The sequence below is a fragment of the Chiroxiphia lanceolata genome, chromosome 8 (assembly GCF_009829145.1).
Source record: "Chiroxiphia lanceolata isolate bChiLan1 chromosome 8, bChiLan1.pri, whole genome shotgun sequence".
Classification (NCBI taxonomy): Eukaryota; Metazoa; Chordata; class Aves; order Passeriformes; family Pipridae; genus Chiroxiphia; species Chiroxiphia lanceolata.
This window is the reverse complement of record NC_045644.1, coordinates 37550407-37619322: the sequence shown is the minus strand read 5'-3', so window position 1 is coordinate 37619322 and position 68916 is coordinate 37550407. Positions and strand designations below refer to the sequence as shown.

Sequence of the window (68916 nt, the reverse complement as noted above, 5' to 3'; positions counted from 1 at the left end):
ACGCCCCCAGCTGCCCCGGTCCATAAACCCAGCGGCCAAGGCGCTCTCCCCTCCGCAGCCCGGGCAGCAGCGGAGCCGCCCCCGCAGCCCTCACACACAACCGCCCGCACCTGCCCCGCCGGCCCTTCTATAGCGCGGGCCGGCAGCGCTGCCCAATCAGCACTCGAGCGCCTCCGCCCAATCGCAGCCCGCCTGGCCCTGCGGCCCCGCCCCGCCCGCTCAGCCCGGCCCCGCCCCTCGGCGCGGCCCCGCCCCCCGTTCCCTCAGCGCGGCTCCCGCCGCCGCCGCCGCAGCCCCGGCAGCGCTGCTGGGGCCGGGGAAGGGCGGGTGGGAGCTCCGCGGGCACGGCCCGGCCGGGAGCTCTCCCGGGACAAGGGGAGCGGGGCCTACGGGGACAGCGGCGTTCTCGGGGGCGGGGCGGGCGGGCCGGGGGACGGGACCGGCGCGAGCCGGAGGGCGGGACCGGGCGGGTCGAGGGGCGGGCCTGGGCGGGTCGAGGGGCGGGGCCGGGGCGATCCCGCGGCGCTTCGCTCTGGGCTCTGGGGCTGTTTCGGGCCGGTTTTGGGTGCGGGTGTTGGGGCCCTGCGCACACCCTGCCCTGGTCACAGCCCCGCCCCAGCTCCCTGCGCTCCCCGCACCCCTCGCTCAGCTCCGCGGGGATTTGTGCCTCCTCTGAAGGTGGCGAATGTCTGCAAAGCCAGTCGGGAAGCCAGAGAGCTGCAGCCCCCGGGCCCCGCCGCGGCTTCCCCGCCGTCACCCGGCACCTCCCGCCCGTCCCGCCCCGCAGCGCCGCTCCCGCTGCCGCCCTCGAACACAAGGAACGAACCCCCGTGCCCCGAGCACAGGCCGGTCCCTCCTCGGCAGCGCCGGGAGCGGCCGCAGCCCCCGACGACGGGCGGGGCGCGCCGGGAGGGGCCGCGCGGGGCGGGGGCGGGTCCCGCGGCTGCGACCCCGCCGGGAAGGGACCACTGGGCCGGCCCCGTCCGGCACCGCCGCTGGCCCTGCTCGGCCGCTGGCCCTCGCCCACAGTTTTAACATTGGAGAGCCAAGATTTAACCCAGAGCGCCGCAAGCTCCCAAGTGCAGGACATTTCCATAGACTTGTTATTTTTCTCTTTTTAATGACCGCGTTGCCAAAGTGGGGGAAACACAATCAGCATTCCCTAAACACCATCACAGCATCTCCGGGGCACGGCGGGACCCAGCCGAGCGGGGCGGGCGGGCGGGCGGGCGGCGCTCCGGGCCCCGCTGTGTCTGCCTGGGGTCCTCGCGCCTCCGCCGCGCGCCGCGGCGCCGAGAGGGGGCTGCCACCGCCCACGAACCTGCCGCCCGCGCCCGGCACCGCCCAGCGCCACGCCACGTCCCCACAGCGGGAAGCGGTGCGGCGAGACAGCGCTGCGGGCGCGGGGCGGGCGTCCGTATCGGGGCGGAGGTCAGGCAACAGGATAGACGCCTCTCTGAGGCAAGGGGGGATGGGGGGGGGGGGGGGGGGGGGGGGGAGGGGGGCCCCCCCCCCCCCCCCCCCCTCTCGCCGCCATCTTTGGTGTGGTCTCGGCTAAATTTTGGTCCTGGCGGCGCCATCTGTACTGTGGGCTTGCGAACTTCTGGGCCGGGGCCGCAACTTTTTGAACGGCCTTAGAGGACTTCCGGTCCGGGCGCCGCCATCTTGCTTTTTGGGCGGCCTTGCACGACTTCCGGTCCGGGAGGGCGCCATCTTTGGTGGTGCGCCGCCGAAAACAGTCCGGTTTCCTCTCACTTCCGGTGCCCGAGTTCACCCGGAGAACGTCCTTCGCTAATTTCTCCGCTTTCACCTCAAAAATCTTCACGTTATTCCCCCCGCGCACACCCCAGGAGAGAAGGGAGACCATAGCTCCCGCCGTGCCGCCGGAACCGGCCCTTAAGTTAAGCAGGGAGCGCTGCAGCGGCACAAGAGCCACTGCGCATGCGTCACCGGTCCCTCTACTGGCCGCCTTTACCACGTGATCGCCGGCGTCTCGCTTACGACTGCGCAGGCGCCGGCGCCACCACCCCGTCACCGCCCCACCGCCCGCCTTCGCTCTCTCACTGCGCGCGCCTCCCCCGCTTTGCCGGGGCTCCTCCCTCACATTTCGCGGTTCCTCCCCCCCCCCCCTTTTGGGGTCCCCTTCTCACATGTTAGGTGTGACCCCCAAGTTAGGGGTCGGAGGGCCGGGCGGAGAGTAAACCCTGGGGTGCCCAAGAAGGGGGAGTTTTTTTCCCTCTTTCATTTCACTTTTCATTTTATTATTGCTTTTTTAGTTTGCTCGCTTTTATTTTTTTTCTTTAATGTTCTTTTGTGTTTTATATTTCCTTCTTTATTTCGTTTATTTTTTATTCTCTTTATTATTTTTAGTTTTCTTTCTCGTTTGGTTTTTATTTTTTTAGTTCTTAGTCCTCCAGAGAGGAAGAACACTGCAGCTCCTCTGGGCCAGAGAAAGGCTCCCCTGCTCTTCCCTTCAACACAACGCCTGCAATGAGGGCCCTGGGAGCCCGCTCTGCTCCTGCCAGGCACGGGGGCTCACCCACAGGGGGCCTCTGCCAGCACCCAGTGGAAACTGAAATTACAGCCTGGGCAGGAAATTAAAATTACAGGCCGGCAGGACCGCTCCTGGCCAAGGCCCCTGGTCCGTGCAAGTCAGACCACTGACCACCCGGGGCGGGGGGGGGGATTTTCAGGGGCACGCTTCCAGCTTTTATTCTCCAGAAACTCCAGTCCTTCCTGGCACCCCTTGCTTCAGTCTTCCCCTGTCGGAAGAGGTCACTTTAGTCTTTCGAGGGCCCAGATTGCCAAAGCCCGGCCAGTCCACTCCCTCCACACCCCCTGGCGCTCAGGGGCCGAGGGGCAGCCCTGCCCCGCTCAGGCCCCAGGGCTCGCCTTCGGGCCGTCTGTCCCGAGGCCGGAGCGATCCTGCCATCAGCCCGTGGCCACGAGGGGCTCAGGAAGCCCAGGGCCAACAGCAACTCCAGGCAGCTGTAGGCAGATGTTATCCCTTCCCAGCTCTTTGGCAGCGGGGGGAAGGTGCCTTTCCCCGTCCGGCAGCGGCATCATCCCCGCCGCAGAGCCCGCCCCGGTCCCGGGCCGCCTTGGAGACAATTCCCCTGTCACAGCCCACCTCGTGCAGAAAACTGTTCGGGTTGAATGCGTTCTTTGTTGTCTTTTTAAATTCTTATTTTATCCTTAAATTTCGTTATTATTCTCTTGAAAGCCCGTGGAAGGCGGCTGCCGCCCCCCCCCGAGGGCCGGGCCCTGCCTCGCAGTCGCCGCCTGGCGGACACGGCCGGGAGCGGCACTGCAGCCGCGCCCCCCCCGCCGCTCACCCCCAAGGGCCTCAAGGACTCCCGGAGCGCGGATCGGCAAAAATAAACGTCCTGCAAGACCGACGTCGCCTTTCGGAAGTATTTCCTTCATTTTTAAGGACAATAAAGGGCCAAATCAACAATAAACGTTATTTCATCCCTTTGCCAATAATACCCCTGCAGCCTGCCTTCCTTTCTGGGCTGACAGCAGACAGCTTGGATGCCCTGAGGTAAACATTAGACAGCTCTCTCCAACGTTTCTTAAAACCACCTTCATCTTTGCCGTGGTAAAACCCACCCTTTTCATTGCATGGAGAAAAACCAAGCCAAACCAAACCCCACCAGCTGACACGGGTCACAAGTTATGAAAGAGACACCAAGCCACGGGAGGAAAGCTAACAAACAGGTGAAGTTTCAAGGAAACCCCACATCTTCCAACATCCTGCCCGTGTTGCCTACGCTGCCCCCTGCATATGACCCACTCCCAGGCATCTGCCCAGCAGCAGACACCACCGCTGCCCTCTCCAACAGCAGCACTTCAGCCACGAGCCACCACTGTTCCAAGAACTGCAGAGCTGTAGATTGCCGTGCCCATCAATGGCAGACGTGGCAACTAAGCCCTGTCCACTGTCTGCTACCTGTCACACAGGACCCTCTTCTATAAAAACAGCGGCTCAGCAGGCAGCACTGCCATTTGCCAGACACATCCTTACTCCCAGCAGTCAGGTCACACTTCAATACTTCACCAAGTCTGCGGGAGGACTTGCACGGCCTGAAGCTCACGCTAGGGTGTGGCACTCACTTGGTGTCTGTGGAAACCATTCCGCTACTACGGAATGTTTTCTCCTGGGAAACACACCCATTACACAAATTACACATTTGACCAAAAGGCAGCACGTGGCCTCCAATCCCCCCAATCATCTTGCTGTCACCACATCCTTAGCATTAGAAGGCAGGGGGAAGTCTACACCTGTTGGAGCAGTTCCTGGGAACGCCATAAAACACCCTTCCTTTGGACCGCCCAAGGGCAGGTGCTGAGGGCACCACACAGCTCCTGCCCAAACATCCCGTCCCGTCCCCATCCATGCCAGGAGCCCGCAGCCTTGGAAAACACGCGTGCCGGGCTGCAGCTCCCAAGGGAGGACGCAGCTATTCAAGCGCACGCCCGCGGGCAGGGGAGCACTTACCTGGGGGGCCGCCGGCCCCTCCAACTCCCCCCCCGCGGCAGCGCGGCCCCTGAGCCGCGGATGCCCCGCTCCCCCCGGCCCCTGACCGCGGATGCCCCGCTCCCCCCGCTCCCCCCGCTGCCGCCCCGCCACAAGGAACGGACGGGCAGGACCGGGCAGTGCCGGGACACCGGGCACGAGCCCCCGGGCACCGGCAGCAGCGGGTGCCGGTTCTCCCCGGCAGGCCGCGGGCAGGGGGGGGAAGGGATTCCCTCCGCCTGGCGCAGCCAAGAAATCCGCCCGGATTGCGGAATGGGGGAAATCCTGGCCGGAGTACGGAATGGGGGAAAACCCGGACTGGATTTCGGCCGGAGTAGGGACTAGGGAAAAACCCGGACTGGATTTCGGCCAGAGTAGGGACTAGGGAAAAACCCGGACTGGATTTTAGCCAGAGTACGGAATGGGGGAAAACCCAGACTGGATTTTGTCCCAGGTACAGAATGGGGAAAAACCCGGACTGGATTTTTCCAGAGGACAGAACGGGGGAACACGGACTAGATTTCAACAAAAAAAAATTAAAAAAAAAAAAATGAAGGGTTGGACTTGATGATTTAAGAGATCCTTTCCAACCCAGTCAATTCTATGATTTTCTCTGTGAGGAATCTTTGTCCGTGTTCAGTTTTGGGAGTCAGACTGGAAATTTCAGTGCAGGACTCCTGCAAACAAATGACAGCCCTTTCCACCAGGAAAGAAAGTGGCTACACTCTGGGTCTCCGGTGAAGGTGGTGAGCCAGCCTGGGCAAGCCACAGGCAGCAAGAGCTTTCTGTCCTGGCACCTTCTGTCTGGGAGGAATCTTTTCTCCTATTCAATTACGGCAGCCGGACTGGCACTTCTAGCACAAGGTTCCTGCTAGAAAACGATGGCCCTTTACCCCAGGAAAGAAAGCATGTCAAACTTTTGGTTTCAGGTGCAGATGGTGGGCCAGCCAGGGCACTCCATGGGCAGCAAGAGCTCTCTGTCCTGGCCCCTTCTGTCTGGGAGGAATCTTCATCCGTATGGAATTTTGGGAGTCAGACTGCCAATTCCAGCGCACTGCTCCTGCCAGCGAACGACTGCGTTTCCACCCAGGAAAGAAAGCCCTTACCCTCATCTCTCATGTGCAGTGTGTGGGCCACTCTTGGCCCTCCATGGACAGGTGTCTGTGACCACAGAGGCAACCCCAGCACACTGTGCCATCAGCCAGACCTCTAAATTACGTACCATTAATGAAGAGTCTTCATAGCCCACATCCCATGCACGTGCAGCCCCACTTCCATCCAGAGCTGTAATGAAAGGGGCAATCACAGGCATCAGCTTTTGGTAAATTTTCCTTGTCTCCTTTACTGGAGGTGTCATGGATGAGCCTTAACTATGAACACGATTACGATTTATACTTCAAAATGGAAACTAGTCTCACTTCCCCTGCAGGAATCCATCTGAAATGGATTCCCTCTTTCTTTGCTTGTTTTAAGTTTGAACCAAATGTCTCGAAGAAGGCATAAGACTTGCCAAATAAAGAGCTCAGTTATCTCAGGGTTGTGAAGCAAACAACAAATCTAGGCAGGAACCAGTCTTCCTGTGAACAGCAGATGTCCCTGAATTCATCTCCCCTCCAGCTTGGTATCATCTGCAAATTTGGTAATGGCGGACTCAATCCTCTCATCTAAATCATCAGTAAAGATATTAAACAGAACTGGGCCCAACACTGATCCCTGGGGGACACCACTGGTGACTGGATCCCAGCTGGATGCAGCTCCATCCCCACCACTCTCTGGGCCCGGCCCTCCAGCCAGCTCCTGACCCAGCACAGAGTGCTCCTGTCCAAGCCATGGGCTGCAGCTTTTCCAGGGGTGTGCTGTGGGACACGGTGTCCAAGGCTTTGCTGAAGTCCAGCCTGGCCTTCAACACTCCCAGGGATGGGACAACCTGGGGGCAACCTGTGCTAGTGTCTCATCACTCTCACGGTCACGAACTTCTAAACCTTATCGCTTTAAAACCATTATTAAACATACATATACATTATTACATATATATAAGATATATTTCATAGTTACTACATAACACTTCTCCCAGCATTTGCAGAAAGGCACCCACAGAGCAGAGGAGCTCCCAGCAGATCCCACTTGAGCAATCTGCTCCCCTGACATCAATCAGAGTAAGAAGTGACCATCCCCTCCCAGAGCTGGAAAGGTGCACAACGTTCTAAAGATTTTCTAAAACATATAACCTTGTCATCAAAAAACCCCCAATTTTTCACAGGCAGAACGAGGCTTTTGAGTTTCTGCAAGCTTGATCACTTCAAGGGACGTCAGTTCAGAAAACCATCTGATGACAACCAAGTATAAAGTACATTAGTTATGAAAACCAGCCACAAAAATTGAATGGAGAATATATATGTATATATATGTAATTCAAGTGCCTTAATTTCACTTTAAAAGTCAAAACTGCTTTTAAAGAAACTTAGTTTAATAAACTACGTTTAAAAAACAACTACTGGGCAACACTCTTTCCCTCCCTTAAATGTCATTCTTTGACCCTTGGAGAATGGCTTTAAAGCAGTAAAGAGCCTGTTAAGCAGCAACTTAATCAAGAATTCAAATCAATAACGTAGACAGAGACTGATTTCAAAAACTATTTTAAAACTAACTTAAAAAGCAGTTGCATTGCCAATTGACAAGTTTAGAAAGGTTTCCTTAGCAATTGTTGAGATTACAAAGTAATGAGCTGTGGAGAGAGCAGACAGAGCACGGGGGGGAAACCTGTGTGAATTTGCCCTTGAAATTTGTTGGTTTTTAACAAATAGGGTCGCATCTCAAGGACCTGCAGAAGCCTTAAAAAAGGAAAAGCTTCCTGGGTATTTTTCATTACAGCAAGTGCCTAAGGAAGCCCTCAGCAGGGCCAGAGTCCAAAACAACGGCAGCAGAGGGAGATTAAAAGAACTGCGGGGATGGTTTCTTGAGCACAGGATGGGCTCCCCAAAGCCAGACCTTCATCCACAGCACTCAGAAGGTAGAAAAACAAGAATGTGACAAGGCCTTAACTGGGGAACTGGTTACCAAGGGTTTATAGGGAAAGAACAGGGTCTGGAAAACAGGACCTGGAAGGTGAGAGAAGGAAATAGAGCGGCAGCTGAGCCACCTTGAAATTCCTCTCGTGAAGAAACAGCTTTCCATGTCAGCTGGGGGGAGATTTAGAAGTAATGAGGGGAAATTGCAGCAAGAGGAGACTTCTTTACAGCATTAAAGTGCTGGGACAAATTCACTACAGAAACTGAGAAATCTCTATCAGCAGCTCCTTGCAAAGAGGTCGGACATCCACCCATCACAGCAAAGCCAGCCCCAGGGAACTGGGCCAGGCAACTTCTCCAAGTCGGTCCCAGCCGTATTTTCCAACACTTGCACAAAATGTCACTGTGCATTGACACAGCACAGGCTTTCCCCCAGCTTATCAGGCCTTGAGACACCTTAGACTGAGCTGTAAACCCAGCCTGCAGCACTTTGCTGTGCTCAGACTCCCCCCAACACTGACACGTAGCTATGGTGAGCAACCAACAACTTGTCCGAGCCATGGGGTTATTTCACAGCCTGTTTCAAGCAGCAGGAAGGAGAAAAAAAAGGAAGACAAAAAGGAGGCTGGCTCTGCTGCTGCCCTGGAAAATGCAGCCTGGCAACCTCCACGCAAAAAAACACAAAGGGCACAGACAGGGTCTTGCAAATGGGGCTCATGAGCCTCTCAGAAGGGCTGGTGGGGAGTAGCTCTTTTTACACATCTCATCCCTGGTGTGCACTGTTTTCCTCCACACAGATAGTGCAATCTCTGTGTTTTCATAGCAAATTCCTAAGAAATTGCCTAAAAAACAGGCTGGGAAGAGAGCATTTCTGGCTGTCAAACTCAGCTTAGGTGAGCTATCTTTAAAAGGGCTGGTCCAAGACCAGACCTGTGTATAAAAAAATAAGACTCACAAATAAAATAGCTTCAAACCTTTCAAAGCCCAATATTCACTAAGCATATTCAACCTTTTTCTTAATATTGTTTGTTTTTTAAACAGGTAACATCAGCACCATATACTTCCCTGGTGATAGGCTGCTTTGCAGGAATATGTGTCATCTCCTAAAATGTTTGCTTTACAGAAAAAAAAAAAAAAGAATATTTGCACAGTATTACACCTGTTATCTCATGACATTTATGTGATGAGCTCCAGGGGCAGAGTCAATGGTCAGGTGCTCAAGATACCTCCCCAACAAAAACTATTGCACAGCAAAGTATCACAGAATACATCCCACCTACCTCAGAGACACGTGCCACAGGGAAGCAGGGGGAAGAGGCAGACGTTTTGGGAATGATAAGAGCTCCTGGGATGATCCATGGTCCCACACAGTGCAGGGGGACGAGTCAGTGAGCCAGTACAGGCAGTGCCCTCACCACCATGGTCTCTCCAGAAGCACTTGAGGCTGGGTCCCCACTCCATCAGCACCTTCCAGCTCAGCAGTGGCACAAAGGAGCTTCGGGTGCATCCAGGAACAGCAGCTATGGAGCAAACAGAGGAGACACAAAGGCTACAGCACAGGCTGAAAAACCCATCTGGTCTGGAAGCCGAGCTTAAATGTGCTCCTGAGCCCAGGGCTGTGGCTGGAGACAGCAACTGAGGCTCCTTAGGGCCCTTAAAGCCCATTAGGGCCCTCAGGTCACACCTGGGTCCTCTTGACCAGGATGTCCCATACAACCCCAGGGCACCCAGACCACACTGTTCCTACCCATCTAACAGGGACTGGAGGGAAGGCTCCCCCTGCACAAAAGCATGGATCTTAGCAGAAAGAGAGCCTGCACACGTTTGAAAGCACACAAATTAGAACAGCACTGAGGAAGGACCCATCAGGCACACCTGAACAAAGAAAAAAGACTCTTGCGTGGTTGTATTCACCTCTAATTGCTCTAATAAAGCTTGAAATAAAATTTGGAGGACAGCAAAGGCAGAAGGTTGAAAAATTAGGTGGAATCTCTCCATTCAGGGATTTTAGAGAGTTTTAAGTGCCACCAGTACAATTATGTGGGAACTGCTCACATCCCTTCAGTTTTTCTCTTGGAGGGAAGGATTGATGCAGCTTGTTGGCAGGGTCAATGCTTTCCCTACCACTGTAGTGGCAAAAAGGGAGGTAGTAAAGATGCTGGGGGGGGCATAATAGGCAGGCTTTGCAGCTGAAGGTCACTTAGAGGGGAAGAAAGTAATAGAGGAGAAAAAAAGTTAATTAAATGAAGTCAGCGGAGGCATCCCTTTATCATGTACAGACTCGTACGCTCCGGAGCCTGCAAACCCCTTCCCTGTGGCCCTGGAAACCTGCCTTCACCACTCAAAGCCAAGCCCTCCAGCAGCAAAAACCAAGAACTGGTTTGACGCAGCCGTTTCCCCCTTCTCGGATCACAAGCCCAGTCCTGCCTCAGCACACAGCTGAGCTGACACGGTCCTGACTCCGACACCCCGCACACCGGACCGGGATCCCTCAGGGGCTGCAGATGAAGAGCAAAGAGGACCATGGGAGAAAACCACAGAGGATCACAAGGCACGGGAAAGCTGATACGGGGCAGGAATTATGAGACTTGAGGAGAAGCTGGAAGGAGAGACGTCTGAAAATGAGGAGCAAAGCATGGCACAACACTCAGCAGAGAACAAGCCATCCTCCCCTTCCAGCACCAAGAGCTCATGGTGAGGAAAAGAAATTGGAATGAGTGGAAAAGAGCTGGAGCTGAGGTGGCTGTGACAGATAGACAGACAGACCTGCTTTCACGAGCTTCTGGTTCATGGTAGAAAAGATGGGTGGCACTGAACATATAAAGCCACTATAGGTTATTATAACACATCATCTGCTGTGTTGAGCAGAGCTGAAGAATTTCGACTGCTTGTTTTGTGTTGTTGAATGTCTTCCAGCAAAGCCATCCTCCTGGCTTAGAGGGTAGCGAGGGATGGAGCATCCCCTGATTCCCCTGGCAGTTTGCTCCGTGGTGAATCATCCTCCCTGCTAAGAGGACCTGCTGCCAATTGTCCTGTTAGCAATGTCCTTTGGGAAAATGACTCTTTCCTTTCTTTTCTTTGCTACTTTGCCTTTGCTCTTTTTCACTGAGTAACCCCATAAAGATTTACCCCCATGGGCCTGCTCTGTACTCAGTTATCTCCTGCTTCCCCCTCTGGCTGCATATTTAATCAGTGAGGGGTTTTTTTCTACTTGCTTCCAGGTCTTTCCTAAAAATTCCTGAATAATAAAAGGCTGGAGTGGGTGTCTTAACTAAAGACTACCCACAAAAAAAAAAGAGAAAGTAACAGAACCCTTAGGGAGCCTTTCCTTCCCATCTGCCCCAAGGTGATCAGATACTCGAAACAGAGCTGGAAATTCCTCAGCTAGTCAAGAGCAACCCTGAGATGGTACAACACCTTAGAGACTGGCCACTGGTACTGGTATTCCCCTGTCTAAGGAGTGTTTGAGTCTCATTATTTCCACTAGACATTTTTGATTACAATCTGGACATGAAAATGCCCTGAAAACAACCACAGCTTGAGGTTTGCAGGCTTTGATGCAACAGCCCCTGTTTCCTCCATCCTGCTTCCACCTGGGTTCAGCTGGGGGCACGTTGACCACCCTTTGCCAAAGTCCACCCTGACATCACACCTCGGTGGCAAAGTCCCCATGTGCCTCCCTGGCCCGGGCACGGTGACCTGGTTACACTGACTACCCTGCTCTGCCCGTGGATTCTGGAGCTGCCACATCAGATCCTGCAGCCAGAGACCCCCATGGCAATCCAGCAGCTACCAGTGGGACAAGGACCACCTGGAGCATAAGAGTGGGGGGGGCTCAGCACCCCAATTCTGTCTGTAAACCCTCCCACCAAGTCATTTTCAAGGGAATTAGCAGCGTCCAAATAAGGAAGTGATGATCTTTGACCATATTACATTGATTTAATTTATGAGAAGAGGATTTGCACTGGCAGGTTGTGCCTGGGTAGAAATGGGAGATCACATGTCCCTTGGGTGATACCCAAGGGGCTGGAGGAGCACCCAAGATTCCAGGAGCATTGATTCTAGGACCATGCATCTGTCCATAGGTTTTCAAAGTTCCATAAGGCATCTTTCCAAGAGCATGACAGATGGGTTTGGGAAGAATGCTTCACAAAGTTTTATAACTCCCTCTGATTTATTCTGCTTTACTCTTTCACAGATTTTCCCAGACAAAAGCAAGAACCAGGTTTGGTGGAAGAGAAAGCAGATGAAAACAGGCACTGAAGCTCCTTGTGCCTCCTAGTCTCCCCTCCAGCTCTAACAAACCCACAGGAGTTTTCTCTCAGAGCAGAGAAAACAGCACAGTTGACTGAGAAAGCTGCACATCAGGATTCATTTCAAAGTGACACATCAAAGTCTGAGTTAGGTATTAAATTTCCAACATAACTGATGGAGTGAAATAAATACCATCAGAGGGAGATTAGTGGCACAGTAAGGCAGTGCCCAAGCTTGGGGCACGTGGCATCCTCCATAGACACCTCTCCCTTTCTGCTACCTTTAGAAGGATCTGAGATGGTTGGTTTAGCCTAGAGCCCTGATGTGGGAACCTAGAGATAAATTCCATCCCAGGTGACTTTCCCTGCCCTTTGCTATCCTGTCATGAGGATAAGATTATAACAGAGATCATGCAGTGACAGCAAGACACCCCCACACGCAGATTTCCCCTGTGGGAGCTGCAGAGCTCATCCCCGGTAGCTCAGGCAGTGGATAAACTCTCTTTCTTGGGACCACTGGGAAAACTCTTCTAAGTGACCATTCCGTGGCTTCACCTCTCAAACTTCCCAATGGGTAGCAATCAGCAGTCCAGAGATGCCAGTGGGAAAGTGGGTTGCAACTTGCCACCTTCCCACACCCCAGTCCTGGAAGGACTCAGCAGCCAAGCCTAAACAAGGAACCTGCCACAGTTCAGTTCCAGCTGGAGACCTCCTTAACAGCAGGGGTTTGGTTTTTTCCACAGGCTATTTCTGTTTGCCTTTCCTCTCCAGGCAGTGTGTTTAGCACACCCAGCACAGCACCCATCTCCTAACCCCTTTCCCATCTTCTTTTGGGGGGTAACGATGCTCATGGTACAGCCCATCCCAGGCTCTCCCCATTCCCTCCAGCCTGGCCCTTTAAGTAACTTGACCCTCCGGGCTGCAAATCTCACTCTCGAACTAAAAGGATGGAAAAGCATTTCCCCCCTTCCCCCTGGGTCTTTTTTGCTTTTGAAAGCAACTGTCTCTTCCCCTTTCTCTGTTGGTGGGAAGACATGGATCACCAAGGGACAGAGCAGCTTTCTGAGCATTCCCCTCCCATATCAAGGCAAACTGGCGATTTCCCCACCCCCCACTGCTTCTGGCAGCTCTTTTTTCCAGCTTTCCTCCCCTCCCGCCGGTCTTTGGCAAAGCTCAGATGATTTCCAAACCCTCCGTGGCTGCTGGGGGTTGGTACAAAGGTTTAATTATTTGCTTTTCCTTGGGTGTGTAAGGCGGGGATTGGGAGGAGGTTGGGCCCCATGGCCTGACACTGCTAATCTTGCCCACTTTTGTTGTATAGTCCCTCTCTCGCCCCCCTTCCTTCCCTGTCTCCCGCCCGGCTCCCAGAGCCCGCCATGAGTCCGCAGGCACTTTTGGAATGCTTTTGCCTGCTTTGCTTTTCCTTCCTGAGAACAGCAAAAGGTAAGAGACTTTGGGCTGATTTGGGTCCAGGGGCAGGATGGGGTTTGGATGCCCAGAGAGATGAGATGCTCATCCCAGGGCACGAAGAGCCTCCCTGGCTCCACATAATCCAATATGTCCCCAGACTCCAGCTGGGTAGGCAGGAGTGATTGCCAAACTGCACACGGCCTGAGCATCTCCTGAGGCGGGGATATTTTGGGGATCCTGGAAGTCCTCCCTGGGGATGAGGAAAACCAGAGAGCTGGAACTGCTTAAACTGCACACAGTGCAGAACTATAAAAACTTTTCAGTCTGTCTCACTGAGGAAAGCCCCGGGGAATGAGCTGGATTTCCATTGATTCCTGTCTTTTGTTGTTATAACAAAAGCAAACATTTCAGAAACCCAGCAAGTGCATCAGATTTGCAGGAGAATTTCAAGCCACTTCAGAAAATAGGTTTGACTGGCTTTGTCATGGCAAAGGCAACACCCCACCTCGCACGCGCTACAGCCATATTTGTATATGAACAAGAGAAGGGACTCCAAATAATTCTAGATAAATAAGTTTAAAGCAGGGAGTTTGGATCTAAAGCTGCCCCATCAACTTCATTTTGCCTTATCATAAAGTCAGTGATTTAATTAAGTTCTCATGGATAACACATAATATGAAGAATATGACCTCTCTTCTCCCCTACAAATGTTTTTTGTGCCCCAGTTAACGTTGAACAGGCACTGTGAGATATCCCTCTTGTCTGTGGGCATGCTCAGAAAACTTACTTCAGCATTAAAGTGTGTTTCTCTGGCACTCCCTGAAAGTCCTGAAGTGCCCAAGCAGAGCTCCCACTCTGGCCATCACTTCTAAGGCAGAACTGGAAGCCTAAGGTGACACCCCAAGAACACCCAAATATCCAAAAGCAGGCACAGATAATTTCCCATGGAAACCTTTCCATGGGCTATACTTCCACATCAGCACAGAAGTGACCCTTCTGGAGGCAGAGTGGTGCAGGTCTCAAGCATCCCTACAGGTCTGGGGCCCCTCTAGGATGGAAGTTGCTGGGTGCAGCAAGGGGAGGGATTGAGTTTCGTGCTGGCTTCCCTTCAACATCCTTCCCTTGCATCTTTCCACAGGGGATTTGCAGCCACTTTCTTTCCAGCCCAGGACACTGTATCAGTACCACTACACCCTGGATGTCCAGCTGGACCATGTGGCCCCACCATCCCCTGGGGGAGTCTGGCTGCGGGCTCAGGCGTCGGTCCATGTGCGCCGGCTCTGGAGGGACCAAAGCGGGGATGAGCTGCTCCAGGTGCAGGTGTGCAGGGTGGGAAAACCACCACAGCTGGAATACTCCTCCTGGGAGCAACCCAGGAGGTGTAGCCCTCTTCCCTTTCTAGCCCAAGTCATCTGGAAAACATCCTCTCTGACAAAATCCATCGCCTGCAGGTAAAACACACACCAGCCTTAGTGTGACACGCTCGGTCACTGCTCTCTGCCATCTTCTGCTGTCATAGATCCGTGACCTGGAAGCCCAACACAAGCCAGATGAGGAGAGGAGCCAGGATGGCCCTGGAGGTCCCCCTGCAGAGATTGAACTGAGTCAGGAGGCAAAGGCAGAGCTCCAGAAGCCGGTGTTCATCTCCTGGAACAGTGGGAAGGTTAGCTGGACACCTCCTGGGCTTGTCCGTGCCCTCTGCAAAGCACTCCTGTGCACATCCCAAATTTTCCCAGCTATGAAGCCCATAGGATCTGTTACTCCACCTCTGATTTCATATCAGAGCAGAAGAAACTGGACAGAGTGCCCAGTGTAGGACTATCTGGTCTCCCATATGATCCTAGATGGAGCCCCATCCTCCAAAGGGGCTGCAGCATCCCATGTTAAAAGCTCTTCAGTCCTAACCATGGGATACAAGCTCCTTTCTGACCTTCTCCTCTCTAAGGCTTTGGAAAACCGGGATGGGGAGGAAAGGGAAGTTTTGTGAACATGCATCCACAAAGCTCTTGCTATTGAGGGATACAATCCTCCATGAGAAAACTCTTCAGGTGTTTACAGAGTGTTGCTCAGGTTGCAGGGCAGAGGCCTTTTGGCAGCAGAGAGCCTGCAGGGACCCCAGAGATGTCCCCTCAGCCAGGCACCACCTCTTGCCCCCCAGGTCAAAGCTTTCTACGGGAATGAAGCAGAAAGCATCCTGATCTCCAACTTGAAGCGAGGCATCATCAGTCTGCTCCAGCTGCAGCCCCACGCCGGCACCACGGTGGAGGTACGTGCAGAGCTGGGGCCAGATCCTGCCCAAAAGCCAGGGACCATGATGGAGCAGGAGAGCTGGCCCTGGAGCACAGCCAGTCCAGGTGCTTCAGCAGAGGAGGCAAAATTCAGGATAAACAGCACAGGCTTTGCTGTTCCAACCGGGCACTGAGCAAGGATGACTGCTGGAAAGGCAGACGACTTCAAATAATCTCTAGACGATTTTCAGGAATGGGCACACTTACAAAATAGTAGTTTTTCCCTGGACAGTAGGAATAGTGGAGAAAAAACTCTGCAAGCATTCCTGCCAAGCAGGACTTGCTTTGCCAGCAGCCAGCAAACAGCTAAGAAATCCCTCCCTCCAGAGCTCAGGGAGGCTGGAGTGACCTGTGAACAACGTGGAGTAATCTCAGAACCCAAAATGCAGGCACAAAGATGCTGCTGCTGGTGTCAGCCTGAAATGCAAAGATGACCAGATGGACATGGAACTATCCAACACCCCCCCAAATTTGGCCCACTTTTCCAGCTTTTTGGTGATTTTTCTATTTATTGGGTTGTCCTTTGTGTCTGTCCTCTACACAGGTTGTTTTATTGAGGATGATCAAAGCTGGTCACCCTTACCCACCCTGGTCACTCACATTTGTGTTTCAGGAGGATGCCTCTGGGAGCTGCCAAGTCACCTATGCCGTGTCCAACCACTCCGTCACCAAGACCAAAGATCTCCTCAGCTGCACAAAACCAAACTCTGGATTCACCTCTGTAAACAAAGCAAGTTCATTACTCTCTCTGTGGTGGGCTCAGATCATGTCAAGTACATCAGGGCCATCCCCCAGTTGATGTTTTCTACTCCTCAGACTCATTGGATTGGGAATTAGGTTGACAGGACCAAAGGCCTCTGTTTGTTTTGTTTAAAGCAGTAGCCCACGTTCAGCCCTGACATAAATAGATTAAATCCTGTGGATCTTCATGCAGTTATAGCTGCCATGATCAAAACTGAAGGGTTTTTTAAAATATATAAACTCTGCTGAATTCAATATAAAAACAGACATCACCACAGAGAGCCCAGGGGCCCTGGCAGGGATCTCAACACTGGACAGTCACAGGGTGATACCATCACTAATGCCATTTGCTGCCTAAAACCACCACTTGCACCTGGTCCAGCTCTTCCCCTTCCCCAAGCCCTGCCACGTGTGGGCCCAGCCGCTCCCATAACATCTCCTGGTGCTCCCGAGGCAGAGGTGAAGTCCAGCAAGTGCATCATTCCTTTCAGAGGAGGAAATCCAGAGAGCTTCCCCAAGGTCACCACGCAGCACGGCGAGAAGTTGAGCTTTTTTTGGCATTGGCTTGGTGGAAATTGCTGTTGCTTTCCCTTTTGCCTGGGGAGTGTCCTCGCTGATGCTCCCCAGGAATGGGCATTGAGGGCCATTCCTCTTCCCATGCCGTGCAGCTGTGTTGGAGCTGACACTGTTGAATGGGCTTGGAGGAAGAGCAATGCTTTAGGAGGCATTTATTCCCGGTCTGCAGTCTCCAGGAACCACCCACACCAGGCAGGAGCATCCCCTGTTCCCTCTGCTGTGGCTGAGCCCAGGTGACACCACTCTGTAATGGAAGTCCATGTGGTGTCACCAGTCTTCCCACATCAGCCACAGGCAAGAGCATCCCTTTGCCGTGGTCCTCTCCTGGTGCTGCCTTCTCCCACATCTGGGAAGAAGCTGGGCTCTTCTAGATTTCCCTTTCCTACATTTTGCAAGCAAAGCAGGTGACTCTGTGGGCCGAAAAGTTCTTTTTCTGCTGATAGAGAGGAGAGAAATCTCCTGAGGAGAGGGCAAGAGAGAAAAGATTGCATTTTTTCCTCCTTGCTTTTCCTTTTTCAAGGTTTTTGGAGTTGAGTGGCAGCCCAGCAGCAGAAGCCAGTATGTGGTGAAAGACAACCTCCTCCAGTCGGCCCTGGCAGAGGAAAGCCATGTGCTGGCTCCAGCCCTGAGGTCCAGCTCCAGCATCAAGATCAGTTCGAGGTGAGTGATGACTCCAGCCGGGAGCCACAGAGGGTGTAAATCACAAAGCGCTTCCCAATGGCTTCTTCTCCCTCCACAGGCAGCAGCTCCAGCTACTGTCTCCTCCAATGCCTGGTCCAGCAGAGGTGTCTGGACAAAGCCTTGAGGATGTGCTGGCTGGCACAGAGGGACGGCACCAGCCTCTGGGCATGGCCAGCCTGCCCTTCAGGAGGGTCTGCACCAGCTGCCCGTCGGTCAGTGATGCTACTGACCCCCAAAACTCACCACATGCTCTCCCCCCAACCTGGGCACTTGTAGGATTCAGGGTTAAAACACAGTGGTACTTTTGGAGGGGCAGGATGCGGCCCCAGGAGCACACAGAGCTGGGTTAAACTCATCACAGCTCTGAGGGCAGGAAATATTCCCACTGCAGGTTGGGCTGGAGAGGATAAACAAGGGATTATTTCTGCCTCCCCAAATCCTCCAGGCTTTTCGCTTAGGAAATCTGGAATTGCAACAACACGACGCTTACAGTTTCTCCTGCTCTTTTCCTGGAACTCACCACAAATTGGGGTGTGTGGGCTTCAGCACAAGCCCTCAGCAGTGGGGGAGTGAGGCTGCAGTCGATGCCTGCAAGCAGTTGCATGACCCCCATAGGCACCTTCCCACTCCTACATATTTCCCAAGTATAAACATTATCCCATGATAACAGGGGAAAAGAGGCTAAACCCCACCTAACAAGCCTCACCTTTGCAGCTGAGAGCCCACCTGAAGGCTTTTGACAGATGGGGAGTCAAAACAGACCCCTCGAAGGTGGCGACTGCCTGGCAGTTCCAGAGGTTCATCCAGATGCTGCGCAGCGCCAAGAAGAGAGATGTTCTGGAGCTGCTGAGGAGAGCTCCTGAGGAGACACGGTGAGACTGCCAGGAGCTTTCTTGCCAAAATTCTCTGCGTGTAGAACCCTGGCATGAAGAGTCATTCCTGGCTGAGACAGCTGGGGTCATTTGGTGCTGCTCCATACCCCATCCCTGCTCCAGGCAGCCGTAGTGCCAAGGTACTCTGCTTTTCCTTAATGCCCTGCATGGTTTTTGAGGGTCATGCCACTGATGACCTCCCTTTTCTCGCTCCAGCCCCTTCGTCGTGGAGGCAGCAGTGGCTGCACAGTCAACGGCTTCCTTGGCAGCTCTCTCAGAATTCCTGGATTTCAGCAAGGAGGAGCCCAAGTCCCTCCTGGAGAAGTTTCTCTATCCAGCAGCTTTCTCTCCCCGGCCTTCGGGAGAGCTTCTCCACCTGGTCTTAGTAAGTATGAACATCTCCTTTCCTCCCTGAGGGTCCTGCATCTGGGTTGGATCCACGCCCCGTTTCATGCAGGAGGGAACAGCAAGCATGTTTTCCTGAAAAAGGAAAATATGTTTCTGTAGAAATAAATATTCCTGCTCATGGGGTTATTTTATGTATGTTTAATGGGACACTGGTGATGGGAGCTGATGGTCCTCAGAGGAAAAACTTTCAGCAGAGAATGCCTCATGTCAGTACATTACACATAACAAAAGCTTAATTAAAACCACTGTGAAAAATCAGTGGTTTATCCAATTAAACCGTACATGGCCTCCTTCAAGGCAGGTAAGAGCAAGTTTTTCCTCACTTTTGTGATGAATGCTCTGAGATAAGAGGTAAAACATACTCCTCCTCTCTATCTTCCCCCATTTTTTTCCCTGCATAATAATACCCCTTTCCTGATGCCCAGGACAAGCTGGATGGGAAGCAACTGGCCCCTGAGATCTGGGAGACAGGGATAGTTGCCGTGGGCTCTCTGGTGGGCAAGCTGTGCCAGCAGAAGCTGTGTGGGCTGCAGGTGGGTCCTCTGCAAACCCTCATGCTTGGCTTTTTCAGACATCCCCCAGCTCCAGGCATGCCCAGAATGTCTCCTTCCCCTCACCTGACTCTCCTCCTCTTCTGCCCTCCTGCAAACCCCGAGCAGGAGGTGGAGCGTGGGCTGGAAACCATCCTCAGGGGGCTGAGAAGTGCCGAGGAGGACCCTGAGGTGGTCATTTACCTGCTGGCCCTGGGGAATGCGATGCTCCCTGGAACCATCCCCACCCTCCTGGAGCACGCTGAGGAGGGTCCTGCTGCTGTCACCACCACGGCCATCTCTGCCCTGCGGCGATTCCCCGCTCAGAACATCTCCAGCAAGGTAGGAAGCAAAGCTGCCAAGGCTTGGTGTCTTCTTCCCACCCAAAACCAAGCTCTTGGGGTGCTTTTGCACATCACAGCACCGTTTTCATTTCCCTCCTGCATCAGGTGAAACGAGCAATGAGGAGGATCTTCCACGAGAAGAGGAAGAGCTACGAAAAAACCTGTCGCCTGGCTGCTGCAGAAATACTCCTGGATAACCACCCCTCACCCATGGATGTCATCAACATCCTGCTGGCCACCCAGGAGATGGAGACAGAGATGGCAAAATTGCTGCTGCTGAAGGTCCAGAACAGCCTGCATGCCCACCACCACCCAGCAAGGTGGGCCTGGAAGGGAAGGTTGTGTTTTCTCCCCCTGCTCTACATCACTGTTTTCCTCCATCTGTAGTTTTTGACCAGAATGCCTTTAATATGTGCCACCACCCCTGCCTGAGGCTGGCATGGGAGCTGCCTGGAAATTCCTGGAGGAAGAAAAGTGATGCAGATGCCACCCAGCCAGCCAGAACCCAGCATCCTTCCTCATCCTGCCCTGTGACAGTGGGACCCAGGCTCACGTTTTCAGCAGAGTCCTTGGAGGCCAAGGCAGTTCTGGCTGCCAGGGCAGTGCACAATTTGTATCTTGGTGTATCAGGGTGCTCTGCATTAATCTTCCTATCTGCACAAAATCAACCAAGCACTCGCATTTTTCAGGGCTAAACAAAAGCTGCACCATAATGTCTGACTGGTTTATCCTAATAAACCAGGGGAGAGGAGAATTCCAGGATAGCCCATGTCTGCTCATTTCAGTTTTTTGCTCTGGGCAGTCAGCAGCCAAGAGAAATACCTTGGAAATTTATATTTCCTCCTTTGCACAGCCTTGTGTAACGACCACTGACATTTTCTCTTCCTTCCCTCCCAGTGCTGACATACCCTTTCCCTTTTGCTTCCAGGAAGATAAGGAAAGACATCATGGGAGTCCCGCAGATAAATAACTACCACTTCTTCTCAAAAGTTGGCACCTCCTCTTCTTTCTCAGGACCTCTGACAGGTGACAGCACAGAGGACATTGATCCCATGGTCCCCTCAGAGGGCTAAAAGAGGGTCTAGCAGGGAAAGGCAGCTCCCAGGAAAGGCTTAAACTCTATAGAATGCCCCAAAATCTCTGTGTGAGGTTTCTGAGCATGTCCCCCAACACCAGCTGGTTGCCATCACCTGAGATACAAACATACCCTTCTCTAACACCCCTACAGCAGGAGGGCTAGGCTGTGCCACATACTTTTCCCAAATCCTGCTAATTTGAAAGAGGAGCTTCAGCTGGACCTGAAACCAATGGTAAATAATAGGTGGGAGTTTCTGTGCTTTTCCTAAGTCAAGATATTTCACTCCATTCCTCAGTTCCTTTGGTATTTTTAATAAGCTCTTCAAAAAGGAGAATCCTTATACTGAGATTAAGAAACAAAAGAAAACAACAAAAAAAAAATCAAACTTCAGAGAGACTGCAACAAGCAACAATTGTTAAATAACTGCTTAATTCTTCATCCCTCAGCTCTCATTTCTGTCCCTCTTCAAATTATCTCAGTCTAGCTTTGTGGGGGTTAGTGAGGGTGGAATAGCCAACACCTGGGAAATAAAAAACAACCTTGCAATGCTGAATCCTTCAAATATTGCAGGAATGGGAGGAGAAGGTGCAGAGTTTTCCCCTCTGGATCATGTAGTTTTATCAGATACAGAATGGCCAACATAGGAGATCCATCCCTACAGTACCAGCCATACCCTCCATTGAGGAGGCTTACAAATTACCAAGGAGCCACCAGCATCCTGCTTTTAGTGACCTCCCAATTCCTGGAGGAGCTTTTCCAAGAAACCACCCTGTCCTGCTGAGCACTGATGTGGTGACACCGAGTGCAGGGGGTGCACTCACCAGGATCCCAGCTTTGCACCATCCCATCCCCAGCCTCTGTATTTCCACGTCAGCCTTCAGCCCTGCTGCTGCTCTCAGAGCATTTGGGGTTCACCACCATTCAGTGACTCATGTACAAAGAGAGATCATAGAATCGTGGAATGGTTTGGGTTAGAAGAGACCTTAAAGCTCATCTAGTCCCAACCCCTCTGTCGTGGGCGGGGACACTTTCCACCAGACCAGGTGTGCCAGGTGCTGTCCAGGGATCCTTATGGGCATCTCTCTGCCTTTCAGTCACCCAGGACCTGCTTTCCACCTTCGGGCTGGACCTGCTGTTTTTGGAGGGAGGATTCCTGAGGAAGAGCATCTCTGAGTTCTCGCTGCTCAGCCGCGGCCGGCGGCTCCGCGCAGCTCAGGTGCACTGCTGGGAGAGGGGTGGGGGTGACAGCACCAATCCCGTGGTGCCACTGCCCTGTCTGTGTCCCCTCCTAACCTTCTTAGGGTGCCTGACCTCACCTCTGCACTCAGTGTGCAGAGACCCCCAGAAATAGTAAATTCATACCCAGATCACCAAAGTGAAGCCGGACACACCTGCTCTGGAAAAAGGAGCCCCCTGCTCCCCCGAAAAACAGAGGATTTGACACTGATACCTCATGGTGCTCAGGTTGGATGCCTCATTCAACCCACTCCAGGCTGATCTCCCAATCCAAAGGGTGCCTACCCAAGGGTTGGACAAGCATAGCAACTCAAATAGTGCTGTGGGACACAAAGCACTCTCTAGCTTTGCTCTGTGCCGCTCACACATGTCCCACCTCCGTGTTCTAGGTCACCATTGAAGCACAAGGGATGGAGTCGATGATGGGAGAGAACATCTCGGGCGGGGAAGAGGAGCCGGAGCTCATGGCCGGGATGTCTGTCACCTTCTTCGATGTTCAGCTGCGGCCGATCGTCTTCTTCCAGGGATACACAGACCTAATGGCCAAGGTCCTCTTGAGCAGTGGAGAGCCCACAAGTGTGGTCAAAGGGAACCTCCTGCTGATGGATCATCACCAGGTACTGGATGGGGGGTAAGCAGTGACCTGCCTCCATGCCAAATCCTAGTGAATCCCATAAAGTGAGCCAGTGGTTGTTACTCACCACAGATACAAATCTAAGAGCAAGGTGGCACTGCTGGATGTGTCTGGGTGGTGGTAAACAGCAGGATGGATGGGTGGCTTTGCCATGGGACATAAGTGGCATGGCTGGAGTTCCTCCCTTGCAAACCCTGCTGCAGGTTTGGGATAAATGGTTCCAGCAGCCACAAGTCACTGCCGGTGCGAGCCGCTCATGCAAGGGCAGTGCCCAGTCACAGCAAGCTCTGCCTTCTCCATCTCCCAGGTCATTCCTCTGCAGTCTGGTCTACAAGTGACCATCAAACTCCAGGGTGGGCTGGGACTTGACATTTCAGCCGACATGGATGTGGGCATTTGGGAGCAGGAACTGAAAACCAGCATCAACACGAGGTGAGAGGGTGAGGAACTGCCTGGCTGTGGGGATGTGGGTACCTGGGGTCTCAGCACCCAGTGTGGCTTTCCACAGTCCCCAGCTCTTCTCCTGGTGGGCCTGGTTACACTTTTCCATGGCCAGACCTCAAATTAAGGTGTTGATGGAGTTGTTTGGTACCAGTGTGCGGTGCCCAGCACAGGGCCGTTGTTCAGTGATCAGGCTCATGTGCTTCTATCCCACAGGGGAAGCCTCTCCATGGATTTCCAGGCAGAACTAGACTCCCCTTTCCTCCAAGCCACCCTGAGGAGCCAGACAGAGGTGGAGACCTCAATCCACTTTGACACCACGCTGAGGTTTTCCAGCAGCCCCGTGCTCATGTGCCTGCAGCTGAGAGAGGAGCAGGTCCCGTACAGGTAAGTCCTTGGGTACAGTCAGATACTGTACAAACATCATGATGTGCTTGAGATAAAGGAGGATTTCTTGGGGGAAGGTGGGAATTAATGGCTTTACACTTATTGAGCAGGGTGGGTCAAAATTGGTGGGAACGGGGGAAGGACAGTGCAAGTTCATGACAACATGGGTGGAAGCACCATCCCTAGACCACCAGGAGATGGTGAGTATGCTGGTCTGGAATGAGGTCCACCACCAGCACAGCCTCCTGACCATCTTGCTGTTACCTTGTCCCACAGAGAAATCTTCACGGTTTCCAAGTCTGCTGGGAGCCAGAGCAGCACCACTCGAAAAGGCAGGCGTGGCACCATGCCCGGGAGGGAATTTGCCTTGCACCAAACCAACTCCAAGGTCTGCAACCTCCTGCTGACCCTGGAAAAGGAATAGGTGAGTCAGAGCACTACAGGACTGGAGAAGTGCCTTGTCTCTGCCTCACAGCCCTGGGAACCCAACATGAGCTGCCAAGGGCCCTGCCCAACCCCTCCACAACCACCTTTGAGTCAGAAAAATGCTGCAATAAGGACACCAGAAGAGGCCACAAGAGGAAATGCTGCAGGACAGCCAGAGGCACCCCTTGCTCGGGGCTGGAGGAGCCAAACCTGCCCTCACATCCTAAAGGCTGAGATTTCCCCCACCTGGACTCTTGCCCTTCATGGGTAAGGCCTTGCTGGAAGCCGGGCTGATCCTTGTGAAAAACAGGGCCATGATTTCTCACAGCCCAAGAAACTCTCCCACAAGCCTACACCCCCAAATGCCCCGTTTGCTCCCCATTTATCAAAGCAGTCAGGAGGGAGCACATCTGCAGCCAGCTGGGAGGAAATCCCCAGTGGAGGGAGTGAATGACCCTCTTTTAACACATAGCTTTTGTGGCTGCCAAATTGTCCAGGAACACGTTAAAAAAATATCTCTGGAGGAGGTGTGACGTTTTTTAACTTTTTTTTTAATGCATCCTCAGAGATACTCACCTCAGAATAATTCTCAGGGAGAGAGCCAGAGAAGCAAGACAAAATGTTATATGTTCTTTCTGGCTTAAATGAAGGTGTTTGCATTTATTTGCATGCAAAGGCAAGCCAGCTCCCCCCTCACAGCTTGGAGCCATCCTCTTATTCCTGGGGGGAAATTTGCACTCTGTTGCCAGGGATGTGGTTGGTGGCTTCCTGCTCTAGTGTCCACACCTGAATTTTTCCATGTGTTCTTTCCTTCTAGGATAGGCAGGACTGCAGGAATCATCTGAGGTCGTTAAAAACACCTTGAAATTAAAACCCATGAACCCTAGGACAGAGTGAAAACGATGAAAATGGAGAAATTACAGCTCTAAGAGGTGGCACACAGAGCTGAATCTGAAGTCAGCCACACTCAGCTGGGCAACCAAATGATTTCAAAGCTGCCAAGGTGTTTTAAAAGTTCTCCAACCTTGGGTATCATTATTTTTTTAATGAGTAATTGGTGGTGCAGCCTATCCTATTGGACAAATAGAGATGTGGCCACCACAGAGGGCAAAAGATCCTGTTTGACTGACATGGTCCCTCCTGGATGTGAGAATCTATCACAGAAGAGTTTGGACCAACATTACAAAGCTGTTACTTCAAGTAAACATCCTTCAGGGTGGACATAATTCAACCCAAACTGTGAAAGTTAAACAGTGGGATCACACCTCCATCCCATCATCCCATCCTCTTCCTCCTCTTTATCAAGACCAGCACATACTAGATGTGCCTTCTGCTGGTGCCTGCAGACTCAAAACCCATCAATCCAGAGGTGACTCCTGCCTGCAGCCTCTCATCTTCATTTTTGATCCAAAGTTTACATATTAATGGAGAAGCCTCTGGCCTCTCTTATCTCCTGAACAGCAGTTCCCCTTCTCTTTTAATCGAGGCAGCAGATGGAGATAAGATTCCCTCCACCCTGAGTGGTGGAAGGCAGCGTTCCAGCAACAAAGAGATAGAGCAGCTTCCCTTTTCTGCTGATATTTGGGCTCTTTTGGCGACCATTTATGAAAATCACAATTAGCTTCGAGTAAATATTGTTCTTCTGCTTTGCTCTCTGCTCTCAAGCTGGATCGTTACCAGCCACCACCACCCAACACCTCTCCAGCACTGGAGGAAGGCTCATGAAGAAAAAGCAGTATTTCTTCATTCCTCCCTGATAATAATGTGCATTTGAAATATTTTTAGCCCTTTTCTGTGTGTTATAAAACATGCTTTTTAGGGAAAAAGAGAGACATTGAGTATATTGTTTAAATTATGAGCCTGACAATGTAGCACTGAGTCTCCTGGTTTAGGGGGAGGAAAATTGTTTGGGTTTCCATCTGGGGACACTAATTACCAGTGCTTTGGTTATGAACAGAAATAAATGCCATGTGCTTTTATATTTTCTCTGTTTGACTCTTATAACTTCTCTGGACACACGGATGGGAAGAAGAGAGAAGCACTTCTGGCAGGAACAGCATGGCCAAAGCTCTCCAGGGACTGTCTAGGTCTGCATTTAAGGTGCCCCAGAGACATGTGGCTAAATGCCCCATCAGGGCTCCAGAACAGGGGTGTGAGGGCCAGCTCTGCTCCTAGAGCCCCCAGAGCACCCTTAGAGATGACAACAACCACGCAAGAGGGGGCTCCCATGGGGCCAAAGACCCTGCCTTACCCTCTCCTGCCAGCTTCTGCTGAGGTATTGGAGGCCATCCAAGACTTTTTGCTTAAAATCAGGGCTTCCCCTGCACCAAGGCTCTGCTGATTACAGGGCAGTCTCTCCGAGCTGGCCCCAAGGACACAGAGAGGGGACTTGCCCTCGGGTCTGAACAGGGGGATCCCTGTGTGCCCGTGAGAGGGGGGAGCCCATATCACCCTTGTTGCCCTGCTCAGCTTTGCAGCTTTGATAGCAGCTCAGAGTCCCAGTGGCTCCCCAGCCTCGCCCTTTCACCAGGAGCAGCCTGTGATTTCCCACTCCTCCAGTCTCAGGGCAGGATTTGGGCTGGCTCAGCTGTGTTTTACACCCCCGTGAGATGCTATAACCCCTCCTGGCAGGCACTACCCTTGTGACCACCTGCACAGTCCCTATCCAAACTCACTGCTCTCCCAGGTGTTTGGGGGGAACTGTTCAGACCCCAAACCTCTCAGCTTTGGTGTTTGCTCCTCACACAAACCCAAGAAGCACCCTCCTGCCATTTGGGACCTTTTCCATTTTTTTCTTTCCCCTTTCTCCTTCTCTAAAGGAGATTCAGAGAGGCAGATTTGTCATTCAGCTGAGATTTACCCTAATTTTTGAACTTCTAGCCTTATCCTGCCAGAGGGACCAGGTCCTATAGCTGGGATTGGAGTTGAGAATGTATTTCCAGATCCCATGGAAATGGTGATGACATTTCAATTGAGATTTTACCAGTTTTCACTGCTGCTGGAAGCTTTGCTCTCCTGCTGAGCCACCAAACCCCTCAAGTTTTCCAGGTCCCTTCCCGAGATTTTTTTCCTCAGTCCTAGGTGGATGCTCAAACAGCAAAGGCAGTGAAGGAACATGGGCCTTTTAGTGAAGTCACCCATTTCTTTGGCAATGGCTCCAAACCCTCCTAAAGGGACCTTTCAGTCTCGGTTGCTCAGCACAGGCAGCATTGTGCCCATGGAGCTGGGCTGGAGCCACCTCAGTCTAAGTGGGCAGAAAGGGACCCGGACATGTCCCCAAGTGCCAGATCTACACATCTTTTATCCTCCCAGGGATGGTGACTCCACTACTGCCCTGGGCAGCCTATGCCAGTGCCTGACAGCCCTTTCCAGGAAGAAATTTTTCCTCACGTCCAGTCTAAACGTCCCCCGGCTGTTTCCTCTCATCCTGTGACTTGCTCCCCCGGAGCAGAGCCCGACCCCCATCTGACTCCACCATCCTGTCGGGAAGTTGTAGGGGGTAAGAAATCCCCCCCGAGTCTCCTTTTCTCCAGGATAGCCACCCCCATCTCCCTCAGCCTCCCCAAACGGTCCTTTCATCCACGAGCAGAGGAAAGGGATATACAGGGAGGGGTGGGGTGCCAGGTCTGATTCCTGCTGGAGATCCCCCAGGACAGCCACCACCCAGCTCCGAGGGACCTTGCAAGGGGCGAGAGGCAGAGCAGCCCAGAGCCAGGAGCTGGAGCAGGGCTCCTGCCACCTCTCCAGGAGTGGCTTTGCACGTGGAGCTGCAGATCAGCAGTGACCTCCAGTGGCTGCAGCCAAATCTAATGGAGATGTCAGGACAGAGCCCCTCCGCTCCGGCCCCGCAGGGATGTCCCGCAATCGGCACTCAGAGTCGTGGGACCTTTGTGATGGGTCAGGGCTGACCCCTGGCAGCCCTTTACCGCCCTGAGCTGGGTTCTGGGTGGCAATGCCGTCCTCTCCTGGCCTCCAGGCTTGCCATCACAGGCAATTTCCCATATTTTCTTTTCCCCCGCGAGCCACACCATTCCCAGGACATCTCCTACAGCCCTCAGGAGAGCGCATGGACACCACTCACCAAACAGGGCGATAAAACATTATCTACCTGTCTATCCCAGCTGGCTCCAGAGGCAAAACTAACACGAGAAAGTGTGCACAAAAGTGAGGGGAACGTGTGTGAGAGCATAGACCGTGGGCAGGGAGCAGCTCTCCCTGGGAGCTGAGTCTAAAGCACTGGGGCAGAACTCTGATCAGCCACTGCTCTCTCCTTCCTCGGCAGCTTGTAATAAAAAGATCGTATTTCCTCACTGCTGAGCCCCAGTGATTGCCAGGCTCCGTGAAAAAATTAAAAGAAAAAGTGGTTTGGAACTCACCAAAGCAGTGGTGTAAATCCCAGCACTGAACTGTGACAACAGCAAACCTCACACAGAGCTGCAGTTGCATATCCCAAGCCTCTGCTGCAGAACTTGCAGCTGCCCTGGGCCACGCACATCACACCAACAAACCTGCAAGGCTTCCCTGAAAGCCTGGGACGTGCACAGGGACACTTATCTGGGAGTCACAGCACCCTGGAGTCACGCTGGAGCAGACTGTGGGTAAGCAGCGGAGCATCCATGCAGCAGCAACCAGCAGGGTTGCTGTTATAACCTGCCCAGCCACCAGGGGTGGAGGGGAAAAGCTGTGAAGCTGCAATGGGACACAGCTGGGCAAACCACAGCAGCTGTGCCATGAGGTTATCCCTGCAGGAAAAGCTGGGGCTGGTGAGTCAGGCAGGGAGCCTGGGAACTGGCTGAGCCGAGCCAACAACTCTCCAGGGCTGGGATAAAACCCTCTGGCACATCAGGTCCAAAACCCAGGGGAAAAAGCTGATATTTTCCTAGAAAATTGTTCTACCCACTCCATCTTGGCCAAGAATGCAAGTATTTTCCTTTCTATAGGGAAACAGGTATTAGCAGTGTTTGAAGAGACAGCCAGAGGCCCAGTTCTGTGTGGGACAAGGGTACAAAGGGTGACACGGGGCCAAACACCTGCTCTGGCCCATCTCATAGAATCAAAGAATCACAGAATGGTTTGGTTCGAAAGGGACCTTTATGCTGGCCTCGTTCCACCCTCCTGCCAGCGCCAGGACACCCTCCACCACACCAGCTTCTTTCAAGCCCTGTCCAACCTGGCCTGGCAAGAAACCCACTGACCACAACCACACCAGTTGCAACCCCTGAGGTCTTTCCTGTGCCTTTTAAAGCCGAAAATCCTTCTCTGCCCCAATATTTTGGCTGTTGCAGCCTCATAGATGGAAGGTGCAGTGAGCCCTAGGTCTGCTATGTGAAAGGGAAGCATCCAACCACTTGGCAACAGACAGGTGGAAGAGCTTTTCCATGGTAAAAATCAAAGCACTTGAAAATGTGGAGTTTAATATTATGTACTTTGCTCTTGACTTTGACACATAGTTAATTAAGATGTGGTGTGTAGTCACTGTAGCAAGTCAGAAAAGCTATACACAACTGAAATTATTACACATTGGATAACTTCTATGATTTGCAATTTGCAATCATTTATAAAAACAAGTGTTAATAACGAAATTGTTAAACAAGTGCTGCAAAGATCCAGAGGAATCCAGTGTGGTTGTATTTTAAGGAGTGACGTGGTTGGGTTTGGGTTTAACTTTTTAAGAGGGGTCGTTAAAAACACAAGGGGAAGGACTGAGTAACTTCCTGCCAAAGGATGTGATGATCCCACCATCCCTGTGAGCACCCGAGGCCTGCAGGAGACATTTAGAAGGGAGTGAAGAAGGAAAGAGGAAAATAAAGCACTGTTTGAGGGATTACAGCAGCATCAATCACCACCACCACATCTATGAAGTTTTCATAGGAAGCACCCATTTCCATGAGCAGCTTCCACGCTCCCTGAGAGCAAAGCCACATTGCTGTCATCTCCTTCCCTCCAAGTGCCACCAGCTTGCCTTTGCCCCCACGGTCCTCAATAAAGTGGCACTGGGGACCACTCAAGTGTCCCCTCTTGGCCATGCCCTGGAGTTCATTCATAGCTGCCTGCAAAGGGCAGGAAGAAAGGTAGGGAGTGCACATCCAGAGAGAAGTCTGGCTGCTCCCTCCGGCCCCTCCTCTCGCCTGCCTTGTCCTTGAGCGCTCCTTATTCCCAGCTGCTGTCCGGCAACGTGCTCCTATCAGCAGGTGCCGTCCTTCGGGCGGGCTATAAAGGCACGGCGGGATGCAGCGCGTTCCCGGAGGTATCCCTGCTCCTGCCATGCTGCAAGCCACCGGCAAGCTGTGCTGTGGCATCGCCCACGATCCCCTCCGCCGCCTGCCCGGTAAGCCCCGCTCCCCTCCCCTCCAAGCTCGGGAAAAACAGGCAGGACAGAGGGTCCTAAAAGACATGTCGAGTCTGCATCAGATGGGTGTCTCCTTAGCAATGTCACATCTATGGTCCCCCTGTGCTGTATCATGCACAGGGTAGTCTTGGGCCCAGGGCAGATGACCTCCCAGCAGGGATGTGGGGCACCACGGAATCATCCCTGCCTGCTCTGTGCTCACCAAAGCCCACCCGCCTCTCCCCTTAGGCTTGAAGACAGCAGCTGTTGCAGCAGTACAGAAGGACATCAGAGGGCTGGTGGCAAGAGGATCCCATCGCCTGCCTTCCAAAATTCCTCATTATCTTCAGAAGCTGATGGGGAAGGACACAGGTAAGCTCAGCCCGGGCCTGTGGGTCCCACCTTTCCTAGCCTTGCTCACAGCCTCCTTGCAGCACGATGGAGGGATGTGCATTAAAATGCACCCCCTCCCGCAAAATTGGACCCGTGTTTTGGGGGACAAAGTGTCTTCTCACTGCTGGGCTGGTCTCCAGCTCTCTGCTGGCTAAATAGCATTCCCTGTGCTGATGGCAAGCTGGGTTAGTGGGAGAGCCTGAGGCTGTGGGAAGGTAAATAGCATTTGCTCACTGTAGAGGCAGCCAAAGCTTTTAGCAGAGGTCACAGGCACTTAGCCGTGTTTTGCTGCACTCCTGCTGTGTCCCTAGTTCCACCACTTACCTAAAGACTTGAAAATTGGCAAATTTATCTGCTTTTTTCGAAGTGTGGCTCGGTCCAAAGGCCGCCTGTGTGATGTTAGTAATACCCAAGCAACGCGCAATTTGTACCACGGTGTTACTGGGAATTGCCTTGGAAAGCAATTTCAAAGAGCTTTCCAAGCAGTCAGCACAGACACAGCAGATGGAAGCCAGCAAGGTTTTCTGGACCAAGCCATCCCTCTGCCCAGCAGGGGACCAGTTGCATGGGAAGATCCAAGATTTTGGGTCAGCAAGCCTCTCCTGCTCCAGCTCCTTTGTACTTCTGTACCCACGGCCATGTCCACAGGCAAAGTGGGACTAGGGGGGTGTTTCACATTGCTCTGCCTTCCTCCTGCAGCTCCCTGCCCCGAGCCCACCAGAGGTGTCAGCCCCAGCCAGTCCTCCAGCATGGACCTCTCCTGCATCCGCCAGGGAGAAAGGGCCCTGCAGCGAGCACTGAGCACCCTGCAGCAGCACACCAGCTGGCAGGCAGAGCCCGTGCTGGTAAACCCTCACCCCCTCCGCCCTTGGCTGCTTCGTGCCAGAAAAGCTCTCAAGGGGAGAAATCAGTCCAGGGAGGATCTGCTTTGCAGAATCACAGAATGATTTGGGTTGCAAGGCACCTTAAAGACCATCCAGATCCAAGCCCCTGCCATGGGCAGGGACACCTTCCACTGTCCCAGGTTGCTCCAAGCCCCGTCCAACCTGGCCTTGGACACTTCCAGGGCTGTAGTGGCATGGTTCAGATGTGCCAGTTTTAGGGGTGACTGGGGCTCTCTGCTCCCCCAGGACACCAGTGCCGCCGTGTCCAGCGCTGCCCTCCCTGGGCTCGGCAGGGTGTTTCGGGCAGAGGTGGTCCTGGCTGTGCCGGTGGCACAGCTGCACCAGGAGCTGTTTGAGAGGATGGAGCAGATGCCCCAGTGGAACCCACACCTCAGCCAGGTGAAGGTAAGGTGGGGCAAGATGCCACCATGGGCAGATGGTCCAAAAATTTCCCTTACCAGGGTTGCCAGCACCCAAAACCCCCCATATTTATAGGCAGTTTTAACATTGCTGGAGGATTAAAGCTAATTCCACACTCCTGCAAGAGCAGGATATCACCCCAGGGAGAGGAGATGCGCTTTGCTGGCACGGCATTGTAAATGTGTCATTTCCAAGTTCTCTATTCCTCATGGTGCCAATTCACAGAGGTTTTTCCGTATCAGGGAATCTGACATTACTCAGACTCTAATGTCAGAGGAATCAGACAGCTCAAAAAAAAGAGGCAAAATCAAATATATTCACGCTGTAGGAAGCTTGTGTTGTCCTGGGCTTCTTTCTCAGCTCCCAAATTACAGCATATCCCTAAGGAAGCTGCCAGCCCCAGAAAGTCTCCCCTTACTCACCCAGCCTGGCTCAGATGCTCCCCAGCCTCTGCTTATTTATAGCTACCACTTACCTGTGCCTTCTGGAAAAGAAACAGCATCAAGAAGCTCCCATCATAGATTAAATAATAAAAAAAACCAAAAGATGCAAAATCATCCTTTTTCCCTCTTGGAGACTGGAATTTAATTATTACCAGGTGCCAGCCCCAAAAACCTCTTCTCGCTGCTGCTTCTGCCCCCGCCGCTGTCCCCACGGTGGCTTAGGGGGAGGAGTAAGGGGGTGTCAGAAATGTCCCCGGAGGGGCAGCCACAGGGAGCCTAATCCTAATTCCTGGCGTGTTCCTTGCTCCGGCAGGTGCTGCGGCGCGTCGGGACGGACACGCTGGTGACACACGAAGTCACCACTCCCAGCCCGGGCAACCTGGTGGGGCAGCGGGACTTGGTCAGCGTGCGGCACCGCGGGAGGAGGGGCGCGGCCATCTACCTGGTGGGCACTGCCACCCGCGCCGAGCCGCTGCCCCCGCAGGAAGGGCGCATCAGGTAAGGTAACCCCCCCTTTCCCCCCAAAAGGACCGTCACGGGGTATCGTGTCTCTGCAGAAGGGGGGGGCCACCGCTGCAGCCCTGAACGTGGGCACCGGGCACAGCAAGCAAGGCACGCCGAGGGCTGAGTCCCCGCTGGGTTTGCTCTGGGTCCTCCTTGCCCCCGTGTGCCCCCCGGGGGAGACCCTCACCGCCTGCTCCCCTGCAGGGCCGAGTCCCGGCTCAGCTGCATCGTCCTGCAGCCGCTGGCGGGGGACCCCGGCAGGACCCGCCTCACCTGGCTCCTGAGCATGGACCTGAAGGCAAGTGCCACCTGGGCAGGGACAGCGAGGGGGGCACACCCCACTGTGCAAAGCCCCCTCCTCCCTTTGGCCCGGCAGGACCAACCTTGGGGGTGTTTTCTCTCCCCCAGGGCTGGATCCCCACAGCCGTGCTTCACCGGGTCCTGCCACAATCCCAAGCCGACTTCATCGAGCACCTCCACCGGCACCTCTCTGCCACCGCGGGCCCCTGAGCTGCGGGGAGACGGGCTCTGCCCGGGCAGGAGCAAAGGGGCCAGAGCTGGAGACTCATTCCTGGCTCAAAGCAAGGCTGGATGGGGCTCAGAGCAACCTGGTCTAGCGGAAGGGAGTTGGAACAAGACGATCTTTAAGGTCCCTTCCAACCCAAACCATTCCATGATTCTCCACTCAGTGCCAGTGATGGGGTGAGACAGTGCACCCACCAAGCAACCCTGGGCACAGAGAACACATTCTCTTCTCCCAGCACCGTGCTTCTGCTTCAAGGATGGAGTGGAGCATCCAAAAGATGCACTAAGCCTTCCACGAGGAGTTACCTAAAAACCCCAGCAAAAGCAGCTGGTGTTCAGCATCATAGAGGAGCAGCTTTTTGGCCTGAACTAGCAACACATCAATATTTATTTTTGCAGTGGCCAAACCACCTATTTACGTGTGCGTATATGTATATACATAGAGGTTTTCCCCCTGCTCAAAACAGCAATGTGAAATTCTGGCTGACAAAGAGGAGTGGCTGGGTTGAAATAACGTAAAATAAACCCATTTCAACAACCGTTTGTATTTCCCCCTTCACACGCCCACCCCACAAATAAATTAGCAGCAAGAGATTTTTATGTGGATTTCTTTTTCTTTTTTTTACATTATGTTAGAGTTCCAAAAAGAAAAAAAAAAAAAACAACAAAATTAATAAATATTAAAAGTTAAAAAGCTCTGAATCTCATATGTACAAAATTTTATACATCGTGGTAACACTGGACAAGGGTTGTATCACAGGAATGACACGATGGCTCTGCCAGGCCCAGGAGGATGAAGGGGACTAGGGGACTAGAGTCATCCTCTCCTCCTGGAGACAGGATCAAATCCCTGTGTAGCCAGAGCTACCCAAGCTCAGCCTGCCCTCAGCTGGAATAAATTCCCCATCCCTGGCAGTGTCCAAGGCCAGGTTGGACAGGGCTCAGAGCAACCTGGTCTAGTGGAAGGTGTCCCCGCCCATGGTAGGGGTTGGAACAAGATGAGCTTTAAGGTCCCTTCCAACCCCAACCTTCCAGGATTCCATGAAATACCCAGTGCTGGGTGCCAGCCCTGCAGCATCACCACCCCAGAGCAGAGTGTGTGTGGGGGGGATTATCACACCCTGCTTTGAATCTCCCCCACCTCTCAGCTTGAGGTCCAGGGTTAGCACCTGCAGCGCAGCCCCCCTTGCCTAAATTCCCCCCAGGGGACCCCGGCTGTGGGGTGTGAGGGGCCCCTGCTCCGAGGTACAGCAAGGAACCACTGCAAATATTCCTAATGCAATAAAGCACCAATGCCCAGGCCAGCACTGAAGAGGGGGGGAGGCTGGGGGTGCAGCTGGGAATGTGGGAGGAAGAACATCACAGCCCATTTTTGAGGGGAAAGGGGGTCTTTTTCTTATGCTCCTTGGACAGAAAACGAAGCATTATCTTTGGCACAATAAATAAATGGTGGCACTCCCGTGGAGGGCAGTGGAGAGGCTGGCAAGGGGCACGGCCATCTGAGGGGTGAATCCCATCCTGGCACACCCACAGCACCTCGTGGGTCCTGTGGGTGCCAATACCCTGCACGACTTGGATCTGGGCACCCCCCAGGCACCCTCCACGTGCCCACTCCCACAAGGTGTGCCAGTTGCTTGGCTCAGACAGACAGGGGGCTTTTTTTCTATCTTTTGGGATGCCCATCTAATGCCAAAGGGTAGCACCCGGGAGCAGGGGACCTGCAGCCTCAGATGCTTTGAGAGTAGTTAGATAAATGTGTGTCCAGCTGTGACTTGGCAGCGATCTGGGGGCAGTAGGGTGAACAAGCCACCCTCTTCCCATCTCTTCAGCCCTTTTTATGCTGCTGGGAAGCTCTGGGGGAGTGTGGCAGTGTCCAGTTAGGAACGCAGAGGGGTCTCCATCCCTTTCAGCCAAAGCAGGTATCTCAACCCCTCCCCTGCTGCAATCCAAGCCAGACCAGAAAAGTCACCCCAGGCCACTTTACCAGCAAGCCCCAGACACCTGAAGAGCTTACAGACACTGTCCCTAGGGATGCCCCATCCTGCTCCTTGGATACCAGGGAAGCAGCACCAACAGGGCCAGCGGATGCACCCACACCACACACGTGCTGCCAAGACATTCCCCACTTTGCAATGCCAAACTGGTCTATCTGCCAAGCCTTGCCTTCCTCAGACTCCATCTCTGTGCCCAAATCCTCCTCCCTAGGGCAGCGCTCACCACCATGGACACCCTCCTTCCCCTGCCACTGCACCTGGGGGTGCCCAAGGCCCTCAGCTGGGAGGCTGCACAGCCGTAAACACCAAAACCAGGGCAGCCCCCTCGGGGACACCATTCTGGGGAGGTTTTGAGGACTGTAACTCCTCCAGGCAGACCCTGTGCCCAGAGCTGGCCTGACACCTGGCAAGGTGTGCCCGGCCCGAGGCTCCTAAAGTGCTGTGCATACCTTTAGTACTTGGCACAATAATTTTTAATGGCATTAATCACCCCCCTTCCACTCCTTCCCACGCAACAAAAGACGCAGATGAATCTTGCTCCCTCCTTTCTTTGTAACTGCCCCTAAAATCCACTTCCTGCTTCCCAGTCACCTCCATTTCCCTCCAGCAGGTGCTGATGCCCCACAGGCACTGGGTACAAGGTGCAGGGATGAGGCTGGTTGTCCTGGCATCGGTATCAGCTCAAGGCTGGCCAAAGGCAGTATTGGCTAAAAAAGTCACTCCCAAGTGACAGGCATTTTTTACATCAATTTTTGGTCTTTGACCTGGTTCTTATTGCTCACATTGGAATTTCCTGGACCATTTCCTGCCTCCAGGACAGAAGTTGCTCTATGTTTTTCACGCTCCACCTTCTCCCAGACAGGTTTCGAAAACTCTCTACCCCAACAGGGACAGCCCAGAGCAGCATTTTGGGATTTTCCCACAATTCCCCCCTCCCCTCACCACCTCCCTCCAGTTCCTTGGCCCCTCAGATTCCCAGTATCCTCCCACTGTTACCCCCACAAGCTCTGAGGCTGAGCTGCCAAGCCAGGACCCTCCTCTCCTGTGTTGTTGCTTGGAGTAGGGAAAGGAAAAAGCAATATTAAAGCCACTCTCTTCCCAAATCTTTTTAGCACCTTGGGAGGAAGCAGCCTGTCTACCCACAGTGATTTTTTGCTCCTTTTCACCTTTTTTTTCCATGGCGCTGTCAGAAAAACGCCACAGTCGGGAGGGCACGGGGGATCACAAGAAATAAGTGGTTTTCCTGGGAATTTCTGGGTGTGGAGCCAGGTCATTTCCAAACCTGGCAGTGCCACCCATGAAAACCATCGCTAGAAGTGGGGGGAGAGAGGAAAAAGAGGGGGGAAAAGAGAGGGAAGGAGGGAGAAAGGCTTCCCCTGCCCCGCGGTGAGGTGGCCCCGAGTGGGTTACCTGGCTGCCTGGCCCCTGCTCGGCTCGCTCGGGGCCGGCAGCCCCCCGGGGAAAGCACCACTGCTGGATATCCCAGGTGTTGGAGTGGGGTCCCCACCCGGTGTGGGGTATGGGGAGAGTGCCGGAGCGGGGCTGGGAGCGGTGATTCCCGAGGGAGCGCTGGGGCCAGTGACGGGGGTTGAGCTGGTGGTGGAGGAGGCTTTCTTGCCACAGGATTCACAGCAGAGTTTGTTGTATCCAGGGATGGAGCAGTAGCGAGCCAGAACCTCCATCTGGCAGAAGATGGACTTGTCCCCGAGGCAAGGCTCCCCTGGAGAGGGACAGCAGCGTCAGCACAAGATAAATCCCACTCTTGCACCTTTGCAACAGCCCCAAAGGCAACCAGGTGCCCTTTCAGGGTGCTGTCTATCCACAAAGCAAGGGAGGAAGAGGGATTCGGAAAATGAAGCCAAAGCACTCAAGGATTCTGTGCACGGAGAAAAAAAGAGAGAACAAGGGATGCTCCAAACCAGCATCCTACATCGGAGCGGGATGCGACTCACCCCTGTTAGGAAGGACTCTTGCTCAGAGCAAGGGGCAAATGCTAGAAAAAGCCAAAAAAATTCCAAGATAAAGAGGGCATAAAATCTGGGAGGCAAAAGGAATGCAACACAGAAACTGCAAGAGCCTGGGCTCCACGAGATGGCAACCGAGCTGCAGGCTTTGGAGCAGAGGCACCAGGGATGCAGCAGCCGAGGGTAAAACTCCCCAGAAGCACTGCTGGATGTGTCCCCACTGCCAGCTGCCTGCATATCCCACAGGGAGGTGGAGATGGCCTCGGGAGGGTTATCACAGGAAGCACTGCCCTCACACAAGCAGGGACACTTACTAGAGGAGATCTTGCTAACGGGGTTTTTGGCTCCATCCTGGGGCACCCGCTGGCCTTTGGTGGGGCTGTGGTCACCGGCGTCGGCGCTGGTGGTGATGCCAGAGAGCTTCCCTGCTGAGAGAGCACCACGATGCCCAGAAGCCACAGGAGGCTGGGGGCACTCAAAATAGCTCGGGAGGGTGTTTTGGTGAGGGATTTGCTTTGTTTTAAGGGATTTCCTTAGCGATGAAGTCCCTTAGGGAACACCCAGTTGGCCCAGCACCTCAGCCACCCAAAAACCACCCAGGGTGCCCATCTCCATTGTACCCTCAGCTCATCACACCCTCAAACTGTCAGAAAACCCAAAACCAGACAATATCAGGGTAAAGAACTAAAAAGGGAAATATTCTGGCTGGTGTTTAACCCGTTCTCTGCCAGTAGCTGATGTTCAACCTGACCTTCTCTGCTGGTACCTCCTGAAGCCACAATGGGCTGGAGACGTGCGTGAAGGTTGATCCCCACCAGCGTGTGCCCCATCCCAGTGCCACCTCCAGCTCCCTCCCCCTCCTCTCACCTGGGCAGAGGGCCATGTGGCACCCCTGGATGGCCTCTGGCTTGTCTCCCTCGCAGCGCCCGCCGCTCTCGCTGCCCTTGCACACCACCTGCCGCTGCTGGACACCCTCCCCGCAGGTCGCTGAGCACTGCGCCCAGACAGACAGACAGACAGTCAGTGACGGGGTGGGGGGAGCCCCCACACCCCGACAGCACCCAGGGGGGCCTCTGAAGTATGTGCAGATATGACTCCTCGGGTGGATATTGCTTTCTAATATGGGGTTTCCCTCCCTGCCTCCAGCAAACCCCCACACGCTCCGTCGGGGTGCACAGGGGTGTTCTCCCCTCTCTAATTTGGAGTGAACCAGTGAAAAACATCACTGGTTCTTGTGCCCTTATCTCCATCTCTGGAAGTGTCCAAGGCCAGGACGGACAGGGCTTGGAGTAACCTGCTCTAATAGAAGGTGTCCCTGCCCACAGCAGGGGGGTTGGACGAGATAACCTTTAAAGCTCTTTTTCAACCCAAATCATTCTAGGATTCTACTCCATGACCCCTATCAGCACCTGTCCTTCACATTCGGCTCCCATATCCCTTCTCCCAGGCACTTCCCACCACCTCCATCATCCCCCCCAGCCCGGCTCACCTCGGACCAGGCTCCCGTCCTCCACTGGGCGGGGCAGGGCATGCGGGCGCAGGGCCGGCGGGTCTCGGGGCGCTGCCCGGGGCAGTACTTGGTGTGCAGGGTGCGGTTGGTGCCGTCCTGCAGGCGCTGCACACACTGCACCGCCCGCGCCTGCACCCCCAGCTTCCCGCAGGAGCGGCTGCAGGCGCCCCACTCCTCGGCCACCCAGCTGCCAGGGCGGGAAGACGGACAGGGAGGAGGCGTCAGAGACTCTCGGCTGGTGCTAGGAACGCTCCCAGTGCAGCCCCAAAGAGAGATGGGAGCAGCTTGGGCCGGGTGGGGAGCACTTACATGGGCTGGGAGCACTCCTGGAGGTTACAGCGCCGCCGGATTGGCTTCGGCTTCTTGCCGTTGTCACAGAAGTTTCTGTGCACCATCCGGTTGTCGCTTTTCCGACGGCAGCCGTACTTGGTGTACTGGATGCCTGGGGGGTGGCAGAGTGTGGGCAGCGAGGTGACGGGTGTGGGGTTCACACTGGGTCCCCACCAGGTCCCTCTCCTGCATTCTGCGGGAACGAGGGCTCTCAGATGTCATTGCTGGGGTGCGACCCAAGCGGTGCATCACCCAGGCTTGCAGAGGATGCTGGACCCCCCCCCCCAGAGTCCTGGGGTCACTCAAGCTGCCACGGGGTGCAGGTGTCCCTGCTCATTGCAGGGGGGTTGGACTAGATGACATTTAAAGGGTCCATCCAACCCAAAACATACTGTAATTCTATAACATCTTGCCCGTTATTTGAGGATCAGACCCCACTGGCCATGTGGAAGCAAGGCTTTCATCAGCAAACCCCACAACTCCAGTGTATGGGTACACATGCTTCTGCCCAGAGGGAAAAACCCAGCAATAATCCTGCCAGGAGCTCCTGTGTGCTACCTGCTGCACACCTCAGCACTTCCTGGTGTGTCCACACCTATGTCCATGCAAACTTGAGGAGCCAGTTATCTGCAAGATCGCTATTCCTTGGCTCAAATCCAGTTAAAAACAACCAAGGAATTCAAAAATCATAGCAGGCCCACGGATAGACAGGCAAAGGTTATGCACACACGATCATGTAAGCCTGCTTCTGTAAGAAATCTGGCTAAAACGCTCACCTAAACTGCTCTGCAATAATTTCTCCAAGCCAGAGACACCCCGAAGGGCTCCCACACCCTCTAACGTGCCCAAGCATCCCTCCCAAGCACGCACTGCAGGCTGCTATGAAAGGGAAAGCTACCTCCTCCACACGCCTTGGAGCACTGGGACCAGCTCTTGAGGGCCCACTCGTAGGAATCCATCTCCTCAAGCAGGACGTTGTTGTTTCCGATCATGGGCAGCAGGTCCTCGTGGATGATGTACCTGTACATCAGGCTACTCCTCGCCTCCTCCTCCTGAGGGATGACCTGCAGGCACAGAGGGGGAGAGGGGGAAGGAGTGATGCCATGGGAGAGGGAAGGGAAGAGGAAGCCATCAAAGGATGAAATAAGTCATCAATGACCATGTGGTATAGTGGCTTATGCCCAAAACCAGGTGGGGATACAGGGGTGGATGGGAGCGCAGACCTGCTCTTCCCCGGGTGCCCAGGGAACTCAATCCCTAACTCTCCCAAATGCCACATAACTAAAATGGGACATGGAGTCGTAATCAATTGCTGCACAGAGCCAAAGGCAGCTGGACTCAAAGGCAAGTGCCCAAGCAACGCCTCCTTATGCCATTCTTGCATGCAGCCCATTATCCCCTTGCTTTTGGCTGGCTCATCCCCTGGATTTAATGATGTGCCCTACACCCTTTCTTTACCAAAGTCTTTTCGCCACTTCCCACCTCAGACCACTTGCCCTCTCTGTGACAGTCACCCCCAGTCCCCCCAGAATACATCCAGTCAGCCTTACCAAAACACTGATGGCCTCATGCAGGGGACCACTGGTTTTCAGGCTCTCCTTGTCCTGTTCAACAGTGTATTCCCACTCCAAGCCCATCTCAATGAACACTTGGCTTTTGGCTTCTTTGCCCTTGGCATTCAGGATGAAGTTACCCGTGGCTTGATTCTTAACAGCTGGAGGAGAAAGGAGGTATTTCAACATCATTCCCTCTGGTCGCTGCCTTTGGAGGACTGGAATGACCCAAATAAGACCCTTTTGGGCAGGAATTATCAGAATAGGGATGAAAAAGAGTGAAGGCAGAAGTGGACTACAGCATGCTCACCGATGCTGTGGGATGCTGGCTCCACCTCTTCTATCTGAAGGTGCCTCGCTCCAGCTGGAATCTCAAACATCTTCAAAGCACCTACTAGAAGGGAGGGAGGAAGGTTGGAGGAAGAGAAAGAGCAGGTGTGTTCCAACTGGACACGCGTGTGAATCCAGCTGGGCCTGACCGAATCTGCTCCCAGACTCTCACCTGACTGCTTGGGGGTCTTGGCCAGCGTGCCCTTCACCGTCCGGCAGTGGGAATTGTCCCCCCCACAGACCCCACACTTGTCATCCTGCTTCAGGGAGCCAACCTCCTTGTCACAGCCCACGTGCTGTCACCCGTGGGGAAGAGAGAACAAGCCCAGGGTTACATCCCTGAAGCCCAGCCCATTACCCTGCTGCCCCCTCGGTTGCCCACAGGGCTAAAACACGTGTCCCCAAGGGGCTATGGGTCAAGGAGGTGCACGAGCTCGGGCCTGGAGAGGGGAAGGACAGGGAGAACCCCGCAGCAGCTCCTCACCACGCACTCGCCCCGGACGCAGATGCTATAGGGGTCTCGGTAGCTGCACCGGGTCCCGTCGTGAACGACCTGGTTCATGAACACCACGTCCCCCGTGCCCTCAGACTGGCAGATCAGCTCACACTTCTGAGCATCTGTGGCAAAAGAAAGAGGAAAGGGGAAAAAAAGAGGGGGGAAAAAAGAGGGTTTGTGGAAATACTTCAGGGTGAGTGAAGAATGAAACCCATCTCAGCTCATATCCCTGAGCACACCAGATTTCCAAAGCCCGGGTTATTCACGTGCCTGATCTCCCACGGCCATTTGCTGCTCAAGAACCTGCATTTTTGCCCAGTACACTCAGGAAATTAGGAGAAGGACGGGACACACTACGTGACACTGCAATGCAAGATGGTCCTGGCTCCCAGCCCAGCCTGGAGCAGACGTTCCCCACTGCAGCTCCAGGAGCAAACAGGCAGCTCTGCCATGGAGACAGGCTGGGAGAGCTGGGGATATTTAGCCTGGAGAAAGGAATGCTCCGGGGAGACCTTAGAGCTCCTCCCAATATCTAAAGAGGCTCCAAGAGAGCTGGAGAGGGATTTGGGACAAATGAGAAGGGTCTTGAAGGACAGGACAAGGGGGAATGGTTTCAAACTGCAAGAGGGCAGGGTTAGATGGGATATTGGGAAGAAATTCTTCCCTTAGAGGGTGGGGAGATCCTGGCACAGGTTGCCTGAAGAAGCTGTGGCTGCTCCATCTCAGGTTGGATGGGGCTTTGAGCAACCCGGGACAGGTGCTCCTGCCTATAGCAGGGGGTGGAACAAGATGATCTTTTAGGTCACTTCCAACCCAAACCGTTCTAGGATTCTAGGATTTTAAAGACCTGCCTTGTTGCACAGTAGTCTCCAGCTCAGCCTCTTCCCACCACCCACCACCAGTGCAGCTGGCACGGTCTCCATCCCCTGGTGACGGCCACAGCCTCCTCTGGGAGGGGAGGCAGTTTGGTTACAGCTCCTTTGCCAGGACCCGCCGCCACTCACCATCGTGGTGCTCGTAGGGAAGCCAGGAATGTTTGCTGTTCTGGTGGGTGTAGTAGGAGTTGCGCTTGGAGCACTGCTGGGCACGGAAATCCTGGTACGGCCCCGGGCACTCCTCGGCATTGCACACCTGGTACTCGTAGGTGGCACCCGGGCAGTGGCGCCCACCGTATGCCGGGCTGGAAAATAAATGCAGCGGGTTATAAGAGCGCCGGAGAGGGGAGGATGTTCAAACCCAACACAGCTCAGCGCCTAAACGCAGGCACAGCTCGCACAGGAACAGATGTCCCCATCCCTGCCAACACAGAGAAGAGCCAGGAACCTCTGGCTCTCGGCCACTTCCAGTTTTACCCCTGCTAAAAGGGAGGGAGGAGAGATCCAGACGTACGGCGGGTTGTCGCAGCTCCGGCTGCGGGATCGCACACCTCCCCCACAGGTCCTGGAGCACGAGCCGAACTTGGACCAGGAGCTCCAGCTGCCGTCCTGGCTGTATGGCTGCTCCGACGTCTTCCAGATGCAGTGGCCCTTGAAGCACCACTGGAAGGGAGGAGAAGGAGGGGTGAGCTCCCCACCTGCCTCTTCCAAAGTGCTCAGTGAAAAGCCCTCCCGCAGCCACAGTACTACAGGAACGGTGCAGCACAGGAGGAAGGCGCTCTTCAGCGTCCCCTCGGGCACATCCCCCTCCGAAGGAAGCAGGACCAGCCCCTACCTTGCCCGGAGAGCACTCGGTCCCATCCAAGGGTGGCCCCTTCTTGGTCTTGCAGAAGTAGGGGTTGTCCGGGTGGCTGCACCAGAGCTGCTTGCAGGGGTCGAAGGTGCGGAACTGGGGAGCACAGAGGGGCTGGGCTGGGACAGCAGCAGCAAGTCCCAGCAGGCTCGTGGCACCCAGCCCGGCTGGGGGTCCCGGGGAGGGGGCACGGCGTGGCTGTACAACCCGTACTCACCGCCGTGCACGTCTTGTAGCCCACGCCGAAGTCAAAGCGGCACTGCTCATCCATGGAGTAGTTGATGCCCGGCAGCTCAGGTAATGTGGGCCACTGGTGCTCAAAGGGGTCGTCCAGGAGGCAGTCGTAGGAACTGCAGAGACACAAGGCAGAGTCAGACGTGGAGCATTTCCCTCCATCACCCCCATCCCTCAGCTCCGGGCCTCTCTCCAAATTCAGGTTTTGATACGTCTGAATTATCACAGAATTCTAGAATGGTTTGGGTTGGAAGGGACCTTAAAGCCCATTTCATTCCAACCGCCTGCCATGGGCATGGACACCTTCCATTAGATCAGGTTGATTCAAGCCACAAAGTGGCCTTGGACACTTCCAGAGATGGGGCAGTCACAGCTCCACTGGGCAACCTCTGCCAGGGCCTCACCATCCTCACAGGGAAGAACTTCTTCCTAATCTCTAATCCAACCCTACCCTGTATCAGTGGGAAGCCGTTCCCCCTTGTCCTGTCCCTCCAGGCCCTTGTCCAAAGTCCCTCTCCAGCTCTCCTGGAGCCCCTTTAGGCTCTGGAAGGGGCTCTCAGATCTCCCTGGAGCCTTCTCTTCTCCAGGTGAACACCCCCAGCTCTCCCAGTCTGTCTCCATAGCAGAGGTGCTCCAGCCCTCAGAGAACCTTTGGTTACAAAACACCACCAGTCGTGCCACCTAAAGGGAGAACCTCCCCTCCCGGTTGGGATTGACTCACTGGATGTAGCGGTTGAGCTCCTGTTTGCTGCAGCGGGACCAGTGGTAGCGGTGGAAGGCGGCCTGGACCAGCGGGGCCATGATGCTCCCCATGCTGGTCTCGTCGGCGCAGCGGTTGCCCTGCCCATCGTGCTCCATGCCTAACCTGGTGGGAAAAGGGATTTCTGCACCAGCAGAAAGTACGCTGTGCAAAGCAAGGGGCTCCCACCACACTTGTCCCGCCGCCGAACTGGCACAGCCCGCTCCGCCCCCGTGACTTACACGTGTCCGGTCTCGTGGGCCACCACAAACGCCGAGGAGAATCCGTCCTCGTGGTTGAGGGTGCAGCTGCGGAGAGGGTGGCACATCCCCGTCACTGGAGCGTAGCCTGGGGCAAAGAGAGAAGGGAAGGAGACAGGAGGAGAGGAGAGAGAAAACCTTTGAGAGAGGAGGGGGAAAAATGACAAATTAAGAAAAAAAAGGAAAAAAAAGGCAACAAAAACACAACCTGGCTTCACTGCGGCAGGAGGAGATAACGAAGAGGAAGCCGCTGAAGAGGAGAGCTGCCCACGCGGCTCGGGGGGCAGGCCAAGGACTCGCTCACCAGTGTGATCACCCCCGTGCCAAAAGCCAGCTGAGGTTGCTCTGAGGCCCACAGGCACCTCTCTGCCCTCGTGCCAACACCCCTGGGCAGGCAGGAGGGCACCCTGTGCGTGCTTTATGGGTGCAGGTCACCACCGCCTCCCAGCCCCGCAACGGCACCCCCCGCACCGTTCTTCAGTTAGAACAAATAAAGAAGAAAGGAAGGGAGAGAACGAAAGGCACGAGGTGTCCCCAGAGAGCCCTGCCAGAACCACAGCCCTGCTCCCCTGGAGTGCATCCACACGTGCCCCCAGAACCACACACCGCCCCGGCCCCCAGCCCTCGATCAAGTGCAGTGCAGTGGGGCAGCTGTGGGCAGGGAAACCTTCCCCCGCCCAGTCAGCATCACATCACCTCCAGTTTGGTCACTTTTCCTTTTTTTTTTCCCTCACGTTATTTCTGCCCAATTCAATCAACTCGTTGGCACGCTCCAGAATTTACTTTCCGAATAGTTTTTATATAAATATGTGTTGGGGTTTTTTTATGACCGACCCTTTTTGGCATCAAGGGGGTTAGCGAAGGAAGGACTTACAGGTCCAAGAGGCAAAAGCAGGGCAGGACCATGCTGGCTAACTGTGCCCTGGGGATAGGCATGCTGCAAGAGGAGAGCTCTGTGAGCCAAGAGGGAGGAGCCGAGCTGCAGCAGGACAAGGGGTGGTGATGAGCTGAGGGTGGATGCACACCTGTACTCACCCCAGCCAAACCACGGGATCCACAGAGCCCATCATCCTCGTGGGGTACTTGCTCCACACCAAGGCACACCCATAACTGGGTTTAACCGCACAGTAATAAATCAAATCCTGGATAAATCATTTTAAAATATTCGCCCCCCAACAAAACCTTCCACAAGAAAGAGTAAAGATGTGGGAAGTTTTCTGTATAAGGGAAGAGCAAATATATTTTGTCTAGGATGAAAACAGGATAAATTCCTAACCAAAGAGGCTCTGAACAGGCGATGGGATAAAGGAATATGAAAGGGTGGATGCTCAGTAATGCAGATACTGGTCTTTCATAATGAAGATCCCAGTAGGAACTGGAAGAAGTATAAAGGGTTCTCTACAGAAGAACGACGGTGAGAAGTAACTACCTGGAAAATTTTAAATTGGGAAAGACTGGATTAGCCTGCAAATGCTTCCCAGACATACACACTCAGGAGAAGCAGCATGTCATGGAATCATGAAATGGTTTGGGTTGGAAGGGACCTTAAAGATCATCCAGTTCCAACAATCATCTGCCCTCACCAGCACAGCAAGACACCAGCCAGTCTCTTTCTTCTTCCACAGGCACTTAATTCTTCTTTATGGACATTTCCTACCTGTTTTCAGCCTCTCTGACCTTCTGCATGGACCACCAGCCTGCTCTAAGGTGACGAGCCAACCGTGGGTGATGACAGGGCAATAAATGCACAAGAATCCCTCAGCCTGGGCCAGAAATCCCTCCGTGCCACACGCTGTGGAGGGTCACAGAAACTCTTTGGGTATTGACAAGACTTCTGCAGCAGTAATTAATAATTTACAACCCATCTATCCACTGCCTTTCTCTCTGAAGGGCAGGAGTTTATCTGCAACCCACACGCGAGGGCAACAAGGCTCAACTGGCCCTTCCCCTTCCAGCTTTACAAACAAGTACTGGAGGTGCCACAGTCTGGTCCTTCATGCCACACAGCCCCGAGCTCATCAGGGGCGAGAGGAATCCGAAAGGACTTTGTTTTGAGGAAAAGAGGTAAGAGTAAGAGAAGTGTTATGACTCCAGCAGCCCGACCAGAGGGTAGTTCCCAGTGGATGAGGAGCACCTTGTGCCATGCAACACAGCCAGGCAAGGACACGGCAGCCACGGGGACTTCTGCAGAAAGCAAATGTCCATCCCAGGGATGTGTGACAAGCAGGAAGCCAGATCCGCAGGGAAACGGGGAAGGAGGTGGAACAAGCACCCCTAGAGCAGGGCTACTCCACTGTTCCCACAACTTCTTCCCACCAAGGCAGAGCCCAGGGAGTCTTCTCCCCCTTCTGCTGACATGCCAAAAAAGGTCCTCTCACACTTTGGATACAGTCACTTTGCCAGGAAGGGTCTAGAAAAACGAAACAAAACCTGGTATTTTGCCCACACTGCCACACGACCCCAGACAAGGAGCCCAGGGCAAGTCAATGGCTCGGTGAGGAGGCTGTTGGCACAACCCAGGCTCTGCTCTTTGGTGGCCAACAACATATTCAAGAGGGTTTCCAGCTGGATATCTCCTGTGATTCATCTCCTGCTGGGGAGAGATCCTTTTCAGGCAGGTAATCCAGGTGAGGACAGGTCTTCTCCATCTCTCCTCCCTCCCTTGCACAACAGGAGCACTCCTGCTACAAATCAGCGCGAGGTCACCACCATGTTCATGGCATCAAATGGAACCTCCCAGTGGAAATTCAGACCTGGCCACCAGCGTGGGAAGAAGGAGATGGCAATTTGGAGGCAGTGGGCTCAGAACTGGGAGAAGTCACCTCTCATGATGACACCAAAGCACCTGCTTTTCTAATGGAGCCCTGAAACACCAGGAGCTTCTCCTGCAAATTTTTTTGCCAAGGTCTTTAACTTCTCAGACAGCATCAGTGCAGCCTCTGCACCAAGAGGGTGAGAGACCCCTGCAGTAAAACCTCCTCTTTGGCCCAGGATTCATTCAATGCTCTCACATTCAAGAAACAAATCCATATAAAACCAGGTTTTAAAGGTCCTCCAGAGGACAGAAAGGATTGACTGTCCCAAAGAAGCTTCCTGTGATATTTTATCTCTTTTATCTTATTTTTATATTTTTTAAGGCATTTTGGGACAAGAGGAGGACTGGTACGAGAAATCAAAGAAGAGTAGAATTAATAAAGATATTATTTCACCCATTCAGGCTGGAGCTCTGAATTTGTTCCGTCTGTCTTCTACTTCACATGGGGGGGAGGAGGAAAAAAAGCAAATACCGATTTTTATAACCTTTTTCTGGACCTTGCTGGCCAAGACTGTGTTTTTGCAAGAAATCCTCTCCCCTGGCTGGCTTTCCCCCAGCAAACTGCACATACCTGATCGAGATAAGTACAGTACCTTGCATACCTGCGGGACCAAAATCTTGCCTGGTGAGGAAGACGGCGTGGTCGTGGTGCTCGGCGTGCTCCGGGTCCGAGCGCTGCTGCGAGTGAGCCCAGCGACACACCTGCTCCAGGCTGCGGGACGGGTTCCCTCGCTCTATCAGGCTGACCGACTGGGAAAAGAATCAAAAACTCAGCGGTGGGAAGCAGAGGAAGACACGCTGCCCTACCCCCCCCCGGCCCTTAGTTGGAAGCCACGGGAGGTTTTGTCCTGCAAAGTTCCAGGTGGGAGACGAGAAGCTGCAGGAGGACTTGGGTGTGAACAGTGGTGAGCTGAGAGCTCGCCTGGATTCAAACATCTGCTCATTATTTTCCTACATCGTCCCCTGAACTGTGGTATAAGTGGGCAGAGCAGCTGCCTCCAGCACTGGCTTTTGGGAGGATAAATCATCCTAAAGGGAGCCCGGCGGGTCTCATCCCTCCGGTTATTGGCCATAACACCACAGCTCCAAATCCCTTCCCCGCCATAAATCATCCTCCAGCACAGAGCACAAACACCACTGGGAGGAAGCCAGATAGATTATTGGCTTTCTCAGGTGGAGATGATGTTCCTGGTCCCACAGAAACCTCCAAAAATGGGCCACCCTCCATCCTCGTCCCTGTTCCTCAGAACCAGCCCCAGATCTCTTAGATTTCTGCCAGCTGAGCATATTTCTATAACAAGGAGGGGTTTTTCCAAGACCTAAAGGGTCTTATTTGTGGATCACACACACACACACAGACACATCACCATGTTGAATCATTAACACCTTTGTAGAACACTTCGGGTGGGATAGGGGCTTGCCCCAAAAATAGGAAAATCACACTGTTGTAAAGAAAATCTTCTGGCTGCCATGCTTGAACAAGCCTTAAAAAAAAAATCCAACCTGAGAAACGTTCCCAGGAAACCTTCCCATGCTTTTTCTGTCCACGTCCAAGCCACTTGAGAGCTGGACAGCCAGCAAAGCCTTCCAGGGAGCTGAGTCAAGGCTGGGACACAGGAGATCCCAGTCCTGTCTTCTCCTCACTAATATCCGGCTCCTACCAATTTGGGAAGTCACCTTCTCCTCATCATCTATCCTTGAGCTCCTGAGGAAGCCTCTCCTATTTTTCCCACATCCCAGAGGACACAGATAACGGCAGATGGCAGCCACCCGCCATCTCCCCAAGGACCTCTCCTAGGCTATGGGACTCTCCAGACCTTCAGACTCCAAAATCCAGGCCAAGAAGGGTTCAAATTCATCCCTGCTCAGCACAGTTGTCATTTGGGCTTCAGCAGCTTACCTGAACAGCCACATTTTTCCAAGCCAGGGCTTACCTAAGTACTAAATATTACAGCAGGTCCTGCCCAGCACGCCCGAGCACCGTATTTACCTGCCGGTACCCCACCATGATCATCCTGACCAGCACGATGTTGATGTGAACGCCCAGGGACTCATCATGATAAATTTCATCCACCTGAACAAAGGAGGGAAATACAACAGGGAAGAAATTAAGATCATCCCCCAGCCCTCAAGCCCCTCATGTCCTCCACACTGCCACGTTCAGTGCCCGACCCGCTTTCCAAGACTAGATGCAAAGATCTCACCTCCCTCCCCCCACCCCCAATGTGGTCTTTTTTCCCCAATAAAGTCAAAAGGCCAAGCTGGAATAAGGCAGTTTTTCCCAGCATAGGTGGCTCAGATGGTCAGTGGCATCACCCACACCATCGAGAGAGTGGAGGAGGGCTGAGTTTCCTCCCCCGCATCTCGCAATGAGCCGCTGCCCCTTGGGAATACGAATTCCTCAGAGGGCTGGAAATGCTTCAGCCTCCAGCATCCTTGCGTGGTGGAAAGGAAAAACGCCTTTTTGAGGAGAGGCAAACCATTGTATCAAAGCAAGGGCATTACGCAGTCACATCAGTGAGTCAAACCTGACCTACCGCTTCAGAAATCCCGGGAGAAGACAACACAATGAGAAGAACGGGGAGGGCTTGTGAGTCAATGAGATTTCTATCACCCCGGGCTATTAAAAATGACTTTGCAAAGGAAATAACGAGCTATAACCTTTTCCTTCCGCGTTTCCAGGATGAATAAACAAATTCTACTCCTAAGTGCTACCAAGGGAAGAAGAATCCAGGTGGGAGAGACCTCTGAGAGCCAAGAGTGGTGACAGCCACTGAGAGAGGCACAGAGCGGGCAGCCACAAACTCATGTGAGATCCTACACCACCTTCACCCACCTGCAAAGCACGTGTGAAAATGCAGCCAGGAAAAAAAAAAAAAAAGATTTTTGAGAATGGGACCCTCCTTTTCCCCCAAAAAGTCTCCAAAATGAACAGTTCCACAAATGGAGGTTCACTGCAGAAGTCGAGGAAACCATATTAAAACCATTTTTAATACTGACTGGAATTCACATTTAAATGAAAATATATTTTTTCAGCTTTGCCCAAGAGGGAAATAATTTGCCTCAGCTCTATCATAGCTTTCCAGACTCAATGAAGATTATAAAAACAGATTTATGAAGCTTTTCTGGTTTTTCCCCCACTCCTTTGGGGTTTTTTAAGCTCACATCAAGGGATGGGTGACAACTACCCTTTTACTGCTGCCCAAATCCAAGTCAGCCATTTCCCAGTGTGTTTTACAAGCCCCCCAATTTACAGCCCGTGTCTGTGTTTGAAACACCCACTCAGGCCATTTTTAAACCCAAAACCCTGGCATTAATGTTTTCCCGTGATAACTAACACTCCTGGGAGGTGGCTCCAAGATATGCAGAGAGGTAATGCAGATCCTGAGCCTTGAATGCAGCAAAATTGATTAAAAAAAAGTCAAATCAATCAATAAACTGCCAGTCCACCCCCATTAACTCATCCCTTTGGATGCACAGGCTGCGAGAGCCGCAGGGTTATTTATTTATCAGTGTGGAAAGACAACGCTGGTCAACTCATTCTCAGGTCACCCCTGCTTCCCATGGTTGGGATGCTCCTGCACCTTTCAAAGGTATTTTGTAAAAATAATGAGCATATGATGGATCCCTTCTGATCCTAACTCTGTTTTTCGGGGATGTGCACAGATGGGAGGAAGGCTGTGCAGTGTTTGCAGCTGCAAACATTACTCAGAGCTACAGTCCCACCAAAGCATTAAGGATCCATTCCAGCAAGGAGTTTCAAATCCCCAGGGATGTGAGGCTCAGCCCTGGGTTTTGGGCTCTGGGAGGCTTTGGCAGCCCAGAGAAAACCTCATCGGATCTGAGAAGTCCCACGTCAGGAGTTTGACCTGTTACAAAAATATTCCAGCCTTAACGTGTGTCCTGTGAGAGTCAACATAAAAGTATGGGAAAGGAGGGAGAGAGGGAGAAATGAAAACTATGCTTGGAGAGATGGACAGCTGGACCTGGGGGGTGGTTCAGGGAACAAGGAGGGAAACACAAGCACTTCCTTCACTTTCCCAAATCTTTACATGTTTTCCTTCACCACCAGCACTTGTCAGGAGCTGGAGCTTCAAAGTGGCAGAAGGCAGGGTTAGATGGGATATTAGGAAGAAATTCTTGGCTGTGAGGGTGGTGGGGCCCTGGCACAGGTTGCCCAGAGAAGCTGTGGCTGCCCCTGGATCCCTGGAAGTGTCCAAGGCCAGGTTGGACGGGGCTTGGAGCAACCTGGGCTGGTGGAAGGTGTCCCTGCCCATGGCAGTGGGATTGACTAGATGATCTTTAAGGTCCCTTCCAACCCAAACCATTCCATGATTCTAGGATTCTCTGGTCATCCACTAGTACTCTGCTGCTTGGTCCCCGCTCCCAAGGACCCCTCAATCCATCAGGATGAACCACATTCCTGCCTTAGGGACTTCTCTGCCAGCCGGAGCTCCCGGCCAAGCCACTTGCTGTGACTGGGAGCATCCAGCAGTACAGACCTCTCCTTTCCCGGCTGCACGGGATATTTTGGCAAAATGCTCAGCAGATCCCACAGGCAGCAGGAAAGGATTCTCCATGACAACCTGGTGCAGCCCCAGCTGGCAAGAGGAGGGCTGCAGCCAGGGCAGGAAGGAGCACAGACAGAGCTGCTGTCAGAGCAGGAGCTTTGATCCATGGTACACAGCCCCCGACTCTCAGCGATGGCTCTTCCCACCTGCAGTACCTACAAACAGTCCCCAGGTCTGAGAAGAGCTCCCTGGCCCAAACCATGCACCCTCAGGCAATATTAGATGCCCCAGGAGAAACAGCAATATTTTTCACAAGCATTAACAAATAGACTCACCACCACCCTCCCAGCACTGTACATCTTTCCTCAGCCTCACTGGAGGAGCAGCAGGACCACGAGCAGCTTAGAAACAGCTCATTAAAGGACTAAGACCAAGAAGTTGTATTATTCCAAGATGGGATTTAATCCCCTAAATCTTCCTTATAAAGCAGTGCTAAATCCTACTCTCCTCCAGCTCGCAGGTACCCCCCTCCAGTCTCTGAACTGAAGGGTTAACCCTAAACCCCAGCCCCTGTTTAGTCTAGGGTTTAGGAAGGGATCTCTACCTAACTGATACTAGCTCAGCAGCTACCTTTAGGGTTAACTCAGAAAGCACATGTGGAACCAGACTGCCCAAGGCCATGGACTTCCCTTAACAGCCAGATAGAAATAATTGATTGAGGGCAAAAAAAGTCATATCCAAAGGGCTTGGTGCTTGCTGCTGTGGGGACTGTGACCCAGGTTTTGGGGTTGCTGGGGACAGGGGGAATCAGCAGGGCCAGCATCCCCTCAAGTGCTCCAGTGCCTCTGGAAGGAGAACAGGGCATCATCTCCTCTCTCCCCATCAGCCCACCCTGGAGCTGGTTCAGGCCAGCAGAGGGGATGGAAACGGGCCCAGAGAGCAGTTTGCAGGCTTGGCACAACTCCTCCTGCCCTCTGCAGATGCCATTATGCAAGTCAGTGTCTTCAGAGAAACCTCTCCCCCCCCCCGAAAAATACCTGCTCAGCAAAGGGCTCTGGCAAAGGGACCCACATCCCTGAAGACATGGGACAAAGATCTTCTTATCCCTCTTGCCCATGTGGTTACATGCCCAGCCTGTTTAACACTGTCACCTGGCAAGAAAGGCTCTCCTATTTCATTTAAAAGGGAATTTTTCCACCTATAAACAGCCCAGCCCTTCAGGCTCGCTGTGAATTAAGGGCAAACCAGCCCACAGGACCTCCCCCATCGCTGCCACACCAAGGGGACAATACCAATATTTTACAATGAAAGAAACATTAAACCCCTGTGTATCCTCTCCAAACACTCAGTGAACTCACCCCTGTGCGTGGCACCCCCCTCAGACCCTCGCTGGTGCTGGGAGCAGGGAATGCTGCCTACCTAAATCCCTGCAAGCCTCTGGCCAGCCCCGAGCCTGCAGCCCCAGACGCGAGATCCCGACAGCAAACCGCACTGGCAACGAGGTCTAGACCTCGCTGTTCTTCAGGGAAGGAAAACAAAGGGAGAGACACGAGAAGAATTTGCCAAACCAGCAGAACAGCTGACATTTCAAAACCCCAGATCGCTTACTCAGAACAGCCAAGTCATCTTTAAACTCCTTTCTTTTATTCCCTTCCTCAGTTTTCATGCTGGTGGATTCACCCTGAGCCTCTTTTCTGGGGCTGAGGGATTAGGAATGGAGGGAAAAGTCCCCCTGACCACATTTTTGGGCTTGCATGCCCTGCAGGGATGCACAAAGCTGTTGTCAACACCTCTGCAAGGGCTGAGCAGAGGAACAGAGGAACAAGAGGGAAGGGGAGGTTTGCTCTGCAGGGCACAACTATAGATTTTATCAGAGCTCTCTCACCAACAAGGTATGTTGTCCCAAAATCATAGCAACAAGCACATAAGCCTATAGAGAGGGTGGGAAAAAGTGCATGGACACACAAGAGACATCAGAGGTATTTTTGTTATTATCTCCCACAAAACCCCATACACCAGAAGGACCAGAATTTTCCCATTATTTTGGATTGGCTTCCTGAAACAGCAGCAAGCTCATGCCTTGAGCAATCCACGTTCCAGCTTGGCTTTTCAGATAAGCCCAGGTTAAAATTAAAGCTGAAGGTTTAATTTTTTTCCCCCAACCCTCTCCTACGTGGGGTCTCAGTAGCACTCTTTGTTGCTCAGCCCTCAGGAACAATAATTTCAGCTGGAGTCAGGCAAGTCCCAGCCTGGAGAGGGCTCTGACTCATGGGGTTTCCCTAGTAACCCGAAACAATGGGAAAACACCAAGTACCTTTGCATCCTTAACCAAATCATGGGCGATATCCGACAAAAACCCAGCAGACCGGTTAAGACCAGGTCCAGGCTTAACACAGCCCATAGCTTGGCTTCTCCCACTGGAGTGGGGCCATCCTCAGACTTGAGAGGACCAGGGACGAGTGGTGGGAAGTCCAGAGGAGAAAACCAAGGAGCCCAACTGAAGGACCAGAGGCTGCAAAGCAGAACAGGACACAAAGTATCTCCTCTCCTCTACCCCTTAAGTGGTGCTGGATCCCCTCCTGGTTCCCAGCCCTCGCTCCCAGCAGGCACTGTGGCTGGGGGATGCTCATTTTCCTTCAGTAACACCCCAATCCCAGCCACAGGCAGCAAGCAGGAGATGGGAATGGCTTCTCCAAGCCACCACAACACCAAATATTCATTCCAATAGCCCAGTGACAGGGAGAGGGACAAGGTTTGGTCGGGTGGACACCACGACGTTCAGCTTGGAGCACCAAAACATGCTCAGCGAGCAACGGCAAAGGAAGCACTTCCCACTCCCGCCAACCTGACCCCAAATTCCTGTGTGGCATCCGAGCTAAGAAGGGAAGGGCAGGCTGGGAATGCAGGCTGGGAGCTCTCAGAGAAGGCAGCCTGCCTGCAGGGAAGCTCTTAGGTGCACAAAAGGAGCAGTCATCCTCCTGTCAGCTTCCCGGGATGGACACAGCGCCCTTGAATGAAAAGCATCCACATTTCTGGCAGCGCAATAAGGGCTGTGAGGGTTTTTGTTAAAAAAAAAAAAAAAAAAAAAAAGAGAGAAGAGTTCTCCGTGACAAATCATTTATCACTGAGCTTCAGCTGACACCGAGTTCCTAATAAAGGAGTTTGTGCCTTGGGAAGAGCCGCAGGACCCCACCTACAGCAGGGCTGGGAAGGGGCACATGTCCCACCACCCCCTTGGCACCCAATGGAGACCCCAGAAAGAGCCAGGAAAGTTTATTATCAACTTCCAAGCTCGCTGCCCCCTTTCCTTGGGATATATCTCGATAGGAAAACTCCTAGACAAGAAAACTTTCCCAACATCTCCCCGACTTACTCCAGCCCAGCTCATGAAGTCCTTTCCTCGTTAGAGGGCTGGCCAAGTCCCTTCTCCTTCCCCTTGCCTCCAACTAATGGGATTAGTGTTCAGCTGTGTGGTCCCAGCACGCTCCTCCCCACCACCTTCCTCTCTCCCTCCCTCTGCCATCCAGGCCAGAAAGCAGGACGCTCTTTTTTCTGCTGAATCGGGTATTTTAAGGAATCTGAGCCGGTAAGGAAATGAGGCGCGCCGAGGGAAGAGGAGGCGGACGGAGGTCACGGCAAAGCTGGGAAGAAAACACACTAAAAACCAGAAAGACAGAAGGGGGGGGGGAAGAATATACAGAAGGAAATAACGCTTGGGGGAAGTATTTGTTGCATGTATTATCCCTGGGGGTTTTTTTCCTCCCTTTTATTGATGCTGCTTTTTTCCCCCCTTTATTTAATTCATTAAAGTCTCCAGCGCCGCCTGTAATTGAATAGGCAGCATCCTCCCTTCTCCCAGCACAGCACCCCGTGCATTCACTCCCTGAAAAGTCCTGCCTGCAGGGAAGGAACCATGAAATGTGCCTGAAAACCAACCTTTTGATTAGAGCTGACAATCCCCGGGCGCTCAAACCGTCCCTCCCACCCCCCACAAGAGGGGAAAGGAAAAACGACATCATCTCCGACCCCCATAACGTGGGAAGAGCCTGAGGTCAGAGCAGGGAACCCTGTGGCTTCCCACTTGCAGGAGGATTTAGTAAACCAATGGGAGAGACACTCAGAGAGGGAATTTGAGTGATGCCAAGAGCAGCCGACCACAGGCATCGTGACAACGTGCCGGAGAATAAAACACTGCAACGAAGGCATTTGCTTCTTAAAGCCAACACTTTCTCTGTTTTGGAGCAGCCACATCACTCATCCTCCACCCCATCACCCTCTAATCCCGCAAATCCTTACCCCCATGTTGATAACTTCTCCTTCATAACTGAAAATATGGCAGAAATAATGCCCAAACCAACAACCAACCACCCAAAAACCAAAAGCACCTTCATAACTTCGTTATTTCTGAACTGGCTGAGCCTTTTCAACATTTTCCATCGCCACGTAAAAGAGTACTTAAAGAAAAATAAATAAACAGAGGTGAGGATGAAGCATGGAAAACAAAACAAAACTGGGAGAGAGAAAGAGATCCTTGAACATGTACCCTCTTTGCTGATATTCAGGTGCTGGCAGAACAAACCTCCTGTAAGATGGCTACCTGAATAAATATTGATCCCTCCACATCTCTCAGGACTCAGGGAATATGGATGTTTCTATCTTAGAAAGGAAAGAAAAGGGATGTAGGGAACCAGCACAGGCTTCCCCATCCCTCCAAGTGAGGAGAGTTGCAGAAGCTGTAAAGTAAAGCTGCTCTAAACTCCTTTTCAAACAAACCTAACTAACCCTCAGGGTGCACAAGTTTTCCAAGGAGCATGAAAAAGCTTCTGAAAAGTTATAAAAATATTTCCTCTGCCAACAAATATTACTCAAAATAAATTATCAACATTATCATTACAGAATAAATAATAAAATACCATAATTTCTAACTAAATAAGGAACAACCATTCTCCTTTCTATCATTTCACAGAATCATAGAATCAGTCGGGTTGGATGGGACCTCTGAGGTCATCAAGTCCAACCCTTGATTCACTACTGCCATGGTTCCCAGACCATGGCACTAAGTGCCTTGGTCTTAAACACCTCCAGGGATGGAGAACCCACCACTTCCCTGGGCTGTCCATTCCAATGGCTGAGCAACCTCTCTGCAAAGAATTTCTTCCTAATATCCAACCAAAACCTCCCCTGGCACAGCTGAAGACTGAGCCCTCTTGTCTTACTGATCGTTGCCTGGGAGAAGAGACCAACCCCCCCCTGACTCCCCCCTCCTGTCAGGGAGTTGCAGAGAGTGAGGAGGTCTCCCCTGAGCCTCCTCTTCTCCAGGCTGAGCCCCCCCAGCTCCCTCAGCCTCTCCTCACAGCACTTGTGCTCCAGTCCCTTCCCCAGCCTCGTTGCTCTCCTCTGGACCTGCTCCAGGACCTCAATGTCCTTCCTGAGCTGAGGGCCCAGAACTGGACACAGCACTCCAGGGGTGGCCTCAGCAGTGCTGAGTACAGGGCAAGAATCACTGCTCTGGTCCTGCTGCCACACTGTTCCTGAGCCAGGCCAGGATCCATTGGCCCTCTTGTCCCCCTGGGCACACTCTGGCTCCTGTTCAGCTCCCTGTCCATCCCCACTCCCAGCTCCCTTCCTGCCTGGCTGCTCTCCAGCCCCTCTGTCCCAGCCTGGAGCTGCCGGGGGTTGTTGTGGCCAAAGGGCAGGACCCAGCACTTGGCCTGGTTGAACCTCATCCCCTTGGAATCAACCCATGGATCCAGCCTGTGCAGGTCCCTCTGCAGAGCCCTCCTGCCTTCCAGCTGATTGACACTCCCCCTCAGCTTGGTGCCATCTGCAAATTTGGTAATGGCAGACTCAATCCCCTCATCTAAATCATCAGTAAAGATATTAAACAGAACTGGGCCCAACACTGATCCCTGGGGGACACCACTGGTGACTGGATCCCAGCTGGATGCAGCTCCATCCCCACCACTCTCTGGGCCCGGCCCTCCAGCCAGCTCCTGACCCAGCACAGAGTGCTCCTGTCCAAGCCGTGGCTGCAGCTTTTCCAGGGGTGTGCTGTGGGACACGGTGTCCAAGGCTTTGCTGAAGTCCAGGCAGACACATCCACAGCCTTCCCCTCATCCACCAGGTGGGTCAGTTGGTCATAAAAGGAGATCAGGTTGGTCAGACAGGACCTGCCCTTCCTAAACCCGTGCTGGCTGGATCTGATCCCTTGTCCATCCTGTAGGTATTGTGTGATTGCACTGAGGATGATCTGCCCCATAACCTTGCCAGGCAAGGTGAGAGATCTTGATGATGAGAAGGAGACGGTCTCAGTCAGGAGAAAGAGAAAATGCTCTTGGTCTTGGATGACAGAGAGCGACAGCAGCAACACACCAGCCCCTGCTGTTGGCCAGGGGAACATGACAGAGGTAAACACCAAAGGACTCTGCTTTCCATCCCTCCAGTTCCCACAGCTGTCAAATGCCAGAGCCAGTCGCGTGAAGGCACAGCCCTTCCTGCAGCACTCCTTCCCCTCCCAAACCCATTTTTTCCAAGGGTGACAGATTTGCAGCATCAGAAGAGCACTAAGCCAAGGGAAGGGTGGGAGTCACATCCTCCCCCCAAAAGCCAAGCCTTACTATGTTCATGAGGGTGAGGACGTAGTTCTGGACGTGCTCCTTGCCATGGAAGCGCACGACTGAGTCATCCACAGCCAGCAGGACCTCGATGTTGTAGTCATCCTTCCTGGCATGGCGCCTCTTGCGCTCCGTGTCCCCCAGGCGCTCCGTCAGCAGCTCCAGGGAGTTGGGGAGGTCACCCACCTGCACCCCGGGCACTGGGCAAGGCATGGAGGGCAGAAAAACAAACAGCCACTGAGGTGACCTGGCACCATGGCGGCACTCCACAGAAGCAGAAGCGAAGCAGGGAAAACAGACAGGATATTTAATTCCAAACAGGATATTTAACTCTGACTGGCTGCTCTGGGGTGCGGAAATGGCTCTGAATTGAAGTACCAGGGTTAAAATGCACATTAGTGGTCGGACTCTGATCCTAAAGGTCTTTTCCCACCTAAATGGTTCTACGATCTGTTTGATTCCACAGTTCACAGAATCGTCATAGAATCACAGAATGGTTTGGGTTGGAAGGGACCTTAAAGCTCAAGTTCCGTGGGCAGGGGCACCTTCTACTAGATCAGGTTTGCTCCAAGCCCCATCCAATCTGGCCTTGAACTCTTCTAGGGACGGGGCAGCCACAGCTTCTCTGGGCAACAACTTCCAGTGCCCCACCACCCTCATTTCACAACATGGAGGTGATTAAACCAAGGCTGGGCTCCAAGCCCAGCACTGTCACTCCTTTCTTCTCTCTAACAACCCAGCTGGCAGCTAAAACCAGTACGAGTCAGGGGAAGGAGAAATCCTCTCCCCACTTATTATCAGTTGCTGGGACAGAGCAGATTCCAGCAGCCCCTACCTTCAGGGTGGAGGTCGTGGCGCGGCGCGGCGCTGTCCTGCCGGATGGCTGACCGGCGATACACCACGTGGGCCCTCCCGTGCTCCTCCATCTCCTGCTGCCCCCTCTCCAGAGGCTCGATGAAGAACTCGTTGCTGTCTGTCCGAATCAAGCCAGCCTGGACTCCACAAGGAAATTAAGGGGAAAAAAAAGGTGGCTTTGTATAGGCACAGGCAGACATATACACTCAACACATGCATTAAAGATTGATGCAGAACACACATAATTATGAAGACCACCCCAAATAAACCTGTCTTGTTACTGCTGCGTGACACTGGGATGGCTCCATTACCATGCTAATCTATGACAACCCATAATTTCTCCTGCAGATGGGAAAAAAAAATTTAAAAAGAAGGGAAAAACTAACCAACCAGAAAAACAAACAAAACCAACCAAACAAAACAACAACAACAAAAAACAACCTGGCTGCAATTCAAGTTATGTCTTTAAATGGCAATGAAACTCTGTTCTTCTCATCAGCAATAAGTTCTGCTGAACCTTGAACTCAAGGGATAACAGGATACACACACACCACTTCACCTCCCTGCACCCTCCCCATCCCATTCCCATAGCGCCAGTGAGGAAATCTGCCATTTCACCAACCCTAAGAGCTGCAACAAGAAGAAGAAAAAAGAAACTGTGCTCTCTCTGCCCCACAAAGCGCAGGGGAATTAGCGCAGGGGAATCCCGTCGGAGGAGAAGCTGGAAAGCATTACAACTCCACCTCCCAAACACAGGGAAGATCAATGAGAGGGCAAACATCCCTGGAAATGTTGTCCTGGCTACCGACCTGCTCCTAATTAACACCAAGCTCCCATCAAATCCCTCTTACATCAGCCTGAGCACTCAAACCCCGCAGTGCCGGCCGGCTCAGACCTCAGGCAAGGAAAAGGATCACTGGGATTTGGCTTCCATCCCGTGGGCAGCACCCCTCCCAGCCCAGAATTTTTCACAGCTCCCTCCACCACGCACGCGTGCGTTCCTTCCTCCGGCGCTGCTCGCTCTTGAATTGTTGCCTGGAAAGCACCAGCAGAACATATGGATCTGTTCTTACAGCAAAGCCTTCAGCAGCTCATACCTACTGGAGTCCTCATCAGGGTTTTGATTGGAATGGTTTTCATCAAATCAAATCAAATCAAATAAAAATAAAATGTATACAGAGATGTATATTGGACAGAGTTTGGGGCTCTTCCAAGCCCGCCTGGATCTTCGGATCCCCTTTCCATTCACATACTGTTGGATTCATCATGGCATCGGCCAGTCTGGCTCTCTTAGACTTCATCAAATTTCCTGCTCCACTTGGGTTTTAGTGGCTGCTTAACTCCTCTGCAAAGCAGATTTTTGGCTGGTTTTGTTTTACACCTCCTTCCCAAGGAATGTAAGTACTTGCCTGACACACATATGTCAGATCCTTCCCACAGGAGACGTTCAGGTCAACCCAGGGCAGGGCCTCTCCAGCCGGGGATTGTCCCACTACCCTCAGCCAAGGAGATCAAGACCACAGCCAGGTTCAATCAAGAATCTGGAGCACCAGGCAAGGTGGCAGTGATGAGGCAGAGAACAAGCCAGGGACTGAACCCACAAGTCAGGTTCAGTGATAGCTGAAGAGTCCATGATGATGGGGCAGGTCACAGAATCATGGAATCAGTAAGGCTGGGAAAGCCCTCTAAAATGATCAACTCCAACCACTCCCCCAGCACTGCCAAGGCCACCACTAAACCATGTCCCCAAGCGCCACATCCATGCGGCTTTTAAATCCCTCCAGGGTTGGTGACTTCACCACTGCCCCGGGCAGCCGGTGCCAGCACTTGACAAGCCTTCCCATGAAGAAATTTTTCCTAATTTCCCAGTCTAAGCCATTGCCCTTAACTGTATTACAAGAAAAGGAGAAGAAGCAACCCCTGCCCCAGGAGGAGCTTTGCTGGGACGCCACCACCCCCTCCCAGCCCTGCCACGGGGCGTTTCACCCCGGACCAGGCACCCCAAAGCCGGTTTATGGGTTTAGGGCGAAAGCCGGGACTCGCTGAGTCAGGCGGCCGGAGGAAAGCTGTGCCGCCGCGCCGGGGCAAGGCTGGATTAAAATGTGAAAGAGCCTGGTCCCGAGCCACAGCCCACTTGGGTCTGAGCTGCTCTACAGCTCGTGACTAATTACAGATGGCTCAAGAAATAAAGCAGCCCAGACTTTCTCCCAAAGGCGGGATGCAACACGCTGCCGACCGACGGCTGGTGGTGACCCATGGCAAAGCGGATAACGCGAGGATTTGTGTGCCCATCTGATCAGAGCAGCCCAAGGAATGAAACAGAAACCACACAGCACTCACCCTGGCATTCACAAAAATAAATTAAAAACCAGAACAACTCAAAAAACACCATTGCAGGCCATGCACCAACCTGCCTGGTCTTAAAGAGGAGCAGCTCGGGTCGTATTTCAGCATTTTGGGAAGGTTATAACTGTAGGCAGCCAATAAGAAAGGCCAGACACCACCTAGAAAGCCATACTCAGCTTTCCTTGGGCTCTTTCCAAGAGATCAATCCCATCCTCAGTGATCAATTTGCCATGTGCTCTCCCATCCTTGATTTTAATTTGGTTTAATAATACCAAATTGAATTAGATTGATTGGTGGGACCATCATGCCTATTTCTAACATGAGATGCTGTCTGCAGCTCTCAGTGAAGGTAAGCACCAAACCAGAAAATGGCCCTTTAAAGACAATTCCACTGGAAAGAGGGAAAACATACTTTTTTTATTTTCTTTTAAGGAAAACACCACGCTCACTCCTGTCAGCTCACAGAGGGTGAAGTCTCTTTTCCAGCTCTCCTGAAGCTCCCCAGGCTACAGGAGAGATGAAATCCAGCCTCACTAAGGGGGAGCCCCCCAGAACCCTGGATAAGCAGCTCGTCCACCACCATTGGGTGAAAAGCTCCAACTCCCACAGGAATTCAGGAAATTCTGACACTTCAACAGAGCTGAGATGTGGAAAAATTAATAAAGCTGCTGCACTCAGCCAGAGAAGCAAACAGTGCCGAAGGGGGAAGCCAGCTGCGTGCATAGTATGTATTTTTCCTATGAGATTCACACTTAATTTGGACAAAAAGTCCTAGAAAACCAGGCAGTGTGAACACAGACACCATCACTAACACCACTGCCCTTCCATCCAGGGATTGCCTGGTGAGAGCATCGGGTGGGGGGGTCAGTAGAAGGGTGCATGGTCCACAGGTGCTCCATCACCATTTTGGTACCTCTCTGTCTGCAGCACAGGCTTTGCAGCCTATCAAATTCAACACTTTGCCCTCCTCGACTCCTCTTCCCCACTCTTGGTGCCAAGGTAAGAGATTTTTGGGATGGCTACAGACCCTGCTTTGTCAGGTGACACAAGCCAGGACTCCCGGTGGGGTGAGGACACGGAGGCACTCTCAGTGCTGATTGATTAGGTCTTCAGCCCGAACAGGGCTTGGTTTGCAACTCACTGCCAAAAATTAGGATTATCCTCTGGGAGAAAAGCCCTTGCACCCATATAAGACCCAAACCAGCTGAGGCCAGTGGGACATCTCACACCTTCTTTCTTCCCAAAATTAACCCTACAGTTATAGGAGCTGCAAGGAAAATCCTGGAAGACAACCCCCTTTTTTTTTTTTTTTTCCACTGGTGCATCAGTCTGGGGACTATTTCTCCCCTCATTCCCTATGAATTACTGTTCCTGAGGTCTTTTGTGCTCTGCTTATCTGCTGCCACCCATCTGAAGCAAACCAGGGCGCCAGGGCTGGAAAACGCTGGCTCTACAGTTTACAGGACTATGGCGAAAAAACCCGGAGGAAAAGCCAGCCATAAAAAGCAAATAGGGTGCCTCTGGGTGATAATCCTTCACCCATCTCTGCAACCAGCAAAGTAGGAAGGAAACAAGGCCGACCACACACTGCTGAAGCCAGCATGGAAAGATATGGGATGCCTCCGCTGCAGCGAGACGTGTCCGCCGGGGGAGATTTTTGTCTAATGCTACTTTACCAGTTAGGAATTTGGTGGCTTAGATCAGCTTTGAAATTATGTTATGGGCGACAGCACCTTCCCACCCTGGTACGAGACACCCTTGCAAAAAAAAAAAAAAAAAAAAAAAAAAAAAAAAATCAAAGGGCAGATTTTCACGCGTGGACGCCTGCGGCGAATAACAGGCGAGGAAGGTGCCACGGGCTTGGCACCTGGGGAAAGAATCGGCTCCGCTTCCACAGCTAAATATGGCTCGAGGAAAGGCTTTGTGCGCACTGTCTTTTTCAAGAAACTGGGTTGTTTTTTTTATCCCCCCCCTCGTTATTTATAATCTCGGTCTCCGTTTGTACACGGGCTAATCTCTTTGTGTACACAGCCCTCATCCACGGCATCCCAGAACGCTTCCTCTGACCGCAAACCAGCGGCCGAGCGCGGTCCTGCGCCTCCCACGCACGCTATACTGGGATACCAAAGCCACAGTCCCCTCCCCGAGCTGGTGGGTAACTTCCAGAAGAAGCCCACAGCAATTCCAGGGTCCTTGCTTAAGGAAGAGCTTCCTCCAACTGCTGCTCCCCACATTAAGTTAGTGGGGAGCACCTTAGGAGCAGTCCTGACTGTGTACAGCCCTCCCAGATGTTCTACTGCTTCTCTGACAGATCATAAATGTCATCCTCCCACCCCATCCACACCCAGCACCGTGTTTCTGTTCTGTTTCTTGCTCCATTTCCTAAATCAAGCTCTCTTCGCTGCTTTTTGGGGGTCCCCTTGGGCTCCCAACTCCTCCAAAGCAGACGGATCCTGAGCAGACTGTAGCTGTCAGACTGACTTAAGCCAGAGGATCACACAGCCAGAAAATCCATGGAAGAGGGAAGCCAACTGTGACATTGGAGGTATCACAAAATCCTCTTTACTGGGGGAGGAGGAGAGCCCCTGCTTGGGCTCTGTCCTCCCAACCTCTTCCCCCAGCCTCATGCCCCTCCCCAGATGATGGGAAATTCCTGGTTGAGGCCAGGATATCTATTTGTTGGCCACAGAGCAAAAAATACGCTGCAGGAAGAAAAGAAAAATCCTTACCCTGGAGAAAGGTCACTTCTTCCTTTATGTGGGCTCAAAAGGGTGGGCTTGGGGTACCGTGGGTGGCCAGACAGGCATGGCTGCATAAATCCACACGGAAACACATCCTGTGGCACAAGCTACGTCCTAACCCAGCACTGCTGCTACTATCTGCAGCCAAGGGATGGCAACAATAACAACAAACCCCACCTGGGGAGGTGTGCAAGGGGCTGAGAAGGGAAAAAACTTGGGGCTAAAGGCCTAGGAAAGTTAAATTCCGGATGCTAACAGCATCCAGGGCTCCAGGGAAGAGAAATCCCCTTGCTGCTTCCTGCATGCAGCAGGACAAGGATCGGCTGTCAGCTGCTTCCAGCATCCCTTTGCTCATGATGCCAAAGGGAGTGAGATCGTCCATGGAACCTCCACACTTCAAATCCAGGTCTCCATTCCAGACACATCACTTATTTGCTGGAGCTATAGGAAATGCCTTTAAAGCTCCCAAGCCCGCCCAAATTCTCCAGCCCCAGTGCAATCAATCCGTGTCACGGAGAAATGTCTGCAAGTTCACAGCCTCAGCAAAATTCCCAACAGGATGCTTCAAAAGGTGTGGATTACGCACTGAAAAAATTGAAGTACTATATGTAGGCAAAATATGTATTTCTGGTTTTGCTGCTCTATCATTTCTGCTTGTACAGTAACACTGGGTGCTGTATAAAAAGAAAGGAATGCCAAACTTTTTGTGCTAGTAATCAAAATTGGCTTAAGGAACTCCCAGAATAAAGCAACCAAAAAAGAAATATATAAAAAGAACCAAAAGAAAAAAAAAAAGCTCAAAATAAGACATTTATTCCAACCCAGGAGTAACACTGAGTGGTACCAGGAGGAAACAGCCAACGCTGGCACCTAAAACAAGACTTAAACTGGCTCAAAGGAAATCTGAAGGGCAACGGGCCAAAGGTATTAAAAAATGAGCGATTCCCCAAGCGTATCAGAGGTAGGAAACCCACAAGCAGAGCAGACGCCGGGGATAAGGAGGTAACAGAGCCATTTGAAGGAATTAAAGCCCTGTGGTAGCAAGTTACTAATGCTGAACTGTGCTCAGAAAGCCAGGAGGCTCTGAGCATGAGAACGATTAGAAAAAAAAAAAAAAAGAGAAGCCTTCCCTTAGAAAGACACTTGGTGGAAGCCAGACTGCACCTAACAGTGATTTCAGGAGATGCTCCAGCTCCCTCAGCATCGTTTAAGAGGTGGGAAATGCAGAGAAAAAGTTCCTGGGGCGGTCCCAAGGTACAACACAGGCAAGCAAGGACAGAGCAGCACCACCCAGCGTGGTGTACCCATTCCAGAGGCAGGGCACAGCCCGTGGGTGTAACAGCATGTGGCACAGTCCACCTCCGGGCAGGAGGCAGCTCAAGCACGGGACTGGCAATTTTTTCAAGCCCTTTAAATAAATATCCCTGCTCAGCCAACGGAAGGAAGGAGCAGGCAGGTAGAACCCTGTGCCAGCGTGGGGAAAGGCGACCTGCCAGGTAAAGGGCGGTGAATGCCGTGGGCACCTAAAGCATCACCAAAAAAATCAGGTTTCAGGACACCACCATTCACCTCTTAAGAGAAAACCACACCAAAACACAGGCACCACACACGAGTTGCCCCGCCAGCCCCCAGCTCACCAGTCCGTCGCAGTTGCTGATGGCCACGGCGGCTCCGGGCATGCCGGAGATGTCGCCGGTGAAAAGGCACCGCTGCTGGAGGGGTTCCCGGAAAAGCACCTCAAAATCCTCCTGCCATTCAGCCACGGCGCCCGGGGGCAGCAGCCGCCGGTTGGGCCTCAGCCGGAGGTGCAGCTCCTTCCCAAAAACCGTGACGTTGAAGTAGAGCAGGCGGCGCGGGGGGGGCTCATCTGGGGGGCTGCGGGGGACGCGGCGGTGGGATGGGGAGGGATCGGGGGGACAGGCGGGATCGCCGATCCCCGCCACCGCCTCGCCGGACACCACGTGCGAGAGGAAGCGACCCCGGCAATCGGTGCTGAACGGGACGATCACACCATACTCGCGGAGTTTGCCGGACAGGAGCAGCTCTGCGGAGACAAGACGGAGGGAAAGAGCCGCGGGCACGGAGCATCCCGCTCGGGCAGCGGGATCTCGGCGGCCAACCCAACTCGGGGAGCCTTTGGCGAGCCCCGCCGGAGCTCCATAAACCCAACAACTGCTTTTCCGTCCCAACACGGCTCCGCTTTGTAGTTTTAAGCGGGTGCGTCCAACGTAGCAGAAGGAACTCGGGCTGACGTCCCCTCGCACGCCAAGCACGCCAACTATTTCTCGCCCAGGCTCCATCTCCCCCAATTCCCACTGAAACCAAACAACCCCCCCCCCGCCGGCGGATTCTCCCCTTCTCCCCATCCCGCGGGGCGCAGCCACCTGTCAGTCCCCCCCCGCCCACCCCGCCCCGGCGGGGCCCCCCGTCCCCGGGGCAGCGGCCGTACCTGGGGCGCTGCCGGCGGCCAGGCAGCCGTGCAGGGGGACGAGGCAGGAGAGCACCAGCCGCAGATAATCCATTTGGGGCCGGCGGCGGGATGCGGCGGGATGCGGGGGCCGGCGGGATGCGGGGCGGGCGGCGCCCGGCGACCGCCTCCCCCCGCCGCCGCCGCGGCCGCCGGAGCTCCCGCCGCCGCCGCTGCCGCCTCCGGGGCGGCGTGGGGCGGGTCGGGGGCCGGGTCTGGCCGAGGGGGTGGGAGTTGCGGGCTTGTTTTAATTAATTTCCTTTCGATTTTTTAAATATTTTTTCCCTTTTTTTTCTTTTTTTTTTTATGTAATTTACTTTTTGTTATTGAACAAGCGCCCCCCACCAAAAAAAAAAAAAAAAAAAAAGTTCTCGCGTTGCCTCCGGATCGTTCTTTTCTTGGAGATTTAAAAAAAAAAAAAAAAAAAAAGCCTTTTCGGGCAGCCCGCCCTCCCTCCCACTATCCCTCCTCCTCCTCCCCGCCATCCCTCCTCCCCACCCCTCCCCGCCCCGCGGCCGCCCGGCTCCAGCGCTGCCCGAACAAAGGCGAGGCGCGCCGGGAGCCGGGGAGCCCCCCCACCTCGCTGTGCCCCCAGCCCTCTCCCCAAATCCCACCTCCCGGCCCCGCGCGGGAGCGGGACCCCACGCAGGGATGCTCCACAGGGAGAGCCACATCGTCTCCCAGCGCTTAGAGCGCTGCCGCCGCGTGAGATGGAGGTAAACATCCTGTTTGGAAACATCAGGGATGTTTTCCAGATGTGGAAACATCCATAACAGTGAATTTGCAGATGTCCCATCCCTGGAAGTGTCCAAGGCCAGGTTGGATGGGGCTTGGAGCAACCTGGGCTAGTGGAAGGTGTCCCTGCCCATGGCAGGGGCTGGAATGAAATGAGTTTTAAGGTCCCTTCCAACCCAGACCATTCCATGATGCCATTAGTCTTTTTTCTCTCTACCCCTTCTGTTTTAAGGTGGAAACAGATGGGAGAAAGCACTGGTATGAGAGCCATGCCCTTCACACCACTTGGGTTTTCCAAAGGGCATCACCAAAGCTCTGGAGCACGCTGAGTACACGCTGTGCTTCCTCAGGCACCTTCCTTGCCACCACCACCCTCACAAAGGGCAAATAAATTAAGCACTCCCCTAAAAAAGTCTACGGAATTTCAACAAATCCAGCGCCATGGTAAAGGGGCTTCCCACATCACAGAGTCATGGAATGGGTTGGGCTGGAAGGGACCTTCAAGATCATTTCATTTCAATCCCCTTCCATGGGCAGGGACACCTCCCACTAGCCCAGGTTGCTCCAAGCCCCGTCCAACCTGGCCTTGGACACTTCCAGGGATGGGCCATTGATCAACACAGAGGAACACACCTTCTCTTGCTGTTTCCATTTGCTGTGTCCAGCTATTTTTTCCTTCTGGATAGGACTCCAAGGCCAAGCCCAGGGAAGGGACTGTGCTGCAACACCGGTTGTGCGTGGATTATACTCACCTGGAGCCCCAGGGGCTGAGCAACCCAAAACCTGTGTCAAGAGGTAATCCCTGCCTTGAAGACCTTGCTGTCCAAGCTGCCACAGAAGCCAGAGCACAGTGGGAAAGGCGAGCAGGGAAAACAACATGCTAAGCTGATGGGAAATCAGCTCTATCCTTAGGATTATTGCTTTGGATTTCCTTGGTAGGACTTCAATTGGAGATTTTCTCCCAACCCACCAGCACGGTGATGCCAGGAGTGGTAGGAGAGGACCATCATTTGGGAGAAGCCACCTTTGGAATGCCCTGCTTACCTTCACTGCAGGTGTGAATGGATGGTGGGGTTGCTGGGTGCCAGAAGAAGGATCCAGATGTGGGAGTGGGGAACCTCTTGGAGACAGTCCTGCTGAGGCCATTTCTGGTGAAGTGCCAAGGGAAGCGGTGCTTCATCGCTCTCCAGTCGTGTCATCCACAAGGAATTCTGTCAGAGCATCACTGCAGAGGAGGGTGGAGAGTCTTGCCTTCTAGCTGGGTGATTCGGTTGGGTTTTGGGAGGCTGAGGCCTCAGTGACCAAAATCCAACCCAAAACCCCCTGTAGGTAAAACCACAAGATGCATCCAGAGAGATGAATATG

General features: G+C 53.2%; 3 protein-coding genes across 5 annotated transcripts; 2 read left to right on the top strand and 1 right to left on the bottom strand.

Moving 5' to 3' along the window:
• Positions 1-13048: 13048 nt before the first annotated feature.
• LOC116790392 (microsomal triglyceride transfer protein-like) lies at positions 13049-24707 on the top strand. The gene is made up of 19 exons (XM_032695283.1): positions 13049-13223; positions 14329-14510; positions 14710-14853; positions 15349-15456; positions 16092-16208; positions 17316-17455; positions 17535-17688; positions 18191-18348; positions 18565-18733; positions 19182-19289; positions 19416-19628; positions 19736-19950; positions 20559-20656; positions 21803-21924; positions 22334-22561; positions 22886-23010; positions 23236-23406; positions 23683-23830; positions 24650-24707. Exons 1-18 carry the CDS (start codon positions 13157-13159, stop codon positions 23828-23830), a joined length of 2667 nt encoding a protein of 888 aa, XP_032551174.1. The 5' UTR covers positions 13049-13156; the 3' UTR covers positions 24650-24707.
• A 5389-nt stretch (positions 24708-30096) lies between these two features.
• Positions 30097-33314, top strand: LOC116790391 (steroidogenic acute regulatory protein, mitochondrial-like). The gene is made up of 7 exons (XM_032695282.1): positions 30097-30160; positions 30410-30532; positions 31253-31398; positions 31684-31842; positions 32614-32798; positions 33009-33102; positions 33213-33314. Exons 1-7 carry the CDS (start codon positions 30097-30099, stop codon positions 33312-33314), a joined length of 873 nt encoding a protein of 290 aa, XP_032551173.1.
• A 1033-nt stretch (positions 33315-34347) lies between these two features.
• Positions 34348-66889, bottom strand: ADAMTS14 (ADAM metallopeptidase with thrombospondin type 1 motif 14). Of its 3 annotated transcripts, none has more exons than XM_032695493.1 (22): positions 66799-66889; positions 65987-66393; positions 59243-59399; positions 58411-58607; positions 49273-49356; positions 47876-48032; positions 44450-44555; positions 44190-44333; positions 43452-43584; positions 43217-43330; positions 42896-43044; positions 42511-42686; positions 41495-41628; positions 41183-41306; positions 40991-41074; positions 40678-40841; positions 40026-40191; positions 39107-39239; positions 38777-38984; positions 38155-38281; positions 37602-37715; positions 34348-37043 (listed from the first exon to the last, which is right to left on the bottom strand). In XM_032695493.1, exons 1-22 carry the CDS (start codon positions 66869-66871, stop codon positions 36730-36732), a joined length of 3465 nt encoding a protein of 1154 aa, XP_032551384.1. In that variant the 5' UTR covers positions 66872-66889; the 3' UTR covers positions 34348-36729. The 3 variants fall into 3 exon arrangements, with proteins under 3 accessions (XP_032551384.1, XP_032551385.1, XP_032551383.1); XM_032695494.1 differs by having other exon boundaries at positions 37602-37712; positions 40991-41071; XM_032695492.1 differs by having other exon boundaries at positions 37602-37712; positions 40991-41306.
• Between the last annotated feature and the right edge of the window lie 2027 nt (positions 66890-68916).

Excerpts from the sequence above, each read along its gene's own strand:
- LOC116790392 (XM_032695283.1), top strand. The coding sequence starts at position 13,157 with ATGAGTCCGCAGGCACTTTTGGAATGCTTTTGCCTGCTTTGCTTTTCC. Across the intron at positions 14,511-14,709 it reads ATGAGCTGCTCCAGGTGCAG|ATCCGTGACCTGGAAGCCCA; the intron begins GTGTGCAGGGTG and ends CTGCTGTCATAG. Across the intron at positions 23,407-23,682 it reads GAGGAGCAGGTCCCGTACAG|AGAAATCTTCACGGTTTCCA; the intron begins GTAAGTCCTTGG and ends CTTGTCCCACAG.
- ADAMTS14 (XM_032695492.1), bottom strand. The coding sequence starts at position 66,871 with ATGGATTATCTGCGGCTGGTGCTCTCCTGCCTCGTCCCCCTGCACGGC. Across the intron at positions 49,357-58,410 it reads TCCTCACCCTCATGAACATA|GTGGATGAAATTTATCATGA; the intron begins GTAAGGCTTGGC and ends TCCTTTGTTCAG. Across the intron at positions 39,240-40,025 it reads CTCCAAGGCGTGTGGAGGAG|GCATCCAGTACACCAAGTAC; the intron begins GTAGCTTTCCCT and ends GCCACCCCCCAG.
- LOC116790391 (XM_032695282.1), top strand. The coding sequence starts at position 30,097 with ATGCTGCAAGCCACCGGCAAGCTGTGCTGTGGCATCGCCCACGATCCC. Across the intron at positions 31,843-32,613 it reads CACACCTCAGCCAGGTGAAG|GTGCTGCGGCGCGTCGGGAC; the intron begins GTAAGGTGGGGC and ends TTGCTCCGGCAG. Across the intron at positions 32,799-33,008 it reads CCGCAGGAAGGGCGCATCAG|GGCCGAGTCCCGGCTCAGCT; the intron begins GTAAGGTAACCC and ends GCTCCCCTGCAG.